This window comes from Sebastes umbrosus, chromosome 4, assembly GCF_015220745.1.
Source record: "Sebastes umbrosus isolate fSebUmb1 chromosome 4, fSebUmb1.pri, whole genome shotgun sequence".
Taxonomy (NCBI): domain Eukaryota; kingdom Metazoa; phylum Chordata; class Actinopteri; order Perciformes; family Sebastidae; genus Sebastes; species Sebastes umbrosus.
Window position 1 is genome coordinate 20,705,297 of NC_051272.1, and position 60,948 is coordinate 20,766,244.

At 39.9% G+C, this 60,948-nt stretch overlaps 5 protein-coding genes across 7 annotated transcripts in view; 1 reads left to right on the forward strand and 4 right to left on the reverse strand.

The window, feature by feature from the left end:
• The window catches only part of LOC119487464 (cytochrome c oxidase subunit 5A, mitochondrial-like), a 5,967-nt gene extending 699 nt beyond the window's left edge, over positions 1-5,268 (reverse strand). For 2 of the 3 annotated variants that reach the window (XM_037768351.1, XM_037768349.1), the window contains exons 1-3: positions 5,101-5,267; positions 3,428-3,544; positions 50-171 (exon numbers count right to left, since the gene is read on the reverse strand). In XM_037768351.1, the coding sequence (XP_037624279.1) occupies positions 50-171; positions 3,428-3,544; positions 5,101-5,173 (312 nt within the window). In that variant the 5' untranslated portion in view covers positions 5,174-5,267. Of the gene's footprint in view, positions 1-49; positions 172-3,427; positions 3,545-5,100 lie in introns of all 3 variants that reach the window. The other variant, XM_037768352.1, reaches the window with a different exon arrangement.
• Positions 5,269-10,007: 4,739 nt separating this feature from the next.
• On the reverse strand, positions 10,008-10,764 carry LOC119486192 (ribonuclease P protein subunit p25-like protein). The gene has a single exon (XM_037766091.1). It carries the CDS (start codon positions 10,718-10,720, stop codon positions 10,052-10,054), a length of 669 nt encoding a protein of 222 aa, XP_037622019.1. The 5' UTR covers positions 10,721-10,764; the 3' UTR covers positions 10,008-10,051.
• Positions 10,765-12,612: 1,848 nt separating this feature from the next.
• LOC119486191 (protein mono-ADP-ribosyltransferase PARP6-like) lies at positions 12,613-21,647 on the reverse strand. Its single transcript, XM_037766090.1, has 22 exons — positions 21,606-21,647; positions 21,203-21,280; positions 19,473-19,567; positions 18,899-18,959; positions 18,699-18,789; positions 18,550-18,613; positions 17,323-17,472; positions 17,093-17,228; positions 16,823-16,954; positions 15,328-15,423; positions 15,127-15,219; positions 14,926-15,051; positions 14,770-14,835; positions 14,543-14,610; positions 14,385-14,433; positions 14,111-14,223; positions 13,941-14,013; positions 13,683-13,752; positions 13,505-13,584; positions 13,345-13,408; positions 13,161-13,245; positions 12,613-13,050 (listed from the first exon to the last, which is right to left on the reverse strand). Exons 1-22 carry the CDS (start codon positions 21,636-21,638, stop codon positions 12,954-12,956), a joined length of 1,920 nt encoding a protein of 639 aa, XP_037622018.1. The 5' UTR covers positions 21,639-21,647; the 3' UTR covers positions 12,613-12,953.
• A 5,948-nt stretch (positions 21,648-27,595) lies between these two features.
• Positions 27,596-36,197, forward strand: pkmb (pyruvate kinase M1/2b). Its single transcript, XM_037767826.1, has 11 exons — positions 27,596-27,698; positions 29,336-29,516; positions 29,616-29,707; positions 31,098-31,229; positions 31,363-31,549; positions 31,659-31,929; positions 32,011-32,161; positions 32,249-32,401; positions 33,248-33,414; positions 34,572-34,753; positions 35,587-36,197. The coding sequence occupies exons 2-11, from the start codon at positions 29,366-29,368 to the stop codon at positions 35,691-35,693; spliced, it is 1,593 nt and encodes a 530-aa protein (XP_037623754.1). The 5' UTR covers positions 27,596-27,698; positions 29,336-29,365; the 3' UTR covers positions 35,694-36,197.
• A 4,708-nt stretch (positions 36,198-40,905) lies between these two features.
• LOC119487564 (potassium/sodium hyperpolarization-activated cyclic nucleotide-gated channel 3-like) lies at positions 40,906-60,602 on the reverse strand. The gene is made up of 8 exons (XM_037768554.1): positions 59,971-60,602; positions 53,712-54,135; positions 52,217-52,378; positions 50,439-50,657; positions 47,980-48,126; positions 46,538-46,778; positions 44,891-45,055; positions 40,906-42,611 (listed from the first exon to the last, which is right to left on the reverse strand). Exons 1-8 carry the CDS (start codon positions 60,600-60,602, stop codon positions 41,050-41,052), a joined length of 3,552 nt encoding a protein of 1,183 aa, XP_037624482.1. The 3' UTR covers positions 40,906-41,049.
• Positions 60,603-60,948: the final 346 nt, after the last annotated feature.

Consider the following 60,948-nt stretch of genomic DNA (forward strand, 5'->3'; position numbering starts at 1 on the left):
ATTCTCCAAATTATTACCAAGCTCAGAAAGATCCCTTTCTCTCTCTCACCTTCACAGCTTCCAAAATTCGGATGGCGCTGGCCAAGTCGTTTAACCTCCGACAGGCTCTCAGTGCTGCCTCGAGAATCTTTGGCTCAGGTACCAGATCGTAACCAATCAATGTGTTCATCCCTGAAAGAAGAAATTATATCTGTTAAATTGGAGAAATGAAACAGAAATAAACACTTTCACTACAAGCTGCATTTCGGCTGTTGCTCAAAAGGAAAAGGTACGCAATGTTTAGGTGAGGCATTAATAATTCAATGTCAACATTATGAATGAAGCTTCAAACTATTCGGTAGGCTACAGCCCTACGAGCCACACACAATACTATTTTGAATTTGACAAACGCCGAAATTGGGTATACAAGTTTGAGTAAGTTTGAGTTACAAGCTGAGCATACAAATGTTTTCAAGGCAAAACTGCAACACCAACCACATTTGCAAAACTACTTCCTGTGTATGTTTTAGTGTAATGTTCAACCACTAGTACTGCCTAGAGGAATCATTTCTGGTCTTATCATTTCTCACCTGATAATGAGTCTTTCCCTATTTCGCTTTCTTTCCTGCAACTCAAATCATCTCTTCTGTTGTGCTTTTCTCTCTTCAGACCAAAAATAACCCTGCATTGAAATAATGTGTGATGCTTCAGGTACCACTGAGATGATGAAATACGATACAGGAAGTCCGGGGTCAGTAACAGATTAACGTGTCTGAAGGCTTATCAGACGCCAAAACACTGCAGAGCTGTTTATAATACTCTCTGATAGGATTTTATTACTCTGGAAAGCCGTTACGGTGTAAATCATTTTATCACAATAGTGAGGTAGAAATGCAGCGTTCATGTTACAAAATAATTACCAGACATGTGAGCTTGCGAATATTTTTCACTCAGTGTTGTTTTCTGTGGTTGTGTTTGCTATGGTCAGACATCAAACAGCATTTGGTACCGACCAAAGGGTGTCTTTAGCATAAAGTATTGAAAACTGTCAAGTACCCTAAGCCTGCTCGGATTGGTATCGCTCTTTCTTATTCTTTTATCAGTTTCAGATTTGAATAATAATTTTGCCGATCTTAGAGTGTATTTTATTTACACAAAGTTCTTGTACAGCTACTTGTCAAACACTTTACATTTGAGAAGTTTGGATTCTTTTGTTAAATGAAAAAGAGGTTTCGTAGAAAAACGTGTATGTTCCTCAAAATGAGTTATTGAAAATATGTTGTTTGGGAATCTATTCTGAAACGAATTAGCACTAGCATTGAAAATAGAGCTGCAACAATTAATCGATGGTCAACTAATAAATTAATCACTAACTATTTTGATAATCGACAATTAATCGGTTTGAGTAAAAAAAATATTAATAATAGTCAAAATTCTCTGCTTACAGCTTGTTTAATGTGAATATATATATTTTTTTTTTACTCCTCTCTGACAGCAAACCAAATATCTGAGTTGTGTACAAAGCAAAACATTTGAGGACGTCATCTTGGGCTTTGGGAAACACTGATCGACCTTTTCACCATTTTATAGACCAAACCAATCGATTAATTGAAAAAATACTTTATTTATTTATTAATCAACAATGAAAATAATTGTTTGTTGCAGCCCTAATTGAAAACATTCATATTATAACTGGCCCTAGTATTAAATGTACATGGGGGCTGTTACTCCCATTCAAATATACAGAGACAAGTTATCATGGCAACACTGGTTGCATTTACAGACAGATCAGTTATGTCATTGTGGAAATCAAATTTGCATAATTGTTAAACCATAAATGTTTAATGTTTATATTTTAGTAATCTTACTACAATAAAGTTTACTGTGTACTTTATTAAAGTAATATCTAGTGAATAAACAAAAACTCAAACTATTTCATCACTAATGCACTCATCCTGTAATCTAATATAGTCAAACCAGTCATCCTCACAGATCTCAGATCAGACCAAATCTTTACTAGTTGACAACTCTCTGTTGACTCAGTCAATATTTTATTATCGCCAAACCTTAGCTTTGACCTACTTAACTAACTGAACTGAAAACAACTTCCTCATGCTAACCCCTGTAATAACTGTTGGATACTATGTATTGAGTTAGGGCTGCACAATTTATCAAATATTAATCGCTGTAACGACTGTGGCTTCCCATAAATACGTGAATATGATATACTGCGATGTTGACGTTTAAAATGCGTTCTCCACTCATAGAAAACCGCGCTGCTATCAAATCAAGCCTTTCCTAAAATAACAGCCAGCCACCGGCCAGCGATTGAGATGTTTTAGCTTCACTTTTGGGGAGCTTTCATGCTTCTGCATGTGCACCCTACAGCGACAGTCTGTGAAGAACTTTCCTGAACGTTGCGGCTGCAGTCCAGAGTAGAAGAGTAATACACTGTATATTACTTGTTTTAACATAGAGTAGACGGGCAAAAAGAAAATGCTCTTAATTCAGGTGAAGAAGAACCTTATTTTAAGTCTTAAATTAATGCTAAATTTGTCAAGAATGTGGCACAATGTGAACATGAAAGCAGTGTTCTGTTGATTTAATTTAGGGTAAAAGGCTTTGGTACAATTTTTATTTTTCTTCTAGGAGATGCTCTGTGAATAAGGACTAGTCTTATTTTGATGCAAAGATGTGTACATTAGCAGGAATGTAGCACATCATGTAAGTGAAATCTGTGCTCTGTTTATTTAAAGGCAGGGTTGACGATGTTATCCAGTATACACTATTTGCTATATTGGTTGAAATGGTCTTTACACCCCGACAGCGATCGATTACTTAAGAGCTCTGAAAAAGGACCGGAAAAGAGTCGTCATGTGTAGCTGCTGTAAACCTGTAAAAAAACATCTACCAATCACTGCCTCGCGATCCGCTTGGAAAGAACCAATCAGATGCCTCACTGCTCGTACTCTACCCTTGGCGTGCACCAGCCTGAACTCAAAGCGCGTTGCCGCCGCAAGTTTACTGGAGAATGGAAGAGAAAACTCAGCCAAAAGTAGCACTGCCGCGGTTACTTGTCATGAGGTAGCGTTGTTGAGTTGAGGTCCTCTCTCCGCTCTGTGTCTGTGAAGTAGTTACGATGTGACGTTGCTCGTGCATGTGTGTGTGGGGGCGTTGCCTTGGAAGGAGCCCCGAGGGGAGGGGAGGGGGGGGGGTTTAGACGGATCTCCTGAGGCTATGCTACTTTCAAATTATGCTTTCCAACATAATCGACCCTATCTTTAAATGGGAAAGTGTAATAAAAATATTTTGTCACTAAAATCAATGAATAATCATGATAAATAATCGTGATCTCAATATTGATCAAAAATAATTGTGATTATCATTCTGTCCATAAATCTGTCTCAGATTGATGTGATTCAGTTTCACGGTCATAATACAAACATACCTTTTCTCAGCTCCCATGCGTCAATGTCTTGCTTGTTGAAATAGGTGATCCAGCGGGCATCAAACTCCTCATCGGTCTCTTGTTTCCCATGTGAGTAACACCTTGAGGCCAAAAGAGCTGCACGAAGAAAAGACAGTTCTAAGTTAGACAACCTAATCACCAACAAAATATAGCTTATAGTGACACCTAGAGTCGTGTAATGTAGAAGGGTAATACAGTTGAGGGTATGCACACAGTGACGTTGGATAAGGACACATGCTATCTAGCAATGTAATGCAGTTGGATCAATGCCAAACGTCCTGGCATGACCTGCCTATACTGCACGTACCAGCCTGAACACACTCTGACATTCAGGACATTTCTATTAATGCTATAGTGATAATATAGATAGATACAAAGTATATGATGATGACCCCTAGAGCTACTATGGAAGAGTTCAGTCTTATTATTATTTATTTATTTATGCATTTCTTTTTTTGTTCCTTGAATTATTTTCTACCCCCTCTTTTATTTTTGTTATTATATTATTTATTTATAATTTAAGTCATCTTTCCTATCCAGCTGTGCCTTGTATATTAGAAGTATTGAGTTTAGATTACAATGCCTTAATGTTTGTAAATTAATTTTCTTCAATAAAAAATAAATTAAAAAATATATATAAATATCCTCCTGAGACTCAGCCCATTGACATGTGTCCTCTGTAGTGGACATTTTGTTACTCTTACTCGTTTGACCTACTCTATCAACCCCTGGTGTATCGTAAAGAGGACATATAGGCTTCCCAGTGATATGGCATGTGTGTTTGTTTTCAATTTGAATGTATTCTTGGTTTAATGTCACTCTACAGCCATAATCTGTTCTTTTTCTAAAAAAAAGTAATTGGAAGACACTTTTTTTAACTCGGTTCCCATGAGGATACAGCAAAGTTTTCGCTAAAACATCATAAACATCATGTTTTCCTGTACTGTGAACCAAACCATACCCTGATGACCCTGAGTTTTATGCACCAAATACCTGGAACAAGCTCCCAGAAACCTGCAGGACCAACTCCAACTCTGATTTTCAACTTTCCTGTTTGCTGCTGCTGCCTTTTAATGATCTTATACTGCACTAGAGCTTTTACTCTTGTGTTATACTCTATTTTAGCTTCTATCCTAGCTTTTATTTTCTAATCTTTAATGTTTTTATAACTGTTTTAATTGTGTCTTAATGTTCTTGAATGTTTGTGTAAAGCACTTTGAATTGCCCTTTTGCTGAAATGTGCACTACAAAGCAAGCCTTCTTGCCTTGATGGTCTTGAAGACACTGGAGAGCAGCTGGCTGAGCACACCCAGCTGTAGCTCATGTTAGTCAACCTAACCTTAGTCAACTAGCCTAGTGAGCATGTTAGCAGCTAGGCCTCAGACTGAGCCTCACCAGCTGGGTCATGACAAGGACACAGCCTGCTGACAGCTGAACACACTCACCATTATGTGGGTAATAGTAGCATTGAACACAAGTCTACATGATTTGAGTGAAACATTAACACGTGTGACAGTGCGGGCTGTATTTATTTATAGATACACCTGCTAAGCTAATAGCAGCTAACTAGCCATGTTAGCCGACAGACACACATGATCTCACGTGATAGTTTCAAAAGCTACAACAGATATCATCCAGAGGTGAACACATACCTCGACAGGCTGGCTGTGTGCGGGTTACACTCCGGACCCCGGAGACTGAGAGTCGGACGGCGGCTCTGAACATGATGGAGACAGCCAGCTACAGACCTGAGGAGAGATACTGACTGAAGGAGGAAGAAGCAGGAGATCAGTAGATCAGCCGGTCACGTAGACGGAGACGTTCTGCGCATGCGCGAAGTCATGCAGCTCATTCTGTCTGTATTGTTGACCCTCTGACTTTGACCTATAAGTAATACAGTAAAAAGTGCCAAGCCTTTTTATGTTTTTTTATGTTTTTATTCTAAGAAGAGTTGTCCCCAATGGAATCAGGATCATGTTCATATTTATATTTTTATTTATTCATTTTTTTGGGTTGGTTACGACGTTCCATTAAAGGGACTATTTGTAACTTTCAGAAATGCTTCTTAACAGCGACACCTGTGGCTGTGAAATCAACGAAAGTCAGCGTCGGGCTCGCGCTTGCTCGCTCTCAATATACCTGAACGAGCATCACTCAAAACAGTGAGGCGACACACGTCAGCTAAAACCACAATATCACTCTATATTTCAGCTGCTTGGCAGTAATGTTAGCTGACCAGACAAAGGTCTCTCCATGAACATGATTTAGATCTGATCCTAGTGTTGGCTTTTCCTGCCTAAGTGCAGGCTGAGGCAGCGGCGCTCTGCAGAGGGGCTCTGCAGCGTGTCTCCCTGCTCTCTCCGCCCGCAGCCGGAGAGAGCAGAGGAGACACCGGCACCCGGTCGGTAACGAGAGGGTAACGTAACTCTCTGAAGAGCTCCGTCACTTCACAAGACACGGGAAACCTCTGTTGGTCTGGAGGAACTGCAGCATTTATTTCTGCACAAACGTCCCCTGTGCATTCACTAGATATTCTCAGAGCTAAACTAACTCTTCTGCAGTGTGTAGTGAGCGCGCGTTCACGTCTAGAGGTGGAGCGAGACAGCGAGGACGTGCGCACATTCTGAGTGAAGGAGAGCAGGCAGCGGAGACGAGGCTCCAGCCACACGCGAGCGCGCATATGCGAACGCGCATGTTTGGTGACCCGCTACATTTATACGCTTAAAAAGTTACAAATAGTCCCTTTAAGGGAACTGGTCTGTATTTTGAGTTCAGTTGAAAAATTCCCTTTAATTTTCCCTTATTAAAGGAATCACCTGTAGACTTAAAGGCATCATAAAACAGGACTCATTAAACCATAATAAGACAAAATATAAATAAATAACTTAATGAGTGCCTAACTAATAACATTGAACTCAATTAGCATTCCATCTAGAAATAAAATAGAAAAATGTAAATAAAACCAATACTTACTTGATGGGTGTATTCCTGATTTGATTAAAGGTGAAAGAAAGAATAAGTGATATTTACAAAGGAAAGCATTTTGTTTTTTTGTTTTTCTTTTGGGTGCTAATGCATTTGAAATATGGGGAGAATAGATCTGAATCTTTACCTTTCAAACGTAACTGTCGTCCGTGTCTTGTTTCACCTCTGTTGCCCGATACCCATTTCTCCTGAGCGACTTAGAACTTCTGATACCTTGTCCACATTGATTATTTATTCTTCTCCTAATTCTACTTCTGGATGTTACACATGCATTATTATTCTCACTGAAAAGCTCAGTAATCATGGGATATATTTTAGTGGGATGCTATAAAAAGCTCCAAGCACTTTAAAATACAATGGAGCTGCTATAAAACACCATGCCAAAATGCAAATAGACCGAATTAATATCATTATGGCACACTTTGAATTATGTGTTCAAAAATGTGCTGTACACCCTCAGCAGATTTGTGCTGCATATTTGTGATTGTATATTTGTTGTAGTCTATTTCTATTGTGGGATACAGTATATCCTGACCTGGAGCATTATTTGCGGGAGGTTCATTTTTACAATTATGTTTGGATGATGTTTATGTTTATGTGTATGTTTGGATGATGCTGGTGTATTGTGCTGTTAAAGGAACTATTTGTAACTTTCAGAAATGCTTCTTAACAGCGACACCTGTGGCCGTGAAATCAACGAAAGTCAGCGTCGGGCTCGCGCTTGCTCGCTCTAAATATACCTGAACGAGCATCGCTCAAAACAGTGAGGCGACACACGTCAGCTAAAACCACAACATCACTCTATATTTCAGCTGCTTGGCAGTAATGTTAGCTGACCAGACGAAGGTCTCTCCATGAACATGATTTAGATCTGATCCTAGTGTTGGCTTTTCCTGCCTAAGTGCAGGCTGAAGCAGCGGGGCTCTGCAGCGTGTCTCCCTGCTCTCTCCGCCCGCAGCCGGAGAGAGCAGAGGAGACACCGGCACCCGGTCGGTAACGAGAAGACAACGTAACTCTCTGAAGAGCTCCGTCACTTCACAAGACACGGGAAAGCTATATTGGTCTGGAGGAACTGCAGCATTTATTTCTGCACAAACGTCCCCTGTGCATTCACTAGATATTCTCAGAGCTAAACTAACTCTTCTGCAGTGTGTAGTGAGCGCGCGTTCACGTCTAGAGGTGGAGCGAGACAGTGAGGACGCGCGCACATTCTGAGTGAAGGAGAGCAGGCAGCGGAGACGAGGCTCCAGCCACACGCCAGCGCGCATATGCGAACGCGCATGTGTGGCGACCCGCTACATTTATACGTTTAAAAAGTTACAAATAGTCCCTTTAATTTAATTCAATTCAATTCAATTCAATTTATTTTTGTATAGCGTCAAATCACAACAGAAGTTATCTCAAGACGCTTTATATATGGAGCAGGTCTTAGACCGTACACCATGTTAGATGATGGTGGGCTAACATGCCCTGAGGTTTGATTTGATAGTTTGTAAATTAATGTGTCTGAATAATCCCATGAGGGATGCGTTATGTAAATGACCAGACAAGAAAATAAATTATTCATTCATTCATTCATTCATTCATTCATTCATTCATTCATTGATTCCCTCACCTATGACCCCACTAATAAGTAGCTGTACCACACAGGTTCCTGAGGCAATATCAGATATAAGTGTTGCCTATAGACTATATTCTGTCAGGATGAGAATGAGAGAATGGGGGTTAAATAGTCCCAAAACTTGTGGTGTTGATACTATTATTTTTCTATTTCCCCATGCTGCATTTCAGTATAACAAAGAAAAAATGGTTAATGTTTTGGAGGACGGATTGTAACTCACAAACACTAATTAATTTGGATTAAAATGACTGCTGACAATATACAGGTGGTAATGTACATATGTACATAATGTTTGTTTTTCTATACAATTCCAGGTTTAGAAGTTTAAACTGCTTCAATTCCATACGGGAATGTTATTAAAATAAAGATGGTTATAAACTCTCCAACACTCGAAACATCAAAGTTGAAATGCATATTTCATTTATTTCACTGATGTTACATCCGTAAAAAGGGACAGCATCATTATGAAAAGAAAACTACTAATACTAATACTACTAACTGAATCAAAACTACTAATGTGACTATTTATATTTCTGCTAATCGTCGTTTAAACACATACATTACTTCTCATAACAAAGCGTTGCAAAAGACATATTTAAATTTCAGCATGCACATTTTTTGCTGCAAATCATTCAAAGTATCACCTTTATTTATTCTCACTGAAGATGTATACTGATGTAATATCGTAGATTATGAATGTGTTTTGTTTTGGCTATCAGAGACAGAGGCGTTTGTCCACTTTAGTGGCGGAATACCTTAAACAGTAAAATATAAAAGTTGAAATTCAGAAATATTTCATATTTTAGGCAAACATGATGCTGCTAAAAAGACATGATAAAATAACCCTCAGATCAAGCCTAATATGATCATATTCTGATCTTTCACATGATGTAGTCAGACTTTCATGGAGACTTTTCTAGGGCTGTCCTGAACCAAAGAAATTCTTAGTCGATACCCATATGATTTTGATGACTAATCGATTAGTTGATTTAAAGGTACAGTGTGTAGGATTTGGTGGCATGTAGTGGTTTGTTTGCAGATTGCAACCAACTAAGTACCTCTCCTCTCACTCATCCCTTTCAAGACTACGGTAATGTGAGCCGCTGAGTGCAAAACCATGGTAACGCTGCTCGCCTCGCTCAGAGGCCATCCTTACCATAATAACACTACTTTAGCAGCAACGGAAGTCAGACGGTGGCTGGCAGTACCAAAGTTTTACTCTCTGTGGCTCACGTTACCGCAGTTTCACAAGCGTGTCGGAGAACTAGTGACCTTCAGGTAACGTAATAATGTAAAAGTCTCTCTCTAGAGCCAGTGTTTGGTTTGTCTGTTCTAGGCTACTGTAGATACATGGTGGAGCAACATGGCGGTACTCCATGAAGAGGACCCGCTCCCTATGCAGATATGAAGGGCTCATTCTAAGCTAGTGAAAACACAACGATTCTTAGTTTCAGTTGTTTATACACTAATGAAAACATAGTTATGAATATTACATAAAACATTTTCTCCAGGTTCTCCGTCTTCCTCCCACAGTCCAAAGACATGCAGGTTAGGTTAATTGTTGACTCTAAATTGCCCGTAGGTGTGAATGTGAGCGTGAATGGTTGTCTGTCTCTATGTGCCAGCCCTGTGATAGTCTGGTGACGTGTCCAGGGTGTACCCCGCCTTCGCCCAATGTCAGCTGGGATCGGCTCCAGCCCCCCGCGACCCCGAATGGTATAAGCGGTTACAGATAATGAATGAATGAATGAATGAATATTCAATTTATGCCATTAGATCCCCCGAAATGTTAGACACTGTTCCTTTAATTGACAGATATGTAAAACTGAGTTTCTCCACAAAGAATCACACAAAAGCACAACTTTAAATCTTGTGTTTACCAGAGATGTGCTCATAAGTTTCTTGGAAATAAGTAATTCAGCATGAAAAACGCATAAAAATGACTAAAGAAATCTTAGTCAACTAAAATCCAAACAACCGATTAGTCGACTAATCGACTACGAGGGGTCAGCCCTCGGAGAACACACACTCCAGTCATCCGGACAGACTCTCTTGGCGGTGTGTTGTGAGGACGGACTGATCAGAGCTCTACGTTTCTCTGCGTCCTCTGTGGGAACACTGGGGGTTTGGGGGGGTTGGTACCCAGGCTCCTGGGGATCCAGAGGGTCTTTAGAGAGCAGGATACAGATGGCAGGGACCGTCCTCTGCACGGTTATACCTGGTGCTCCCTGCTGTGGACTCTCCCAGACCTCATTCACTGTCTTGTAGTAGAGCTTGGACACCTGGTGGAGCTCACCCACTTTACGTTTCAAGATCTCCACACAGGTGATGGTCTTGGTGACTCCTCTACCTGAGCCGGTGAAGACCACCTGTCTCAGCGATGTCCCATCTTTTCCCTCCCCTTGCATGCGAGCAGTTGCAAACTGCAGCAAATTGCGGATCTTGCTTCCTTCTTTCACTCGCATGTGCAGGGTGTCTGCTGCCAGGCCGGGGATCGGGTAGGGGTCACTGTCCTCTGTGCGGCTGACTCTTCGGAAGTTGCTCTGGCCAAGTTTTGGAGGCAAAGACAAAGATGAGACATCAGGGTCGAATGAAGCAGACTGCAGTTCCAACACAGTGCTGCTTGTAGCATTTGAACTCTTCATCTGACCCCTGGGTTCAGTCATTGTTTAAAAAGCAGTGATGCTGTTTCTGAGTCTGCAGCCTCGGATTTTTTGCATACCTCCCTTGAGATCGGAAACACGTTTCTTGTTCATTTAGTATAAGAAACTAAAAACTGATCAGCTCTGTAATCCAAACTTGTGACTCATCCCGCTCTTCTTTCTGTCCTCTGTCCACACTGCATTTCCATGTTGTCTTCTGAGCACTGAGATGACAGCCAGCAGTATATGAAGAGGGTATTTCTTCCTCTAATCCCATTGACGTGAAGGAAAAGATGTCCTTGCTCTATTCAGCACTGAGGACAGCTGATGCCAACAAACACATATGAGGCTCAGAGAGAGACATGTAGAGTGGGACATGAGGCTCTTAAAGGCACATGCAACATTTTATAATATCACATTCTAGTTTGTTGGTTTTAGAGGGAAGCTTTTGTTAAACCCTAAAGGGCTCAGAGATTTTATTTGTCCATGTGGATGCTTGAATTATGTGGATGAATTAACACGAGTTAATGAGATTTAACAAGGCGTGATGAAACAACCCTTTGTTTTCAATTGTTGACATCCTTAATGTGCCTTTTTGCAAATATACAAAATACAATGTCGCTGGGTTAAAGATATTTAGAAATAATAGTTATTGCAACATATCATTGCTTTCAAGGCAACTTTCCCTCTGCATTATCACCAGAGAGCCATATGGTCCTTGAAAAATGTCTTCCTTTGGGCTATTACAGCAACTTCCCAGTTCTCCTCCCTTCAGTCCATCGCCTGCTGGGCTGACCCAGAAAATGCTTGCTACCTCATTTGTTCCTCTTTGGAGTCAATGACATTTATGAGGACAATCATACCTTGGAGCTGCTGCTTTTTTTGTCAAACTTGCATAAAAAGAAAAGATTGAATGCAGATGCAAACAGAGGTCTTTTCTTTAGAGGAGCAGAGCCGAGAGAGAGGAGGTCAGGAGGCAGCTGTGGGGCTCATATGGAACCAGTATACTGTTATAATGGTGCATTTCTGCCTCACAGGATGGTGTGCACCTCATGATATTCACTGAACAATGAGCACAAAGATGTGATTGTCAGTGGTGTCAATATAGTTCAGAACAAAATACAGTTATTCCCCAGGAGAATAATCCACTTGGCATAAATATGCATGTTAACTGTCCATCAGTGAGTACATCCCCAGTATGACAATGTTGGGTAAAACATAGCTGTGGTTCTCTGGAGTCTCTCAATTTATTTATTTTTTTTAGTATAAAGCACATTATTCATTTTATGTGGGACTCTTGTGTTATGCAGTTGACTAGTGTTGTTTTTCCTGAGGTAAAATATAAGAGGCTCATGTCAACAACCACGTTTTGAATGTGATCACAATGCTTTCTAATTTAAACATCTGTAGCAGGATCTTCTTACAGACATTTAGAATTATAACTGTCATAATGTAACAATTATGGGGTTTTATTGGCTCTGTGTTAGCAAGGTTATATATTCTATGTGTTTAATGCACATATTTGTACATATTTCTCATTTATTATTCTTATTTTTATTATATATTTATATTGCTTTACATATATTGTGTTATATATTGTAGCATTATGAACATATTTAACATGCTACATTGTCCTTTATTTGTATTTTTCTTATATGTCTTTATGCTTTTATATAAGAGCAACTGCAGCGTCTCAATTCCCCCCGGAGATCAATATAGTATTTCTGATTCTGACTGTGATGAAAAGTAGTTCATCAGTAGTTATTATAGGTTACACTTCCATCTTGTGGTACAAAACAGGTATTACACAAATAAAAAAAGGGGCCCTTTGAGCTGTAAAAGTAAAACATTTGATCTGTTGAACAAAATTAACAAATATTGATTTTTTTTTTATTAAAAAATGTGTGCTTGTAAAAAAGGTATAAAATGTGTTTACAGTACATAGTTATGACATAGATTTAAATAACACCAGACTGTACATTAAGATATAAGGCAAAAAAAGCTTTTACAGGTGTATGACACAACAAAAACGTTTCATCCATCTAATATTATTGCAGTTGATATCAGAAACAAGAGATGCCCTCTTCGTTCATTCACACACAATCTGATAAATTCAATATAAAACATTGTTTTATGCTCACCTGTCAAACCAATAAAAGCCAAACTTATTATTTAGCCACAAAAGAACTAAGATCTATCCTCAGTCAGTTGTTTTTTAAAATGAAATCTGCACGCTAGTAATAAATCATTTGTTTTCTCAGCACGGCTTTGAAGCAATTACTTGTAAAATTTCCCTGTGGATCCTGGCTTCCTGAGTGTTGATGTGGACGTCTCCCACCTGGCCGTTCTCATACCTGAGAAAGACAAAAGCAGAACATTGTGAGAATTCTTCAATATAGTCAGGAAATGTATCATCACACTGGCACAAAGGTTTTCTGTCTCTTCTGCTTCATGTTATACTCACACAAAGAGGAACCGTGTGCACACATGGTCGGATATCGGACACACCCAGATGTTCCCATGTTTTTGAAGGTTCCTTGACGTTATGACTGTCAGGACATGCATACAACTTTGTCACAAAATCATTCCTAATATTATCAACTCAAGGCTCTTTGTAACACACATACAGTATATTATATCAAATGTACCTTCACAGAGAGCAATGCAGTTTAGATTCCTGTTTTGCAGAAACCTGGACTGCCCCGGCTGTTCCTGAGACAAGGAGACAATACAGGATGAGATACACAAAACAAGAGAAGACGCCCTTGTACAGACAGACACATTTTAGACACATGAATGATAATCTACCTGTTTGATCTTGTTTATTTGGTTGCATTTCTGTATGAGTTCTTCTTTGGTATGCATTTGGTGTCGCCCTTTACCCATCTCTGCACAAAAAAATATGCCAGAATCAATAAGTAATGGTGATCTTTGTATAAAAAGGACAATTTGTATGTAGAGTATAAATTAAAGTGTGCATTCATACCTGAATATCCAAATGATATGCTTGAGATCGGACTCAGGTAAATGCCCTTCCCAAATGCAGCTCCATGAAGCTTGAATAAGAAACAATGGGAACACTTCAGTTGATTTAAAGGTCTCATAGGTCAAACTGTACACTTAATCTAGAAAAGCTAAACTCAGAAGTCTGTTGAAATCTCCACTGTGACATGATATTAGCTTTAAAGGCTTATATTAACTTAGCTCAAGGAATACAAGACCCTTTGGTGTTTTCATACTCTACCTGTAATTTGGTATACGAAGCATTAATCAGCCCATTTCTCAAAATCGAGTGCCAGTTTTCGATGTGGGAACCACTGAAAGAAGAGAAAATAGGGTCTAAACGTATGAAAGAAGGATCATAGTGTTGATATGAAGGTTTTATATTAGTGGCACAGCTTTGTTTCTACTCACTGGAAAGCAAAAGTGCTGCCGTAAAGTTTCCTGGCAGCTTGGAAACGAGCCTCTTTGGATGGAGGGCTGCTGATCAACAGGAACTGATGGGGTGTGTGCATGAACTTAAGTTGCTGTTGTGCACCAAGTGATTAAAAATAGACAAGCACAAACAGAATAAAATTTAAATAAAAGTATAAAACCTAGTATATCATATAATATTTGTCTAACTACTACTGCTGTAAAACTACTGAGTTAAGACGTCATATTCTAGCTATGAGCTGCTCTATCGTACCCTGTTCAGCGGAAGCTTCACAATGTGTGATCTGTTGCTTGTTAAAATCCTGTTGTCAAACATACAAACACACACCTGGATATGAATCTAAGAAACATTTGATGACATGTCAAGTTTTATGAAATACAATGAAAATATGTTTAGATTGCGTCACTCACCATTGTAGTAAGGGATGAGCGAGAGGGTCTATCTTGTCCATCTGCTTCTTCATTTCAGAATATGGACCCTGGATATGATCAAATACAGTTTCATCGATCTAATAATATATTAATGCAACTGTCAAGGAAACATTCACCAACTTTTAGATTATTCTCAGACGAGGAGAACAAGATATGAACTTTGAAAACGGAGTCATGAGTGTGGGATTTATTTTAAGATCACTCACCTGTGACATCCTCCTGATTAACAAGACACTGTCCAGTGCTTTTTGTAGTCTGTCATAGCTCTTTCTCTGCAACAATAAAACAAGACATTCAAATAACATATTAAATAGTTAATTACAAATCAAGTCAGTAATACATTAGATTAGTTCAGCTGGTACCTTAGGATTAAAGGCCAGGGTTTTGGGGTTGCACGGATCTACAACAGAAGGGTACGGTTCAAATATGATGCCCTTGCGTGAAGACTGAAGGGCAGCTCTGCACATGGCCACCAGCAGGTCAACTACCTGTAGAACAGCCATTACTACAACACATCAATCTGATATTATGATCACCAAAAGTGTGTTAAGTGTGTTACCAACCTCTGCACCGGTGGCAACCTCCTCTGTAGCTCCAGACATGACCCCCAATGTATAAAAGGAAAACACACACAGCTCCCTGGTGCAAACCGCTGGCTACAAACACACAGAGAACTAAATAGTGACAATGTATTAACAGTCAACTGCATTTTTTGGTTTTCAATCAGTAGATTAGCCAGTAAATCAGTCTTTGTAGGAATGTACCTTTAACATAGGGGCGTTCTGAAACACATGTCGCTCATCACAGACAACACAGTATTCGTTCAGCGTGGGGAGTCTCTGCTCAGCATACCTCATTATCTGTGAACACAATGGAAAACATCATTATAGATGCTGCTTGCATTTCATCTTACCAACTGCTTTACAGGAGGTAAAACAAATGTAATGGCACACTGTTGTCAATCAACTACTCGCTAAATTGCTGCTGCACTGACAGTAGAAAGAGCATGTGGTAACCACTAGTACAATATAATAAATCTTATTGTCCACTATGGTGGAAATTTGTTTTCGCCTCACCAAACAAAGAAAACAACATAAAGAGCAGGCAAGCATTTAGTAAAAACAAATAGGCAAGTCATATTACACATTAAAATAGTTAATGTCAGTGTCTAGCGTGGCTTAGATCTACTCTTTGTTGAGTTAAGAATATTGATGGCACTTGGGATGAAGGACTTCTTAAACACGTTTTTAGTTGCCAGAGGGACTCTATAGCTCCTCCTGGTGCTCAAGAGCTCAAACTGGCTGAAAAGAGGAAGGGAGCTATCTGCTCAACACCTTCTCATTCCCAGGGCGTCAAATACCGAGGCTTTGTCACGACCGTCTGCGTTTGATACTGATGCACAAGGCACCCTTTAGCGTCGGTGTGAGACGCGCCAAGCTTTCCATTAACTACAATGTAAACCCATCCACGTCAATTAAACCCTCAGGGAAAGTGCGCCGGCAGTGTGGTGACGTAGCTTTAAGAGCAAAAAGACACATAGGGCGGGCAGCATGAGAGGTGGATGGGTCCAACAAACACAAGGCTTTCATCCAGGAGACCGCTGTTCGTGTCTTGTGCGTCACGTTACAATTAGCTGTTCGTTCGTGTTCCCTGTTCACAACGTTCAGTGTCATTTTCACTGTACAAACGTAGTAGTTTTAAGCCCAACCATGTTGTTTTTTCCTAAACCTAACTATAGTGGTTTTATTGCCTGAAACTAAGCAAGTGTTTTTGTTTAATTCACAACATTACGCATGTGTTACTGCAAGCGAAAAGTGACACTGAGGGGTCTGACAAAGCGTCAGCATATGACGAGTTGGGATGAGAATGTGTTGATCTGCCAGGATACTCCTCGCTGTCTTCCTCGTCCTATCTATAAAAAGTTGAGTCAAGGGCTTTTAGGGTTTGGCAACTATATTGCTTGCCATTGACACAATCCTAGAGAGTTTATTCTTAGATCTACAGTTTAGGTGACCGTCCAGGCAGGAAGGTGAAAGGTTAAAACACTCTCAACAATAGTTTTGTACACTAATTCTAAAATCTGCTGACGGCCGCTGTGAAGATCTCTTGAAAATATTCTCTGTATTTTTAGAGAAGCTCACCTGGGAATCCAAAGCTGTACTGAGGTATTATGCAAGTTGGATTATGACACTGGGTGCAGTTACTCTTAAATTTCCCTCCATGACAAAATATAATAGTACCTGATTTATTCTGCTTTACCTGCACCAAGAAGCCGTGCTGCAGACTTGGGGTGGTCTTACAGTGCCTGATGGCCTGGGAGGAGAAAAGCAGCTCTATCAGCTGTTTGGTACTAAGCTGTGCTGATGACTTGACTGCTGACACCACCACCCTCTGTGGAAGAAGAGACACGAACACTCACTATTAAACTTACAGAACTTATTAGGTAATAGAAGAGACAAAAACTTGGCAAGATTGTTGCAACCATAAAATACCCAAGTGTATTATGACAGAGGTGTATTTTGAACTCACCTTTCCACTGGGTGTGTAGGTGAAGAGCTCTCCTGTGGGATTCTTGATGGTGTAGGAAGTTGTGTGATTTTTTAAACGGTTCATCGTTGGTGAAATGATCCTTCCTTTCGTAGTGGGTTCCTGGAGCTCACTGGACCTGCCCACACAGTGAGCGAGGAAGCAGTGAACAGAGACTTCAGAACAGGTTGAATCAGCAACAAAACTGCTGGATTCATTAGATTGTCACATACTTTGATGTAGGGAGCCAGATGCTGAGTCGCGCACGAAATTTCTTGATGGTCCCACCTGGCCTGAACCAGCTGTGCCTTGTCTTCTGTCGGACTACGACGTTGTCATTGGTCAAATGTTTCCACTCCCGAGATAAGAAGACTGTGAGAACACTGGGAACAGACATGAACAGTTAGTCTGAGCAATAGGCTATAGGGCGGCCCTCTCTTAGTAAAATAGCCGACTAATCAGTCGTTTTGGTCTGGGTCAACTAAGATTTCTTTTGTCGATTAGTCATTTTTATGCATTTTTTCATGTTGAATGACTTATTTGCAAGAAACTTATGCGCACATCTGTGGTAAACACAAGTTTTAAAGGTACAGTGTGTAGGAATTGGTGGCATCTAGTGGTGTAGTTGTAGATTGCAACCAACTGATGCCCCTCCCCTCACTCCTCCCTTTCCAAGTACTGGCAGTACCACAGTTTTGGCTCACGTTATCGCAGTTTATTACATGGCTGTGTTAAATACTCAATTCTGATTGCTTAGTCACGGCGTTCTGCGGTCTGTAATTTCTTTATAACAGACTGTTGCTATGTATAGCAGACCGTTGCTATAAGCGCAATTCTGATGTTGGATTCTGCGGACCGTTTAAGTGTCAAATTATTGAATTCTTCAGTAAGTAGCCGTGTAATAAGCGGGATAATGTACAGCTAGCAGGTCATTGTTGTGAAAAAATCCCCTTCAGGGCGATGAGAGACCCCTCTGCTTCACGTTGGGGTGCGCCCTGTCGGGGATTCTTTCACAACAATGACTGGCTCGCTGTACATTATCCCTTACTTAACAAGCGTGTCGGAGAACTGCGCTGGCCTTCAGGTAACGTAAAAATGGGAAAGGCTCTCTCTGGAGCCAGTGTTTGGTTTGTCCGTTCTGGGCTACTGTAGAAACATGGTGGAGCAACATGGCGGACTCCGTGAAGACGACCCGCTCCCTGTGTATGAAGGGCTCATTCTAAGCTAACGAAAACACGATTCTTAGTTTCAGGTGATTATACACTAATGAAAACATAGTTATGAATATTATATTCAATTTCTGATGCTAGATCCCCCAAAATGTTATTCACTGTACCTTTAAAATCCTCATCCATAATTGAACTAAAAAGTTTAACATCTAAAAAGTGAAATCTGTAATAATGTGGAGGCCTATTGCAACATGAATTAACTGGTATGAAGCATGAAACATGAACACTCACTTCTGTAGTTGTTTCCTAAGGCTGAAATGAGTGTTGGATGGTTGAAAGACTTCGACTGAAGGTGCTGTGGTGAGAAACGTCACTTAATCAGGTGTCACATTGATTCATAGTAAATTCAAATTTATAGTAAATGTGTCATTGATGCTCACCAGGTCCGTCCAGATACTGAGACGGAGAAAAGTGCAGTCGGATAACGATGGGCTCTGATGGGTTAATCCTCCAGGCTATGGTCGCTTCCTCCTGTGGACATCACACAGCACACATAGCACAATCATATTAAACACACCAAGATGCGAGGACAGCAAACGCGTCAATATATTCTACATAAATTATTGTAAATTTAACTTACATCCAAAACGTTGGCATTTATGCTTAAGTCAACATCCACATCATCAATTGAGCCGTACTCCCTAGAAGAAGAAAAGGAAGTGGACGTGTGAGAATGTAGAAAAGCAACAGTAATCGTTTTAAAGAGAACCTATTGTGTTTTTTCCCCTTTCCTTTAGTGTGTTATACATTTTTTGTAGAAGGTCTGCAAAGTTACAAAGTCCAAAGTCTACGCCAAAGGGAGTTACTCTCCCCCACAGAAACGTTGCTCCTGAACTGCCTGAAACGCCTCGCTTGAAGTCCCGTCTTTTCTTCTGTAATGTGGTGATGTCACCAAGTAACACATTTGCATAATACCTGCCTAGCGGCTAGTTTGGCACGGCCTCAAACAAAGCTAGTTAGAGCGAAGCTGGAGCGGAGTCTGAAGAGTTTGGTTCAGTTGACCAATCACAACAGAGGAGGCCAGCTGACAAAGTGTTTTTTGAACATGAAAGAAACTAAACATCTTCTAGTAGAAACCCAAAATACAAGCATGCACCTGAAAATGAGCATAATAGATCCTCTTTAAGACCATGACTAAGAAAAGCTGCTCTGACCTGATGGAGACTGCAGAGTCTGAATACAAAGTCCTGACTGCCTTTACGTCAGTATCCAGCTGAGGGTGGCGAGTCAGGTCAGTGGCACAGCTCTCCTGCGGAGACAAACACTAACACACTTACCTTCTGCTCCAAACAGCTCAGCACCACAGGGGGCCGAGGGATTAAAACAGGCTCACATTTTTACAACAATGGCTGCAAAAAAAGTGGGTAGCACCTTATTTTCGCCAACTTTTATTTTTTTTAGCATTCATAAGCAGCGTATAAACAATAAAAAATGGTTTATAAATTGTGTGACACACTATACTGTAGATGTAAGCAGATATAAGAGATATTTTAAGTTTTTATTAACATATTTGTCAACTATATTTGCAATTGAATGATTCAATCACATATTTTATATTTTAAAGAATATGACTGTTTATTATATAAAGAATGATATATTTATTTATTTATAAATACTTCTTTACTCTCATAGAAACTCCATTAGTTGATGAAGGCCAGGAAATGATGAGGAGCTGATAAACACTGCCGAAGAAATCTAGTAAGTGAATCTTGAGTTAAGTTTCTGTCTAACTGAAGTTTTGAACACATTTATGAACAGTTTTAAAATTGCTTGTACATGTGTATAAAGAGCTAATACATGTTTTATAACACACTGTGAGGATTGTGTAATAAATATATATTATAGTGTTTAATCACATATATTACCTCTTTATATGCCTGTTATGGATGCTTCTAAGGTGAAATTATAGTTTAAGTATTGTTGCCAAAGTTTGTTGCCAAAGTTTGTTTACAGCTATATTATAGTGTTATAAACCATTTGTTCAGTGTTTATATTCTGGTTTCATGTTTCAAGAAGCACTTACTCCACAATATTAAACCAAATGGAGCCATTGCCTTTCCAGCATTCAGTGACCATATAATGATAACTTCTGATTTTTAAAGGCTTAACACCAATAAATATATTGAAGTGGAATATTTTGTTTGATGACATCATGTGAATTTTGAAAAATGATTACATGACTACCTGGCAAACAGAGCAGACAAAAGACTTGAAACTTGACTTCAAGTCAAAAAAATGACTTGTGAGCGTCTCTGCTTTTTAGTTCATGAAAGTATACTTTGTATACTTTAACTTATAGTACTTAGACAATGATTTATGTATTACATAAAGAGACATGCTCCTTTTGCTATTTGACTCTATGATTTGTGATGTGATTTAAAAAAATAATAAAATGTGTTGTTCTCGCATGCCTCTACGGTGAACAGATAATCCCAAAACTTGATGAATTGAGTAAATTCATATTAAAACATCCTCACACACTATAATAGGTGACTCTATCAAAAAGTAAACACATTTACAAGCCAAGTATTCTTTTCTGTAAGCCTGTAGGGCAAGAAGTATATCTTGATCAAAAGATTAAGTAAGTAGGCCTATAAGCCAAATATACTTAGACTTTTCTGTATACTTGTCAGTATGAGCCAAGTATACCCTTATTATCCTTTTGTTAAATATATCTCTAATAAGTGCATAAAAAGTAGACTGAAATTATTATTATTTTAAGTTCAAAAGAAGTGTTCTAATGGCAAACTTGAATAAACTTAATTTTGGCAAGGGAAACTATGGACATATTGATTAAAGGGGCATTCAAAATATGTTTTGGTTATCTAAAAATGTGATAAAATAAAAAAATAAAACATTCAAACCACCAGAAAGTAATGCTTACGGTGATTCCACACATGATCTCATCTGAGTCACTGTCCTCATCAGTTTGGCTCTCGGCCCACTGTTGGCTCTCCGTCTCCTGTCAGGTTAACAGGAGAAGCTGTCAATCAAAAGATCCTCTTATTTACACCACTAATTACTTCCTTCTGTCCAGCCAAACAAAATCAACTAACCATGCAGCCCAGACTGACGGTGATTTGAATACATACACAGGTCAAACCATTGATTCATTATCATCCATTATTGTTTCTGATTCATTCTGACCAACAAATCAATTAATTGGATGATGATTTCAGTTATTTTCTGTCAATGTAAACAACATACTATCCAGACTGTGTGATATTAAGAATATCATATGAATGTGATATGAATAGGAGAGGAGTGTTTGGGGCTCATAGACTCACCATGTGTTCAGTTTGGCACTTCTTCAGCAACATTCAATTAAATACTATGCTGGAAAAAACATGTGACTTAATTAGTTCAGATACCTCTACAATATACATATTTGAACACATTGCTGTTAGTATTTTATTCACAATTTAAACTATATTTTCATCACCAAGATTATTCTTATTTGCCTCACTTTATCTGAGCATCTTCTGGGACATTATTGAAAATGAAAATGAAAAGGCAGGAGCATGTTTGGTAATAATATGTTATGTTACAATGTCAGTGGCACAAAACCAAAAATAAAAGTGCTTACCTTTCCTGCATGAGAAACCTTTGAGTTCCCACATATTCCAATCAAACAATGATTATGATATAAAACAACACAAATCTATAGCCCATACATGACGCGGAAACAACCAAACCAATGAATATTCCTGTTTGACGACTCGGCTGGCTGGTTGTGTTCGAACAGCAGGAAGTCCCACATGTTGAGTCTCAGACTTCAGTGTCACATGATTGGCTGACGGCCTGATCAGCTGAACCTGGTCCAGAGATCCAGAGAGAGGAGAGCATGAGGACACGTCCTGAAGCTCCAGGTCTAGTCCAGTCTTACAGTATCTCTGTCCTATTTGTGTTATATGAGTGCTATATCCTCTCCACAGTGTGTATTCCTTCGTAAAAGAGGAGAAAAACAAAACAAATCCATGTATCATATCCTCCACCAAAGTCAGGTTCATGAATTGGTTTTAGGACTGTGATGAGAACAAAGGTGGCACATCAGAAGGAGGGTGATATGTGTGATGTTTGCTGTTGATTAGTCTTCCTGTCTGTCTGCGGCGCTGCAGTCTGACCTTAATCGGCAGTTACCCTTGTTAGCAGTCGCCTGCTGCTCTGCAGTCTGGCCAGATTAGACACTTCAAGGACTGCATACATCTGTGCAAGTCTTCTCTCAACAAGTGCTTTTCTCACAGTAATCCACTTAGACAGGAGTGGGTGTCTGTTATGTGGCGGGGTTTATTTATAGTGGGTGGGCACAATATATAATATACTATATATAATATAATATATAAATACTTTTACACTATTCTGTATGCATGAACAGGAAAAACACAAAGCATCATTTCTGCTGAGGTGAGTCAACACATCTCAGTGACAACAGAACATTATGAGCTCCACAAAAGGTAGCAGGGATATTGATTTATATTGTATTATATTGTGCAGTTTTTGTGTTGCATCCACCCCCTTCTCATTTGATACACCTACTGTTATATCATAACTTTCAGGCCTCATCTGTCCAGCCCACAAGATGAATAAACATGTTCACAGTGAATGATAAAGGGATCAGATTTCAGCAGCAAGCAGCAGCTCTACACAATATCTACTGCATCTGTTGTAGACACCAAACTATCAAAATCAAGAATTATCAGGAAGTAAACTGAAATAAATACAAGTTGGTAAATCCCTGAAGTACAATACCTTAATATTAATTCCACAGTTTAGCACATTTCAGTTGTCCTGCAGGTCAACTCTCATCCTGAAGACACTTCAACCAGTCGTCCACAAGAGAGAGCTGTTGTGTGTGAGAGAGAGAGAGAGTCCCACAGATGGACAGTACTGTCACAATTCATACAATGTACTAATTGAACACAGTAGATTATGTACTAAAACACTGGTTCCCAACCTGGGGGTCCCAGCCCCCACTAGGGGTCGCCAAAGCTTCACAGGGAAGGTAGCGAGGCCTTCTTGATTTTAAGGGGTGTAAGACAACTTTTTGAAAAATAATATACAATCGGCTTATATCTCAACATTTCATTCATTTCTGTGAAGAAAACTAAATGAAATTGTTATATTTAAAGTTTTGATTATTATTTAAGATATAAATGGGATAAATCCACCAAAGAGCTAATAGAACAATGGCCGAACATCAGGGCGAAGGAAACACTGAATTTGTCAAAATAAGCCTATTAAGTATGTCTGACTGTTAAAAAATACACAATACAGACACAGATATATATCAGAAGTTCCTAAAAAATAGCTGGAAAACTAATCTCTGATGCAAAAAAAAATCATCCAGATCGCTCATTTTCAACTTCCTGCTGTTATTGCGTTCACTGTTTGGGTTAATTGTACAGTTTATCAGTTGTTCCGTACGGTTATTGTTATACATTGAATATAATATGAACTATACATAAAATAGTCATGTAGTCAGGGGTAATCAGTTTACTCAATGATAGAAAAGGGGTCCCTTTTGAAAAACGGTTGGGAACCACTGTACTAAAAAACAGTAATTGTGGAATGTCACTGACAAACTTCACAAATACATAAATCTAAATGTTTTCCCACTGATTAGATACTCAATTTTAGTTTTCTTGGGTGTCCTGTCCACAAAGCTGTTTTACCTAATATCTAGTTTTAATGTTTTGCAACAGTGAGTAATGCCACCTTTGCGCAATGCATTGTGGGAGAACAGTGTTCATCACTAGTACACTCTAAAAGAAGCAGATTAAGTACGCATACTGGCTGTTTTGAGTATACTTAAAGGTGCTATATACCAGTGGTTTTTGAAGTGGGGTCCGGGGACCCCAGGGGTCCTCGAGTGGGTTCTAGGGGATCCCGATCAAAAAGGGGACTTATTTACTTTCACTATAATTCCATAAGTAATGTATGACTATTTTGGTCATGAGTTTCATACACTTTCTGTAATAAAACTATCAGATGTTGGACACTGGGACAAAATCTTATCAAATGGGGGTCTGTGGTCTAATTTGCATCAGTTTACAGGTCCTTGATGTGAAAAAGTTTGGGAACCACTGCTCTATAAAATATGCAGAGCATTAACATAGCATCAAACAAGTATTCCCGATGTAAAGATATAGAGGAGTAATATCTACCGGAGCAGAGAATTAAGTCGCTCTCCATCTGTGTGTGTTGTGATACAAGCTTCTCCTTGCTTTGTTTACATCGCCGGGCTGGCCGGGCTTTTAGTGCATGTAAGCCCTCCCGACTGGCTATAGCTCACGGCAAGGCCTATTGAAGGAGACTGGGTCATGCTTCATGAGTGCGTCATATCTTTGGGGAACCACAAATGCGCAGTGAATTCTGGTCTGCACTCGCCGAAATTGAGCCAATCGCAACGCACCGCAACTTCAGTTACAGTGCACATGTGTTGTAACCCATACCCCAAGACCCGTATCCGCCCGTGTCCCAGCCTCCCTCCATAGGCCTTGGCTCACGGCTGCCGCTCTACACTGTGTTCATACAGCGGTTACAGCCGATAATGACGTCCTGACTGATGGTGCAGTTGCTTCAGCGTAGCATCCACCCTCCGGTTAACCTCTGTCAGCACTGTTGCCATTGTTTTCACTGTTAGCACCGTTAGCTGCAAGCTGCCGGCTCAGCCGTCGCCATGTTGAGAGCTGTGCAGAGGCAATAGAAATGCTCCCAATCTTGCATTCAGTACCTTTAATATTGTCACTTTTGCTGTCACAAATCAACACAATTACTTGTGTGTTACTGAAGTGATGTTAGATGTGTCCAATGTGTCTTGACTCTTTGGAAGCAGAGATATTGTATCTCAATGGGACATTCCTGGCTAAATAAAGGATCACTAAATAACAAAAACTGAACACATGCAGTTGAAGCACACGTGAACTGTGAACTGTGAACTGTGGCGTTTCTCTCCATCGGCCTCAACCCATCTTTGGGTTGCACATTTATCCATACATGGACGGGAGGGTGAAAGTCAGTCTGGAGTCAGATTTCCACGTCTTGAGGGATCACAGCATCCACACGCTCCAAGAATATTTAGGAGTCATAAATGACACAAATGAAATACTGTACACTTTATTGGTACTAGGTTAAACAGTTTTGTAGGGCATAAACATTCATAGACCTTATATCGTCCTTTAAAAATTAAAATTAGCTCCCATAACTCACTATATGTTTCTGGTCCAGTTAAGGATATTTTTGAAGGTTACTTCATGCATTTGTTAGTTCAGGTTAATTAGCTGCCAAGTCAGCAAATGAAGACTGCAGCTTTTTTCCCTCGGTTTTTCCAGTTTTCCATCCCGTTAATACAAAGGACATATTTTATAATTATTTATTTTATTTTATTTTTAATATTTTAGACAAACATTCTTCCCCTTTTTCAATTATTAGAATATAAATTTGGCTGTTGAGGAATATAAAAATAATGTACATCTGAAAAAGGATTGCACACAGAGAGAATAAAAAAATGATGTTCCCCTATCAGTAAATCAAAATGATTGAATTATTGAGAAGCGCTGAGACAGCACATTAAATATCAGTAAGGAGAGTGCACATGTACAGCATATGTTGAACTTGGCACTGGGAGGATCTGGTTTTATGTTGTGGTACACTGTGTTCCAGATATGTTCGTCAGGCTACACGGAGCCAAGCATGGCTTTACTATATATATACATTTACACATTGGAAGAGTTACAACCAGACATATGGTGTGAGCTTATACTGTACTCTATCTTTAGTGAAGGTGTGTCATATGTTGCTATACCTGATTGATGCATGCATTTGTGCATCTGTAATACAATATGTTGATATTAAGTTTGCATCTCTGTTAGCTGTTGCTTTTGACTCATCAGCTGTCACACCCTCCATTGCATGGCTGCACCTTTCTTCTAATTTTAAAGCGTTGTTACTGTACAGTATATCAAGCTCTAAGTGAATGCATTTGGATTGTCATATCATGATGCAGGAATGCAGACACATTCAAACCGCTGCTGAGCTCAGTAAACAAACTAAAATGATAACATATGAAAGAAGACATAAAGAAGATGATTGATCTGCTTCAAAATGAGAGATCAGAGTGCACATTTCATTAAATTTAATTGAATCATAAATAAAGGAAAAAATAAATTAAATCATAAATAAAATAAAAAAATTAAATGCATCTAAATTAAAAAAAAAAAAAAAACATATTGAAAAAAATATAAATTCCTGGCATAGGTGTGGTCTTGCAGGCGTGCATCTGAAGCAATGTGGGATGTTGAAAATTAAAAAAAATGTTTTATTAGATGTTGCATGATGTTTATGATAATATATCCTGGAAAGGATGCTAAAGGAACCACTTATGTGTGTTTTTGTATTTCTGCACTCACAAAATGTCCTCAAAAGAACAGTAAAGTGAGCAATACATGTTCCAATAAACCTATTTAAAGAGAATTAACAGATTTGTGTTTAGAGTTCAAATACAAATAAGGACAATATAGGTTAAGCATGGGTAGAGTAAAGTTTGAGATCAGAGGTCAGGACAGCTGGTCCTCATAATTAGCCATAATACAAATATGTATATATTACATATTTTCAGGTGGAATTTCATTCATTCTCACTGTGCAATATTATTTTTCTACTTGTGCAATTTTTTAATAGTTTGTTTATTGTCAATACTGTATATACTGCTCCTATTTTTATACTTCCTTCTATTTAAATTGTTCATATTTTGATACACTTTGTTTAGCTCTTGTTTACTGTGTCAGCTGATGCATCTTGTTTTTTGCACTATCCCCTTTGCTGCTGTACACTGCAAATTTCCCCACTGCAGGACTTATAAAGGAATATCTTATCTCTTATATTTATTGAGTTATGAAGACAGACAAACATAAAACAACTAATATTGAGACATGATTTAACTCCTTGGTCCTATATATATTTAAAAGCAGTAAAGCAGCACATCCTGAATTACAGTTACAGTTGAAAGGTCAACAGTAGCTCATAGTTTTAGGAGCCTCAGGTTCAGGCTCATGTTATCAGCGGAGAGCTCTGTGATTGGCCAGGCGAACAACACTCGCACCTGCGCTGTATCCTCCCTCAATATTTGTCCAACTTCTGTGATTTTATTCGAAAATTTTACACTGTGTTTTATATTCACGTATAGAAAACAACTTCCGTGTGAAAAACATTCGTTCAACTCGCTGTAAAAAACGGTAAACGGTACCGTAATTGTCGCGCCCTATATTCTGTGTCACCGGGCGTTGTTGGCGTAGGAAAGTAGTTCCGGTTAGTGAGGGGGATAAAATCTGTCCCTCCAGAAGGACCAGTGGCGTCTTGGTCCTGCAAAGTTCACCCAGTCGGTGAGTAGCAGCAAATAGACTCAACTTTATCACACAAAGAGTTTATATTAAGTTTTACAAGTATTATATTTTAAATGATAATTTACTGTCATGTTTTAAAAAAAAGTAAAAATACTAATTTCAATCACTTTTCAAACTTTTTCACCCAATTATATTAAAAGTTACTATGCATGATCATATTAATTATGCATGCATTGTATTTATATAATATTTATTTCAAATATACAAATAAACTGTATCTAAAAGGTCGATTTGGTTGTGCACTGGTTTGCACATACAGTTCCTTTATGCACTGTACAAGGGTTTAAGTCCCATACAGCTCTTTAGCTTTGATTTATTAGTGAATTGCTTCTCTGCTCTACTTTTATAAGTATTATATTTTAAATGATAATTTCCTGTCATGTTTTAAAAAAAAGTAAAAATACTAATTTTATCACTTATCAAACTTTTTCCTCAAAATCACCCATTTATATATTAAAAGTTATTATGCATGATCATATTAATTATACATGCATTGCATTTATATAATATTTATTTCAAATATACAAATAAACTGTATCTAAAATGTCAATTTGGTTGTGCACTGCATGGTTTGCACTTGCAGTTCCTTTATGCACTGCACAAGGGTTTAAGTCCCATACAGCTCTTTAGCTTTGATTTATTAGGTAATTGCTTCTCTGCTCTGCATCTTGTACAGATAAAGAAATGTGTTTCTACTCAACCTGCATGTTTCAAGAAACTTTTTTTTCTTAATAAAATAAATATCAGCCTAATTTATGAGTTACTCTGTGATTTATTACATAGCTATTTATTAGTTAGATTACACAAAGCTTTTGTTGACGGCATTACTCAGAAATACCTGAAATGTGGCTTTGACCTTGTCATATATGGTATATATATATATATATATATATATATATATATATAAAAAAAAAAACATGCAATGCAATGCAATGCATTATCATGCAATTATAATGGATTTAGTCATTTTCCTGATATGTTTTTGTTCTGATATGTTTCTATAGTCCATAAATGGTCTAAGCTGCCCGCGTTATTTTAGTTGAGGGGCAGGAATGGTGTCCCAGCACACACACCTACCATGTTTCCATGCACTGACAACACTCATTTGTCATGCATGTTGCATACACCTCTACTATACTACTGAATCCTGATAACTCTGCTGCTTTGTCCATTTAATGTACATTGTTTGGATTCTCAACTCAGGCAACATACATAATGTTTTCCAGCTTCCTCCTGCAGTTATTCTGTGAGTGTGTCTAAATTACCTTTAGCCTCTGTCAAGTGACTCCTCTTCTTCAGCTGCACATAAACTCCCGCTGGAATGTGGGAGAGTGCAGTCAGGCAGGCACATATACTGTTGTTGTTACTCTTTGCACGGGCTGTTCAGTCGGCTCGCACAGTCACTATGGAGAGGTCACACCTTCCTATAAGTTTGTACTTTTCCATTTAGATATATGATTGAACCTTACTATTCTGTAGTTTCTGATATCCACACTCTTTGAATATGTATGTGCTCACATTTATGTACCTTCCTACATGACCTATAATAGATGTCAGAGGTCGAGTTGTCAGCTATTAATCGATCATCGCACTTGTTTCCTCCTCTGTCTCCACAGACCGTTTCCGGCAGACACAGAGATCCAATCATGTCGAAGTCAAAGGATATGGGCTCTTCCATCATTCACACCCAGCAGATGCATGCTGCCATGGCGGACACGTTCATGGAGCACATGTGCCTGCTGGACATCGACTCTGAACCCGCTGTGTCTCGTAACACTGGCATCATCTGCACAATCGGTCAGACTCATTAACAAACCCTGTTGATTCAAAGGTTATCTCGTTGTATCTTACAAATACCATATTTAGCCTTGTATTCATTCACCTGTCTCGATGCAGGACCTGCATCCCGATCTGTGGACATGGCCAAGGAAATGATCAAGGCTGGGATGAACATTGCAAGAATGAACTTCTCTCATGGCACACATGAAGTGAGTCAAGGATGAAACATATTCAGCAAATACAGTCCCTAGTAGTTGCACTACACAATCCCAAATGGTGATTTCACAGCAGCTGATTTACCAGCAGCTGTCGAAGCCTAAAACACCGGCTGTGACATCACTGATTCAAGTGTGTGCAGAGTTTGATCCCAGACGGAGCAGTTCAGCAGTAGTTTCTTTACCCTCTGCAAGTGATTCAGAGTGGATTTGCCCTTTACAGCTGCAGCCGTCAGTGTGACATTACTCTTGTGGCCTGGTAACGTCTGTGGCTGTAATGTGATCCATGAGCTTGTACTTGCCCCTTCAGTATCGGGGTCTGTGTCGTAGCTTGAGATTTGGCGAGCCAATTGCATCACAGCCAACTCTTTGGCCGACCTTCTACTACTGACCCTTTGCCTTTAAAAGTCATGCCTCTTTACCTTTTTCACTGTCACCTGAGTGGATGAACCTTCAGATCTATCTTCAGCTGTAGTGTGAACACCCGCAGTTGATATTTGGATATCCAAAGGTTAAAAGCTTTTTTTCAATGTAGCTCAACTTTCAGAGTTGCTTTTGAGTTGTCTGTCCAGTCCAGTATTTTAGCAACAAAAAATAATAAGATTGATAATCAGAACTCCAGAAAGTTACAACTTATATATGATTTATTATGAGAAGGGCAAAATAGATCTGACCTCTGTCTCATTGGTGTGTCAGTTGTCAGTACGGCTATAAATAGGTCTTCTGTGAGAGTCCGCCTGGCAGCAACAGTGCCAGTAGAACACATGTAGTGAAACCACAGTGAGGCGTTCATTATTGACAGTAGTCAGTAGTACATCCACAGCTGTGGACAGTTTTCCATCACACGAAGTAGGAAATTAAAAGTATTTATTTAATTTGTCAAAAACCCTGCTTTAAAGGCTTTAGCATCAACTATTTTGGAAACTATTCATGTAATCCCTGACAGCTGGTTATGTACAGTAAAACTATAATGAGCTAAAAATGGGTTGCAGTTGTCATTCAAAATGTACTGCATAGAGTTATGTAACCGTGCTGTCCTTGTGGCCGAGTTTGTCCACCTGTTGTTGTACCAACTTCAGTTTAAATATCCAGTGTGTAGCATTTCGTGGGATCTATTAGCAGAAATGGAATATAATATTCATAACCGTGTTTTCCTTAGTGTATAATCACCTGAAACTAGGAATCCTGTTTTCATTAGCTTAGAATGAGCTCTTCATATCTACATAGGGAGCGGGTCCTCTTCCTCTTTAAGTCTTTTTTTAAGTCTTTCACAAGCTATTATGACTATCTCTAATGTAAATTCTTCCACTTTTTTATGTTATTCTATTTGATTTATTGAGGTTTTCAATGTGATAATGTTTGTTTAACACCCCACTTCATACAGTACCATGCTGAGACCATCAAGAATGTCCGTGACGCAGCTGAGAGCTTCGGCCCCGGATCTGCTGACTACAGACCACTGGCCATCGCTCTGGACACCAAGGGACCAGAAATCAGAACCGGACTTATCAAGGGAGTGAGTTCTTGCCAAGTTACCAAGGCTCCAATGAGGCCATTTTTGATTTATTGCACAAATAACTGTATGAAGATTTCATGCAGCGGTTTTCCTCCTGAGAATGAACAAGCTCTCTCTCTGTTGTCTTGTTCAGAGTGGCACTGCTGAGGTTGAGCTCAAGAAGGGTGAAACCATCAAGCTCACATACGACGACCAGTACATGGAAAAATGTGATGAGAAAGTTCTGTGGCTCGACTACAAGAACATCACAAAGGTTGTGCAGATGGGAAGCCACATCTACATTGATGATGGTCTGATTTCCCTCAAGGTTAAAGAAGTTGGTAAGCACACAAACAATCATCTGTTTGGTTAATCTTTCATGCAGATTTAGCTTTCACCTTTATGCGTAATCGTGGAAATTAAGTTTCTCTTCATTCTCTGTGTCCGAAGGCAACGACTTCCTGATGTGTGAAATTGAGAATGGCGGTACCCTGGGCAGCAAGAAGGGCGTCAACCTGCCTGGAGCTGCCGTCGACCTGCCTGCTGTTTCTGAGAAGGACATTCAGGACCTGCAGTTTGGCGTGGAGCAGGGTGTCGACATGGTCTTCGCCTCCTTCATTCGTAAGGCTGCTGATGTTCACGCTGTCAGGAAAGTGCTTGGTGAGAAGGGCAAGGACATCAAGATCATCAGCAAGCTGGAGAACCACGAGGGCGTGCGCAGGTATCAGCGGTCAGACTTGAATCTGCGCAGATCTGAATCTTTGAATTGTTAAACTGACTTTTTGTTCTCTTCGTCCGATAGATTCGATGAGATCCTGGAGGCTAGCGATGGCATCATGGTTGCCCGTGGAGACCTTGGCATTGAAATCCCAACAGAGAAGGTCTTCATCGCCCAGAAGATGATGACTGGCAGGTGCATGAGGATTGGCAAGCCCATCACCTGTGCCACACAGGTCCGTGACATCAGTATAGGACGACTGTTTTGTGGAAAGCATTTTAAAAAGAAAAGTGAATCAGAGAGTCTTGTTGTTTCTCCTCAGATGCTGGAGAGCATGACCAAGAAACCCCGCCCTACTCGCGCTGAGGCCAGCGATGTCGCCAATGCCGTGCTGGACGGCAACGACTGCATCATGCTGAGTGGTGAGACCGCCAAGGGAGACTATCCCCTGGAGGCCGTCCGCACACAGCACAAGGTAAGAGTCTGGTCCCATTCCTCAATGTTTGAAAACCATACCAGTGTTTTTGGTCATGCAAATTGTGCCATCACCTGTGTGTCTCAATCTGTTCATGTGTTTGAGGCTGTGAGAAAGCCTGCATTATCAGTATTAAAGCCCTCTAACATTTGTTGTGGCATGTGGTGCATTCATGTGCTCTTGGGAAACATATAAGTCTTGAGAGTTGGCTGCCAACCTGCAAAGTTTTTAATGAAAAAAGATACCAAATTCACCAATCAAGCAACACATTAGTGCTGGTAACTTAATGGCTTTGCACCCTTTGTCTTTATATACATAGGCACACACACACAGATACCTGAAGCACTTAAAAGAGAAAAAAATACTTCTGAAGTGTAAACACAAACGATCCATAAAAGACAGGGATGCTTCTATTGAAGACAATGTTTGCTTTGAGGTGTAAATTACATTTTCTAAATCATGTAGAATGAAGAGTGAATTAGCTTTTACATCACTGGTACCAGCTTGGGTTTTACTAACAGCTTGTTTGGTATTTGTTCAACTTGCTTTGTGTATCCCTGTTGCACCGCACCTCCCTCCGTCCATCTGCTGTCTTTTCCCGCATTGTGCTTTAACTGTGTGTTCATATTACTCATGTAGCATGTGTCTGAGGATCTGCAGTGCACAGCAACAGTCCCTGGACATCCTGGCCGCCACTGTTGTTTAGCTTCATGTCTCAGTGTGCTGTCAGGTATGAAGAGGTTATAACTGCCCCTTTGTTTTGTCCTTTAAAATACAAACTAACTCCTAATTGTGTGGCTGCAGCCTGACACGACTGTAATCTGTTTTTTATTTTCACATGCTTAGATCGCCCGTGAAGCCGAGGCAGCCATGTACCACAGGCAGATGTTCGAGGAGCTGCGTCGCACCTCTCATCTGACCCGTGACCCCACGGAGACCGTCGCTATCGGTGCCGTCGAGGCTTCCTTCAAGTGCTGCGCCAGCGCCATCATTGTGCTCACCAAGTCTGGCAGGTGAGACTCCAAGAAGAAGAAGAAGTCCATCCTGTAAACCTCCTCTGTAAAGCTCTGACTCATAATATCCCACACGGCGCCCACTTGTGAGCAAAGAAACTGGTGTATTATGACATCTCTCTATCCCTCCGCCTCCGCTCCCTCCCCAACACAAACCCTCGGCTCATGTGAAGTGTGCCAACTTTCACAATCCATGCTCCACTGATGACCTTTTGAGATCTGAACCCTGACATTTTATAAGTTAATTTTAACTCCCTGTTCATTCCTCTCCACTAAAGAGTCCATCTTCACCACACATGATACAGAAGACGTTTCACTGTCAGCGGGATGGATCTCCTAATGATAATGGCATAATTAAAGCAGCTATAATTAATATTTCCATATTCACAGTGGATCACATGACTACTTAAAGGAGTGGCACAGATAATTATCTCCTGACTCTGCTGTTCACCTCAACACTACGGAGCTCATTGTTTAGCTGTACGGCTCATATGTTTGAATTTAATTTGAATTTAATTTGAAAAGGGACAATGCACATTAATCAACATTCAAACAAGTGTAATCATTGGATGTTTTCATCGGCAATCCTTTTGCCTGATGTTGTAAGGCATCTTAGCTATAATAATAAAAAAATTATACAATATGTACAATAGTAAAAGATGCTAAATGCAAGATAGGATGCATTTTTATTACCTCTGCATGGCTCTCAACATGGCGACAGCTGAACCAGCAGCTCGTGGGCAACAGTGCTAACAGTGCTAACAGTGAAAACAAAGGCAACACTGCTGACAGAGCTAACAGTGTTAACCTGAGTGGGAACCGGAGGGTGTTTTGCTGAGGTTCACTCTATCTCTGCTCTCAAAGCATTGTTTTCAGCTGCGAAAAAAAGCTCTAAAAAACAACTTTACACTACCTACTCAGCACCAAACAACAGACAGACAAAGTTAGAGACTAGCTGGTGAACATAGTTGAGCAGCCAGCAGCTAAAGAGACAGATATTTCCCTCAGGAGTTGATGGAGACCGAAAACAGAGCTAAAAGAGAGAGAATATTGGCCTTTTACTCTAAGTGGCCAAAGAATCACTTATTGAATTGGGGTTAAAATTATTAAACTTTCAGTTCTACATCTTTGTAATAATTTCTACTTGCTATCTGCAGGTCTGCTCACATGCTGTCGAGGTACAGGCCCCGTGCCCCCATCATCGCTGTGACCCGCTGCGGCCAGACCGCCCGCCAGTCCCACCTGTACCGCGGTATCTACCCTGTGCTCTACACCAAGCCTGCCAATGATGTCTGGGCCGAGGACGTTGATCTGCGTGTGAACTTTGCCCTTGAAGTTGGTGAGTGGTATTGTTTTTTGTGTGCTGCAGAGAGGACATTTTTTTGTGGGCCAACTGGGAAGTTAGCATCGCCCTGGTTCCCTCGACAAAAAGCCAATGGGAGTTTTCCATTGGAATTTGGATTTTTGCAAAACAAACATTTATGATACTTATATGTTTTTTTCCGTAAAATAATCTCCACAAATGAACACCACTTTTATGATTTTTGAAGCGTAAATTAAATCGGCAGAAGTAAAAAACTAACGTTAGGCTATAAACGAACTACACCACGAACTACACCACCACGGTTGACTTCACGTCACCACCACTAGGCTAAAGGCGGACTAGTGTTTGGCGTGATGATGTTTAGTAGTCCAATTTAGCCACTTGCTATCAACCGCCTTTTCTAAGATACGTAAAAGCTTCTAAATTCATGAGTGGGATAATTATTGACGTTATGTCGTTATGTGATGTTATGTCGTAGAACAAAACATTAAAATTTCTTAAAATTGTGTTAACCACAGACCTTATTTCAGGCATCTAACTAAAAACACATCCAAAAAACCCATTGACTTTGAGACAAGGGAACCGGAAGCACTAAATGCTAACTCATTTCCGGGTTTTAGAACTTCACGTAAGTGAAGTCAATTTATTTGTATAGCCAAAAAAAACAAAAAAAACCCCACTCTATTAATCTAAAAAAAGATATATATCTTTTTTTTACAGTTAAGTAAAACTGTTATGGGGTAAGAGATATGGGATAGTTTTGTTCATTTACAGGAGTCACAAGGTTTTATATTTAATTAACTGAATCCTTATTCTTCCACTAACGCCTCTCTTTTCTCTATCTGTAGGCAAGCACCGCAAATTCTTCAAGTCTGGTGATGTTGCCATTGTTGTGACCGGCTGGCGCCCAGGCACCGGTTACACCAACACTATGAGAGTTGTGCTGGTGCCTTGAACGTCATCAAAGGACATTAGTAACCGCTCCCCTTCCCCTCTCCTATAACCTGCCTCCACTTTTCTTTCTGTTGGTCTTCGTCATCACCAACAGAAAATCAAAACCAGGCCACTCCTTCAAAGGACTTTTGAAGGTGTCGTTCACCGACAGTAACTCCCTGATTCCATATTTGTAATTTATTGTCCAAATCCTGCTGCCAGAGACTGAACTCAAACCCTTCTAGTGGAAACTCTTCTGCCGTGCGTGTGCCGACCATAGAAATAGTCTATTTCTATGGTGCCGACTCTGTTTGCATGGTGAACAGAGTGGAAGTCAGTGTTCCTCTGCATGCACTGTCAAGTACAGGTTTTGTCTTTTCCTCTGTTTTTGGTTCTTTAATTATCCAGAGATAAACATAAATATGTACTGCTATTCTCCAGTGATTCATGCTGAACTGACAGCTGGCACAAAATGATCTGGTATGACCGGGTGTCTATCCATTAAAAGGAATTCTTGGGTCAACTGTGTTTGTTTTCCTCTCGTAATCACTGCCACACTAAACTGAGACAAGAGTCACTTTTTCATTCAAGTATTCCAGTGAGAGACATTTTTCTTTTTTGGGTTGGGGTATTTTATGCCTTATGTCATTTGATAGCGGTAAAGGGGAGATGAAAGGAAAAAAGGAACAGATACCTCAACGGATACATGACATCAGACTACAGTGGTGGAAGAAGTATTAGCATCATAATATACTTAAAGTACAAGCAGTAATATGCAAGAACGTCTCTTTTCAGAATAATGTACATTATTGAATTATAATTATTGATGCATTAATATGTGCATCACTTTAATATTGCAGCTGGTAAAGATGGGTGTATTTTTTTTTACTTGTGAATTTCACTAAGGGAGCAATAAAGTTTTCTTTTTCTTTTTTTATCATGGCCAAAACAAACAATATTATCGTGATATCTATAGAACATTTGACAAAAACAAAATAATACTATCAGTCAAATTCATCTTTAACTTTGTTTATTGTGTATTTTGTCTCTTTTTTGGCAAATTAATTACACTCAAAACGAGTGTACAAGTCTGTAACCATAACTGTGCAAAAGCGTGATTTAAGAGGTGCTGGATTATTTACACAATATTATCATATGTATATTATTGACATGATATCAATACCATTTTTTTAAATATTGTTATCTCCTATAGCGGTATATCGCGACACACCTATCCATAATAATACATCATCATTTAATTGTTGATTATATTTTGTATTATTAAAGCTGAAGAAGGCGAGATTGGAGCAAATATGATTAAAAAAAGTTATTTCTATAAAACGATTGCTATAACCTGACAGTAGAACATTAAACAGGTAACCTGAAAAAAATCATGTGCCTCTGTCTCCGGTGTCCGGAGGAAAAGAACCAGTCAGAGCTGAGCTGGAGTCTGCTGTCCAGCTGCTGTCCATGAGAGCCGGCTGTCAATCACTCTCGAACTCCGACCAAACGGTCAATCTAGGCAGCAATATTCAATATATGATAACAATATTATGTTATTGTAATGTCTATTTCTCACCTCAGATGGTTTCAGAATTATCTTGTAGTGTACTGTTTAGCTGTAAAATAAGAAACTTTGTGACCCGGCAGCCATGTTGAGATCAGTTGAGGGAATACCAAACACCGCTCACATGACCAGAGCACAGCCAATAGGAATTCCCTCTCTCTGAAATGACCTGTGATTGGTCAAAGTCTGCGATTATTTAAAGCCTGAAAACAGAGCCATGAGGACGTGCAGAAGTCTAGTTTTCTCTTAGAACACTTGAATTACAATATGCTGAAAGGTTATTATAGAATTTTTGTCCAATGATGCCAAAACATTGTTGCCTACTGAAGCTTTAATCTGAATCTGCAAAGTAACTTAAGTTATTAAATAAATGCAATGGAGTATAAAGTACAAAATTTCTCTCTGAATTGTAGTGGAGTAGAAGTAAAGTAGCAGAAAATGGAAATACTCAAGTGAAGTACAAGTACCTCAAAATTGCACAGTACTTGAGTACTTAGTCTTCCAGCACTGTCAGACTATTATAAACTGGAAAAACAAAGTTTGGAAACTTGTGTTCGGTCGATTATTTCTCTGTTGTTACAATGCTAATGGTCCTTGTATTTTACATGGTTGGAAAGCCTGTTTATTTACCTTCGCAATGATGTCTAACTTGTAAGGATCATGCATTTGTGGGATGAGCAGCACAGCTGATTATGTGGTTAGCGCCCAAGAAAAATTTGCCAAAATGCTCCGTCAATGGTAAACAGTATATTTTCCTGTTGGTATTGACTCTTGTTTTGAGTTGTTTGGTGGATTGGATGATTGAACTCTCTATCAGTAACAAGGAACAAAACAAGACATATTGGCAATTTTACACTTTATTCATTTAATACACCGTCAGGAGCCTCAGTAGCGGTGGAAGATCCATACGCAGCCACAACAGCCTGGCACCTCCTCCTCATGCTAGTCACCAACCTGGTCACATGTTGCTGTGGGATGGCGTTCCATTCCTAAACCAGGATTCGTTGCAGGTCAGCCAACGAGGTTGTGTTGGTCACTCTAACACGTACAGCACGCCCAAGCTGTAGTGTTAGTGTTGAATTGGGTTGAGGTGTGGACTCTTGGCAGGCCGTTCCATTCTCTCTACTCCCACATTGTGGAGGTAGTCTGTGATAACCCCGGCTCTGTGGGGGCGAGCGTTGTCATCTTGGAGGATGAAGTTAGGTCCCAGATTGTGGAGATATGGGATCATCACTGGCTGCAGAATCTCTTCACGATATCTCCCTGCATTGAGATGGCCTTCAATGATGACAAGCCTTGTTTTGCCAGTGAGGGAGATGCCGCCCCACACCATGACACTGCCCCCACCAAAAGCTGTTACTCCATCGGTGCAACAATCAGCATAGCGTTCTTTGCGTCGTCTCCATACTTTGAACATGACATTCCCTCACATGTTTAGGTTCCATTGTCTGTGTTGTCGACACCAGCGCAAATGGGCCTGACGGTGAAGGGCAGTCATTGCATGCTTCCTGATAGCCTTATGAGAATACACTGTTTACCATTGGCAGAGCATTTTGGCAAATTTTTCTTGGGCGCTCCCCACATAATCAGCTGTGCTGCTCATCCCACAAATGCATGATCCTTACAAGTTTGACATCATTGCGAATGTAAATAAACAGGCTTTCTAACGATGTAAAATACAATGCCAATTAGCATTGTAACAACAGAGAAATAATCCACCAAACAGAAGTTTCCGAACTTTGTTTTTCCAGTATATAATAATGCAATCTTCAAAAAGTGGAGTTATTACAGGAAAGGGAACAGCGGGTCTGTCAATTCTTTGTCCAGAACGACATATAAAAGTTTTGTCTGCTTTGGATCGACCTTAAAATCTTATTTTAATCGAAACCTTGCAGCACCACTGAATGAAATATCTATATTTACTCACTAATCCAGCAGTTATCAACTCCATGAACACGGCAGATAATTTTCTTTGTACTGATGAGTCGAATATCTGGCAGATTACAATCCTAGCTATTTTGAATGTTGGCACCGTGCAGTTCTCAATTTATAATCCGGCTTAAAGTCTGAAACTTCACCAGCGTTTTATCAGATTCTCCTCGCCACGCTCTCTGCTCTTGAAAAAAAGAAAACAGCTAAGACGAGCATCATTGACCATTTGTTATTTTATTGCACTGAATTCAGTAGCTAAAATAAAATATGCCTAACATACATACATAGGTGGTGGAATCCTCAGATTAAAAGGCAGCAAAATGAGAAATAAATATATAAATAGATGAATGACTGACACCTCTTCTCCTACACACACCTTTAAGTTGACTGCACTCAACGTAACCGTACACTCGACCCGAGCCTCTGGCAGGTGGTGCGGGGTTGGAGGAGAATAGTAATGAGGAATTGATCGAGCCCATTGGCAGTGACTGGCTAGGGACTGATAGTATCTCTCTTCGCTCGGGTTCAGTAACCAGGCAGCTACAGCCACTGGACACGATCCTCCGAGGGGTTTGACCCGCTGATCTCACAGTTCCTCGCCAACCACACGGAGAGAGAAGCGTCATCTAAACACATGAACTTATTAACAAGTAGAAGGATTTAAAAAAGCAGTCAGTGATACACGTCTTATTGATTCAGCATAGCATCACAAAGCAGCAATTGTTCAACAAACAAATCTTACAATCAAACAATGTAAAATTAAAGAGGTAAATATGCAGCAACATGTGACCCATCGGGGTTTCTTGTTAACCACGTGTCCAAGTAACTGCTTTTAGCCCTTTGACTGGTGCAAGAAACATTCAGATCAGTCTTAGTGCATTGCTGGTTTCAGGATGTTTGATTATCCACAATTGCTTTTATTCCATTTAATTCCCTTGTTTTAATCTGAAAACAGAACCTCACTCATTGACTCAAGTGCTTCTATTCACAGTACCTTTGTATACCCATAAAAAAACATAGATTATTGCATACAATGCTGATGGCACACAAACAAATGTTCGGTACCGAAGTTATTGAAATGAGTTGGCATCAGCGGTGCGTCTCGGAGCGGTTTTGGAAATGTGTATTGTCTCTGGCTACACCTTCCAGTGCTCTACAGAAAACCATCATCGCCCTCGAGTTCAACACATTCAACAATGAATCCCGCTTCTCTCCCACTCAGACAGACAAACATTACATTCATTACTTCAGGTTTTTTTTTTTGGAGTGTGATCTGATTTGTGTGACCCATTTGGGTGTGCAATATTGCTGAAACGCTATCTTGGAAGACATGCCGTCATCAAACCATTACGTTAGGTGATCTCTGAAACGAGCAAAGTGCACAGTCTGTCTCTCCTCCAATCTCTTAGTAAAGTCGCATTCACACGACACACTCGGCGGTGGGAAAGGACATAAAAAAGGACAATCATTTTTGGTTTCAATCATAACAGTGGACAAATTACCAACTAAACGGGTGTAGCTAAAAGGTTACACAAAATTGCCTGGACGATGGGGTTCAAACAAAAATACTTAAAACAAATCACAGAGTGGTGTTATAATACAATACATAGAACAATTGGTATTTTCATGAGGTGCTATATATACCCATCAATAGGTTTTTGGATTTTATAACTATATTCAAAGATGCAATATCCTGTAGAAAAAAATATCCATCATTGTCCATAATTATCCCCGATCCATTCAGTCTGATTAAAAATGAAACCACCGATCAATCTGATTAGAATAACACACCCTCCTACTTGAAGTAGTGGTTAAAACAACGTCGACGAGGAGGCGACCTCCCGTTTGTTCAGGCGTTAAAGGAGGGTGTGTCTGAACCTCACAAGTTGGATGGAAGTTTGGACTGTTTGTGTTCGGTCTCTAACATCTTAGCAGGGGATCTAGCGTGGGGGGAGTGAACGCCAACGGACTGGTTCTGAGGTTCGGGTCCTGAATGTGTCAGACTGACGGGAGCAACTTGACCCGGGATCGGGCTGTAGGGTTTACTGACAGCCATGGGGGAGGAGAAGGGGCTGGATGCCCCTGCTGCTCCCTCTGGGGAGCCGCTCATGGCCAAAGGCCTTTCCTGGTGTATAGAGCTGTGAGAGCCTGAGATAGTCTTTATTTCCTGGGTAAAGAGATCCGCCGAGGACTCGGCCCTCTCTTTGAGGGTACAGGCCACCCTGGCATGGCATGAGGTCTGAGGGGTTAGAGGGCTGCGAGAGCCCACAGCGCTGGGGAGATCATTGTGGTAAACTGTCCTTCCCCTCGCAGGGCTCTGTAGGTTGGGACTGTGGACTGGAGGCGTGTAGCAGGGCGAGGCCTCGGCGGAGCCATACTGGGCCAGGGAGGCGAGGGCCGAGTGCTCGGGGAGAACCTGGGGGAGGAAAACAGACTGGAGACCTGCAAGGCTTTGCTGCGCCAGGGAGGCTGCGGCCCCAGCTCCGACTGCAGACCCCGGCTGAATAAATCCAGTGGAGGACTGAGTGCTGGTGATGAAGGGAAAATGTGGGAGGTTCAGACCACTGAATGTCCTGCCTGCTCTGTCATGACTGAACCCCATCTGCTGCGCGGTGGTGTGAGAGCTCTGCTGCAGCTGGTTTAGTAAGGGGCCGACTGAGCTGGAGATGAGAGGGCTTATGGCGGAGGCAGAGGGGGCCGGGAATCTACCTGCTAGCCTCCCTGGCACCCCCTGCTGGAGTAAACCTATGGGGTACGGTGGGGTGGTCATAGCACCGTGGAAGGGCTGAGGGTGCAGCTGAGCAGAGCAGGTGTAGGACACCGTGGTCTGGCCGATGGGGAAGACTGAGGCCATGCCGGAGTGGGGCGGGTGGTGCGGGAGCTGGTGTAAGGGCAGAGGGGGCAGAGGCAGCAGGCTGCTGGTGAAGATGGGCGGGGACGTCAGCGTGGGTGACGCGGGCCCAGCGGCGAGATGCTGTGCCCTGAGGGCCGCCAGCGTGGGAGTCTCAATCCCAGATCTGAATATGTTGGAGCTGGCAGGAGAACCGGGCCCTGAACCACAGCTACTGGACGTGTTTGCTGCTCCAACGTGGACTCTCTTTGGGAGGCTGATGGAGTCCTTCAGGGAGCCCGGTGCCAGATGATGGTGGAAGAGGATGGGAGGCAGCTGGGAGTGGTGGGCTAAGGCCAGAGCCAGCGGGGTGGTGGCGGCAGCAGCCTGGAGCGGAGCCTGGATCAGCGGGGCCCAGATGACCGGGACGGGTGACGGGGGAGCAGGGGGAGGGTGCAGGCTCTGTGGGCTGGTCTGGGTCAGCTCCGTGCACTGGGCCATGTCACGGTCATGTTGCACTATTCTTTGGATGATCTCGCTCTCTTGGAAGTTTAGCGTGCCAGAACTTTGGTTATGCTGGACTTTATGCTGAAGAACTGAGTTCCTCTTCCCTGTTAATAGAATACAAATAAGATCATGCTAGTTTCTTTTTTCCATTAATGAACGCATATCAGAGTTATTATAGTAAACGAAAACGAAAATAAGCAATGAGAAATATTTTTAGTAAACTGAACCTAAATAAAAATTATATCCTTTAAGAAAAAATAAACTACACTGAAACTACATTATATTGCCTGATTAAAAACTAATCAAAATAAAATAAAAATGAGCATAAATTCAGTTTTTTTTTTTAGCTATAATATATCACAATGGAAAACGGAGACAGCATGAATTTCAATTAACTCTCGTGACATTGAACCACAGAAACTGAACGTACTTGCTGCTATGCTGCAATCGCTTCACATCGGACACTAAAGTACAACTTTTGTCAAACATTAAACAGTATGGCCAATCCTATACAGTTCTCCAACCAGGTATTTTGTATGTGTAGCTAAATACGAGACATTATAGCTGACCTTAACAAAAACAAACTAAAACTACTGTAAAACTAAATTTATAAAAATTTAAACAAAACCTTTCTGAAAAACTGAAACCAAACTAAAACTAGCAAACACACTCTGAAAACTAACTAAAACTATAATAAAATAAAAACTAATTGAAAATTCAAAACTATTATAACCTTGGCACATATACTACATATCAAGGGGACAACTCATCAGCACCATAGCCTTGTCGCTCTTAACTAGAGGGTTTAAATGTGATAGCCTAACATAACATATCTATGTATCAGCAACCAGTTTTACATGGATGTTCAGTTCTTATGGGAGACGTTGCACTACAGTACAATGTGGCTGAAACAGTAAAGACAGAGCTGGATCCTAAAATGTTTCTTATTCTACACACACAGCTCAGACATCTCCTCCTCTAGATGAAAGCGCTGTCTCTCGTAAAGAATGAATCTGATAAAAACACACCAATAGAAAATGTCCGTTTGTCTATACACTCCAAAGGTTGACAACACGTTCCACAAAACATTTGGAAAACAGTGCGTCTCCACTCACCTGACTCCCTTAAAGTGTTTGTTAGGTGTAGTGACATTGCTACTTGGTCTCAAATGGGAATGTAATAGAGCTGCAACTAACGATTATTTCCATTGTCGATTAATCTGTCGATTATTTTCTCGATTAATCGATTAGTTGTTTGGTATATAAAATGTCCACCAGTGTTTCCCACTTTACGGTCATAGGAGTAAAGAAACCAGAAAATATTCACATTTAAGAAGCTGGAATCAGAGAATTAAATAAATACTCAAACTGATTAATCTTTTATCAAAATAGTTGTCGATTCATTTAATAGTTGACAACTAATCAATTAATCATTGCAGCTCTAGCATTTATGTATTTCTTTTGAATCCCCACCACCCTGTATAGACATAGAAGTTATAAAAACTCCACCCTTTAGTCCCGTCAGTCATATATGACATATATATGTGAGTTAACAGACATATTTAGACATCAGTTTCTATTTATTTATTTTAGTATTTAGTACTTATTTGACTCGTTCAAATGATTGTCTAACACTTGAAGTCCCGCGTGCAAACACTACATTTGGGAAAACTGATTTTGGTGTTTGTGCTGCACACACTTGGAACATTTAACAACACATTAAAAGTTAACACAATTGCACCTATGGGTCAATTTAAAACCACGATTACCAACTACTCTGTTTTTAACTGTCTGGTTGTTTGTTTGCTCGTTAATTATTTTCTTGTGTGCATTTATTCTGTTTTAATTGTACTCTTGACATCATTGAAAATGAGGGCATGCCCTCAATGATCCCTTTAAAAGAGATTTAAATAAAGGTTGAATGATATATATAATGGATTTGTTTGTGATAAACAAATTGTTTCGTATTGCATTCATAGTAGATTCCTGTCTGTAGAAGATCCTATGTGCAAAGCTTATGGATGCATTAATTATGTGAGAATAATGATGACCTGATTTACTATATTAATTACATTTAATCCATTCGGAGTGTTTTGATTTGTAAGATTGTCTTTCATTTCCATGTCTTGAAAAAAAACTCTTCAATTCCATCAAATTAATTCATCCTCGACTGCTAATTAATAAACTGTTGGGTCCTGTGTTTAAATGTGAACCTCACATCACATGTTCTGTCAGCAGATGCCTACATCATCACTGTAGTCAGTGTATAACCAATAACACTTACAATAAAATATAATTGTTATTATTGAAACTAGACCAGCGTTGCATGTAATGCATGAAGAAGAGGCAAGCAAAGTGAAATATCAACACTTGAAAGGACCCACCGATGCGGTCCAGGCGGTCCAGAGCCACGGTCTCAAAGGCCCTCCTCATCATGGGATACTCCTCCAGCACCTCGTTGAAGTTGTCCACCGACAGAGAGTACAGCCGACAGTAGTTATCTGCTCGCACGCTGGCCGTCCTCCTGCCTCGGGTTAGCAGGCAGATCTCTGCAGGGAGGAGAGGGAAAAAAGTTTAATTATTTATACCATTTCTTTAAAACACATCCTGCTGAGTGCAAGTCAGAGAAGGATTTTTTTTTTTTTTTTAAATGTGTAATTAATATGAAATGTTACACGATGATTTTCCACTTTTCTCATAGAAGTTGTGTGACATATTACAACCACGTTTATATTGTATTTAGATCCATTCACAAAAGGAAAGGCAAAAATAGTATTATTAGTGTGAGAACATGAAAAGACCGATGCCTATGAACCCCACAGATGGAGCACTTTGTGCAATTTCTGCAGCTTACAGTTTGTCCTGACCTCGGCTGTCGTGCCAGATCAGAAAAATAAAATAATGCGCCATTTAAAAAGAAAAAAAAAAAAGTCGGCATATTTTTCAGGACAGACATATTGAGGATATAGACACAAACAGACTCTCTCTCTCTCTCTCTCTCTCTCTCTCTCTCTCTCTCAAACACACTTTCTGTCCTCATTTACCATTTTCACATCTGTGTGTATTCAGCTGTGCTGAGTAGCTTTAATCCAAAATATATAATGTTTTATGATTATTACCATATAATTATCTTGCATATCTTGACTCCTGGAACAAAATACAGCACCTCTTTAAAATCAATTCACTTATACCTTTTGGACATTTTAGAAATTTGATCTTAAATCTCCCAACTTATACTTGTAATTGTTTTATATATACTGTTTCATATCGTCAAATTATCTACAGTAATTGCAAAATTCGAGGGCTTTTGTACATACTGTACATATCTTAAAAATCTGAATGTATCTATCAAATTATTTCTCCTAATTGAAAAGTTTGAATGGCTTTTACTATTTGTTATAATGGTATTGCCTTTTGTCTGTTTGTATATCTCATTGTTGTTGTGTTGTTTTCCTTTTCTTTGTTTTTGTAATTGACTTGAAGTCATTGTAAATGAGGGTCGGCCCTCAATGATCTCTCGAGTATAAATAAAGATTGAATGAATGACTCAAAAATGTGTGCTGGAGTAAACATTAAAATGTGGTTAGAAATAATTGCTTGGGTTGCCAGATCACACCGCTTTAAAAGTATATTATATATTTATATTTCCTGGTTGATATTTGATGATGACATTTCACTTTTCTACAGAGCCAGACACCGACAACGAGACGACGTAACAATGAAACAAATTGAAAGTTCTGTATTTAAGCTTTAAATATTGCGATGACAAAAGGGGAAAACCCCACAGATGGAATCAAAGATCACAAAGCTTTGCTCCTCTTAGTCCCGAGTCCTTTTAAGGAGATGATGTGGACAAATTTTTTCCCAGCTGTAATAGTCAGGGAAGTTAATCTGCTGAGTGCCGGAGCAAAAATAAATCAAAACAAATCATACTATCAGCACTCCTTCACATACATTTCAAACTGACTCAGTGCCAGCTCCAGAAGGTATTAGCATGCAGGCCACACAGCAGGTTGTGTTGCAGACAGTACCTCCAAAATAAGAGCCATCAGACAGCTTGGTGTCATTGCTGTTCTTTGTCAGGACGCTGACGACGCCATGCTGGATGAAGTACATCTTATTGCCGATGGTTCCCTCTCTGATGATGTAGTCGCCCGGCTGGAAGACCTCGAAGCGTAGTTTGGTCAGCATGGAGGTGACAAAGTTGGGATCGGCGTTGGCGAACAGAGGCATGGAGGCCACCAGTTTACGACAATTAAAGTTGATGATCTCCTGCAGAAGACACAACAAAAAGTGTTAGATTCCATAGCAAGGCCTTCACAACACACGTCAACGTTACTACTTGTGTACATTTCAATCATGTAAAAGCAGGGCTGTTAACGGCTTAGTGCTCCGTTAATGAGGTTCTCTGTCGTCATAAAGTCTCCATCCATTACTAATCAGATTACATGTCTATCAACATTATCCTGCAAAGTAAGGGAGGCATATTAGATTGCATAATTAATTAACTGTAAACCATTTAGAACAAGCACGCTCACCTCATTAACTCTGAGAAACATTACGGATTTGAAAAAATAAAATACATTTAAAGCACTTTGCTTTAATCCTCCTATTTAGCATTTATAAGCAGTATATAAAACATTTAATACATGTTTTGGCACATGATGTAGCTTTAAGCGGATATGAGGACATTTTGAAGTGGTTACTAATGCACGGTGTTTTTGCCATAATTATAAATGATTCTATGAATAATACAGATGTGTTTTACTACAGTATATTCATTGCCTGTTTATACAGCAGCCTACATTTATGGGTTTATGAGTTATAGCTGTTGACAAATACATTAATAAACACTTATATCTGCAGACATCTACATTATATTGTGTTATAAACCATTTATTTATCGTTGCCTCCTTCTTTTTATATGCATACTATTTACTTTTATCCTTTCATTACTTTAATTTTTATTATTATTATTATTACTATTTATGTAGTTACTGAACTTACTTATCAACATTATTAGAATTACCATTTATTTACGCATTAAGTTATTTATTTACTTCTCTCTCCCTCTCCTCTTTCCACTCCTTCTCCTTGGACATACTTGCACATGCCTCTAGTCACAGTTATTCACTTATGAATATATGACACACTTACACAACACACTTTCATGCATGCACCCTCCCACTAACAAAAACAACCAAAAATCTGTACCATATCCAAAAACTATTCATACTTCTTATGTTAATGTCTGTATATTTCGTGTTACATCCTTGCCTGTATAATTTGTCATCTGTTTGTATAAAGTCACACTGACAAAATAAAAATAAAAACATGTATTTATGTTCTTAAACTGCTTATAAATTCTAAATAGGAAGAGTTAAAGTGATAGACGTTGAAGATGTGAACATTGTGATGACTCAGCAGTATTATCGCCAAAACAACAACAACAACAAGGTAGATGACTTCTGACCTCTCGCAGTGGCTCATTCAGCTCCTCCAAAATGCTTTCCTCGTCAAACATCTTGCCCTGATAACGGTGCTCGTAGTATTCGTGGATCCTCTGGCGCATGTCCGCGGGGAGCTTGTGGAAGGACATGTACTGCTCCACCTGTTTATACTGTAACAACAACAACAACACAAGTCCAATTATTACTATTATAGAATACGTCTTTAACAACCGCCACAGAAATACCTGTAACTGTAATGTAACTGCAAGAGAAAATGCAAAGTCATGTCAAAATGAATATATTAAAGTGATTGATGTGTTGGCTCAGAGGTGGACTATAATGTGTCTCATTATGTTAACAGTCAACTGTCAGGCCATCTGTGAAACCTGCCCACAGAGCAACGCTGTGCCTCTGTCCCATCTGACAAATACAGTGGCGCTCTGCAGGCTGCAGCTAATAACATTAACTACTGTGTCCTTCAGCGGTGTACTCTACCAGCAAAGCACCATCAACGGTCCCTGTGCCCAATCTATGGAAGTCTCTGTTTAGCTTTTATTAACAGGCTCTTTACCTCTTTCTAATGTTTCTCTGTTCTCTGTACTCATATGTGTTGCTCTATCCCTTTTAATCTATTTGTAGTATCCTCCTGTCTTACTTATATGCCTAAAGATTTATGAGAGACGGGGTAAAGCAGCCACACAAATACTTTGTCACAACGTCATGTATCATCGTCACCATTTAAACTGCATTTCAATCAGTCCTGGAAGAAGGATTCAGATCCTCTATTTAAGTAAAAGCAGCAATACAACAATGGAAAATATTTAAAAGCTATAACGTTACTATAACGGCCCTGCATTCAAAATTTTACTCAAGTTAAAGTACAGAAGTACTATCAGCTAATTTTACTTAAATTATTAAAAGTAAAAGTATACAATATATAGAAAAACAGCCCTTATGAGTGTTATTATTATGTGTCAGAGGTGGGACCAAGTCGTTGTTTTGCAAGTCACAAGTAAGTCTCAAGTCTTTGCACTTAAAGTCACGAGTCAAGCCCTAAACTTTGGGTTTCGAGTCCTAATAATAATAATAACAATAAGTCATAATGCGCTCTTCACCAAATGTACAAAAATCATGAATGTTTTTTAAAAATGTTATTTATTTATTAAAACAAGTTTGTTAAAACAAGTGTGACTGAACTTAATTATATAAAAAAAAAATCTGGGGAATAAATTGTTGACTTGCTGGGAATGAATAACGTTAACGTTAGTTGATTCAGAAAATGAATGGAAATTAATTGATTCGTGGCACCCTTTTTAAACATCACACTTTGGTAACACTTCATTTTACAGGTCCGCAGATTTCATGCTAATTGAGTGATAATTAGAAGGTAACCTATTGAAATTTCTTTGGAATTACTGGCAAATTATTCCAATATTTACCTCAAAATTTATCGAAAATGACTTTATTATAAACATTATTTAATCATTATATTCTTCTATTTCCCAATAGCTGGTAATTTATTTAATACATTTAATAATATAATAGTACATTTAATATATTAGCAAATAACTTCTTAAATAACTCCCTGAATCATTACATTAGCTACCAGGTTACATTTGTGTAGACAATAAGTGACACAATGGTGAGATTTGTAACTGATCAGAAGTGTCTTCTATTAGGTTTGATTTTCCACCTCCGATGAAGAGCAGCACACAGCCGCTTATCGAGCCTAAGGGCCCTATTTTAACGATTATACGCTATTTAAGCATATAATTATTAAAAAATGTTTATAATAAAGTAATTTCCGATCATTTTTTAGATAAATATTGGGGATAATTTGGCAGTAATTCCAAAGAAATTTCAAATAGGTTACTTGCTAATTATCACCAAATTACCATGAAATTTGCTGACCTGTAAAATGAGGTGTTACCAAGCTTTTTAATCTTTGGGCTTGGGGAAAGGTATCAAGTATTTTCAAGTCAAAAGGCACAAGTCCAAGTGAAGTCACGAGTCACTGGTATTAAAGTCCAAGTCCAGTTGCAAGTCTTTTTTGATTTTGTCAAGTCGAGTCAAAAGTTATTACATTTTTAGTCATGTGACTCGCGTTCACCCTTCTGTTAATGTATAATATCATTGGGTTATTAATGATGATGCAAAAATGTATAAGTATTACTTAACTGATGCAGTTTGTCAAGGTGGAGCTAATTTTAACTAATTTATACTGTTGCGTAGTTTAATCTATAACAAATAAACTGAAAATGTGTTCTGTCTGTAAAGTCGCAATCAGAAAGTAACTAAAGCTGTTAAATAAATGTAGCGTAGAAGTATAAAGTAGCATAAAATGGAAATACTCTCGTACAAGTATGTCAAAACACTTGAGTACAGTATTTGTGTAAACGACTTCCACCACTGATTTCAACTCTCTTAGACCTAGAGAACATTTCTTTGACAGATATCAGCCACGCAGAGAACAAACACCCACCTTCTCTTGGTACTGCCTCCTGGAGGAGTCCAGAGACTGAATCAGTGCAGTTGCATGCCCCACAAACATGGCAAAGCAGGTAGCGCCCACAATCATGCTGAGGATGGTGAGCCACACGTCAGCCATGCCGATGGGGGGGTACAGGCCGTAGCCGATGCACAGCATGTGACTCATGGCCTTGAACAGAGCGTAGGAGTACTGCTGACCCCAAGTGTCATTCTGCAAGAGACGAAGAGGAGGAAGGAGAAAGTTTATCACCACAACATTATTGCTGCAGCACATCTTTGCGAGCCTGTTCACAGTTTAAGATCAAGATCACAGTTGATGACGTCTTTATTTTACAGGTTTGTTGGCTTTGAAGCGCCATACTGAGGGACTCAGACCGTTATAACATGCACGCTGACTGACGTTACTGTTCGGGTTTATTCTTTGGTGTAAGTTACCAGTATACCTATTAATATGTTCTGTACTCAGAGCGATAATTAATAAAGATAATCTCTTGAAGCACTTGAATATGATTAGCGCTGCAACTAACTATTATATTCATTAGCGATTAATGTGCTTAATTATTTTTTCGATTTTTGGTCCATAAATTGTCAGAAAATTACCTGTTATAATTTCTAACAGCCCAAGGTGATGTATTCAAATATCTTGTTGTATTTGACCAACAGTGCAAAATCACTAAATATGATTATTGTGTGGAATTAAAGCCCCTAAAAACGGTATTTCTCTATAATATTAAATATACACAACTAAATGAGTTTAGAAGAAATAAATAAACATCCTTAAATATTATTTATTGAGTGTTTAAAGGAGAAATATATACTACATTTACTGTAATAAATCATAAAATGACCATGATATGTCATCAGAGATTAAGGAAACATGCAAAATTGAAATACTGGCTTCTCCGACAACAACGCTACAGCCAGTATGTTCTCCTTTGAAATCTATTTTTGTTTTGGTCGGTGTGATCCCGTCCACGGCCCGTTTCGACACCCCGTTGCCACATATGAAACGAATTGGCATCCAAACAGCCTTCTGCAGCCATGAAAGCATGCAAATCAACTGGATCAACAGAGATAAAGTTAACTTTAGATTCTACCCGACCTGAAAAGCCTCAGCACATCTCTCTGTGATCAGTGTGCAGCTGAGTTATCAAGGCAGCGAGTATTTGAGACACACAGCTGGTGAAGTGATACCGACTACTGCTGCTGGCCAGCGGCTAACGTGGTGATGCTAACACACGCTAACTGCTATCAGTCACAGCGGAGGAGCAAACGGGCCACAAATTGGATTTGGACTGCTGTTGCCCATTTTAAAACGCTAGCCGTCAGTGCTACATATTGCTCCTTTAAGCATTCAAAAACTCAGCTATTCTGCTTCATCAGGACTGTGGGGATGGGATTTGATCTGATTTGATTGACAGTGACCAACTATCCATCCACCCATCCATTATCTGTAACCAATTATCCTATGATTAACCTATTAACCCATGCGAACACTCCACACAGAAGGCCCCCGAACCGGGTTTAAACCTGCGACTCTCTTGCTGTGCCACAACTATCATCAGATTATTTTGATTCAAATGTTGTTAAACTCCTGATTGGTACATGGAAGTATTTGACATCATCTTTTTTCCAGCTGAGACTCGCCTACTTCAAACCAGCGAGAAGAAAATACAATGTGAAACAACCAAAACAGTTCTAACTTTGGCAGAAAGGTTTGCGGTAATGCAGGGCCCAATCCCTCATGGTAAAACCACTTAGACCACTTACCACCATCTTGTTTCTAGTGACCCAGCAGTCAGCAGGGAAGTCCTGCAGCATGGGGACCAGGAACTGCAGACAGCCATCCCAGTGACACAGCAGCAGCATCATACCAATCAGGTTCATGATGCGCACCATGGCGCTGGCCAGGTCATAGGTCATATGGAAAACCTGCGACACAGATTATCAGCATTAATACATCTGAAACACACGACTCTCTGTACTTAAATATATGAAATTTAAATTCTCTCTCATGCAATGAGAGGATTTGAAATATACAATAGGTGCTTGTGGTCAAAGGGGTCCTATACCAGACCACACTGCTCTTAATCTTCTATAGACCGGCACAGGCTGTTTCAGTTTAAATAATCTGCACGAAACATTAATGGCCTATAGCTGCAGCCTCTGTTGGAATTATAAAAATAAGATTATGCACGAAAATATCTGTTATTAAGTCAGTTGGTTGCGTGTGACCCTCAGAGGGGAACCAACAAATAAACTAATGTATTGTGTAAATGTAGTAATCCAGACAACGTTACAAGTTAGGAGAAATCTGCAAATGGAAACCTCACTATGTACAGCACTTCAGTCAGAGGAACATTTGAAAGTAGCGCTGCAACTAACAATTACTTTCATAAATGTATTAATCTGTTTGTTCAATGAAATGTTTAAAAATATTTGAAAATCAGTTTTTACAGAACAGTGATGTGGTTTTTAACAAGTGCTGTTATTTTGCCTTGATTATTTTAGCTTCTGATTCCTGTGTGTTTTGTGTCTGTTGTTGTGTTTTGGTATGTTTTTCATTATGATGTCATCTGTCCCCGTTTGTACTCATATATGAAACTTCTTACTTGCTGCCCATCTTGACCAGGCAGAAGAGATAATGTATCTCAGTGGGACCTTTTTGGTTTAATAAAGGATAACAAAATAAAATAAAATAAAATAAAAATGACAGAAAACTCTGAGAAATACCCGGCGCATGTTATCCGAGCACGGTGGTGTCTTTAAATGATTTGTTTTGTACAACCAGGAGTTCAAAACCCAAATTTATATATTGTAAATACTTAAATATTTAAGGGATAATGTACAGCGAGCCGGTCATTATTGTGAAAGGCGATGCTCTCACGGAGGGGTCTTTCACAACAATGACCCGCTAGCTGTACATTATCCCGCTTATTACACGGCTACTTACTGAAGAAATCAATATTTTGTCACAGAAAAGGTCCGACAGAGTCCGACTCAGAACTGTGCCCATAGCAACGGTCTGTTATACATAGCAACGGTCTTATAGAGAAATTACAGACCGCAGAACGCCGTGATTGACCAATCAGAATCGAGTATTCAACACAGCCGTGTAATAATCACATGTAAAATAATAGATGCTAAGCATTGTTTGGCTTTTTTTCTTAAAAAATGATTATCAAATTTGCTGCTGACTAATATTCTGTTGAGTAATTTGCATGTAATTGATTAACTGTTGTGTCTCTATTAGGAAGAGATCTACCTCTTCCCACTGGTGGATGTAGCGAATGAGTCTGGAGAGGCGCAGCAGCCGCAGCAGACTGAGGATCTTGGTGAACCGGACGATCCTCAGGGCTCGGGCCGTCTTGTAAAAGTCTGAGTCAATGCGTGTCTCCACGATGAGAAAGATGTAGTCCACAGGTATGGAGGAGATGAAATCCACCACGAACCAGGTCTTGAGGTACTTGACCTTAATCTGATGCGGGTCTAGGATGATCTCCGTGTTGTCCTCCTTGACGATGCCCGTGCGGAAGTTCAGGACCAGGTCCATGAGGAAGAAGGTATCCGAGACCACGTTGAAGACGATCCAGGGCGGCGTGTGCTCGTCCTTGAAGAAGGTGATGCCCACAGGGATGATGATGAGGTTTCCCACCATCAGCAGCAGCATGGTCAGATCCCAGTAGAACCTGAAACACACGGACACACACATAACTCATGTTGGAGAAACCAGCGGGCCAAAGTCATTCAGGTCTTCAATCAACAGATTTTACTTCACTCGCACCTTTGAAAGAATAGTTGAATGTTTTACATGAGGATGAATAATTGACTCTTTAAGTTTTTATTAGAGATTAGAGCAAAAATGCGAACACTGATAGGTTCCAACTTCTCTATTACAATGATTTAATGCTTTTCTTTGTCATATACTGTATGATAGTAAACTGAATATTTTTGAGTTTTGATCTAAAACATTGGCCTGGAAATTATAATGAGCATTTTTCACAATTTTTAAATGTGAAATGATAAACAGCAGATTAATCAATAATGAAAATTAATGCATACCTGGAAAGAATACCGATTAACAGTACTTTGAACTGGTGCTAAATGCGAGATTGGGAGCGTTCCTATTGCCTCTGCAAGGCTCTCAGCATGTCGACAGCTAAGCAGGTGGCTCGTAGCTAACGGTTGTGTCTAGAAGGTAAACCACGAGTTGGGAAACTTTTTGCGAGATGGTTAAGGTAAGGCATTGACCTTGAATGGTTATGGCTACCTGAAGGGCAACCAGAGGGTGGTTGCTACGCTTCTGCAACAACGGCGTTATCAGCTGTAACGAGAGCAGTATGAGAGCTGTGCAAAGCAGCGTCAATAAGCTAGTGGTGCACACTCACATGCATGCACATGCACTTTAAAGGAACGCAAGGCTGGCTCGGCTTTGTCAACAAAGCAAGGAGAAAGTCAGACTACAACACACACAGAGGGAGAGTGACTTCATTCTCTGCTCAGGTAGACATTACTCCTCTATATCTTTACACAGCTAATAGTTGTTTGCGGCTATATTAATGCTCTGGATGACGTATAGAGAACCTTTAAAAAAAATAGTAGAAAGATTCTGAGAGACAGGAACGAATTATGAATAGACACCAATTTTATCAATGATTGCTGCTCCGTTCACACAGGAGATTTTTATAGCCAGAGTCTGAGTGTCTATGTGCATACTGAATATGTGCTGCATATTCAAAGCAATTCTGGACGTGTGGGAACTTCAAATAGAAATTAATCTCTGTGCAACTTGCAGTCTCACACTTGAACACAAAAATCCTGTATATTGTATGTTCAAATGAACAGAAACAACGTAAACAAACAGCTTGAGTATGAACACTAACAAAGCAAGAAACAACTTGATTCAAGAAAACAATCTAATTCAGTTCAATACTGGGCCTCTGGCCACGGGGGCGGAGAGGAAAATGGGTTATTGGAATTCATCTGAATTGCTCATGAGGAAATATTGATTTTCACAACTAACTTAATCCTCAAGTATCAGCAGCAGAGTGTTCAATTTCATCTATAATAATTGCATTTCAAATATTGCAATATTGTTTTTTTAAATTCATAGTTTAATTAACAAATCTGGCAAATATTTGCTAACAGCTAAATATAAAATAGCCATACCATCTAGTTTTTTCAATTACTCTGTTTACTATCATGAGATTATTGTAAGTTGTCACACGTCTTTATTATTTTTCATCTGATTTTGCAGAATGCTTTAAAATTCTCATTGCAGTAGCTGATGCATAACAAAGGACATACAGCACTCTACTGCTCGGTCACACAAAGGCCAAGATATGGAGAGCGTTTGTTTACCAATTACCATCTTTGGGGTGTATAAGTATGTGAGAAGAGAAAGCTTGCACGCATTCGATTGCATGTCCGATCCATTTCAGAGACCTAATTAACCACTGATCGATCCAACAGGAGCCTGACACACCTACTGAGCCAGCACAAACTGTGACCTGCGAGGGTGCATCCATTACACCACTTAAGGGTACTTAAGTGACATGTGAGGCAGCCTACAGTGACCACACTGTATGAGCTGAATATTCAAGAGGAGAGACTGTAAATTAGAGGGAATGCGACATTGAATTGGACAAACGCCTCACCATCTTGTCTACAGGTATCAAAACTTCAGTCCATGATTGACTGAGAGAAAAGTATTTGTGTGAGTATTATGCAATGATGATTATATCTACGGCTGCAAATAACGACAGAATATTGATTCATATTTGATCAGCGCTGCCTAGTTTGATCGCTTGATTGGCGAGTGATTGACAGCTGCCTCCATTGAATGTGCCCAAATGAGGGTCCAGGAAAGAGGCAACCAACAGTATATGTGACCAACATAGCTTTACCTATTCTAGTTCCTCACACCAAACCATCACAGGAGAACATCACAAAAAGAGGGAACGGGTGAGAACATCCTGGCCATTTGTTCTAATCAGCTTTCTGTTGTTCTCTGCCAAACAAAGCATTTGCATTCCTCTCTTCATCTGCCCGTTCGCCTCTGCGGTGACACACTGATCCTAATTGCACTTCCCCTCTCTCGCTAAATCCACCGTTATCTCCTGGGAATCCATGTCATCTCCAGAAGTCAGCTCCCATCAGCCAGATGTTGAGTAGTTAGCATTACTGCTCTGCACACGTAACCGTGCTGCAGAACCCTGGAACAGCTGGACCAAAAAAAAAAAAAAGGTCTGCAGGGAACAGTGCATTACTGCCCCTGCAGACCATCCAGTTTGCTCATCAGCTGACTGTGCACGCAGCATTGGGAACACAAAGATCAGACGACTTGCTGGTGTAATCTGGTGTTGCCATGAAAATAAAGCTGACAGTTGTTGGGTCTGTGGACCTCTACGGGTCCAGAAAGGAATCTTGCACTATTTGGGTCATAGTGCAACTACGTTAAAGAGCATGAGAGCACAAAGAGAGGGGAGTTACGAGCAAAGTGAACACAAAAAGGCTTAAAATGGTGAAAGGAGCTTAGATCAATCAGGACAGCTGAAAAAGGGATCACATTTGTACTAGAGATACTTATCTCTTGCTGCCAGAGCGCAGCTGAAGCACAACAGCCTGCATGCAGCTCAGTGGCTTAACACACACCTGTACTGTGGCTCAGGCCCACCAGCAATCATATTAACCATATTTACGCAGCGTGCCAGTTCAGCATGTCTGCTGCTGCGTCCACAGACAGCTTTAATAAAAGACAGAGGTTACTTGTGTTATAAACAACACAGAGACTGTGTTTCTAAAAGATACAAGGAGAAGGTTATATGCTGTACTGAGCTGATGCACAGTGGTCATGGAAACACAGTGAGTTGACTGTTTTAGGATTGGATTAAACAGTGTCTCACTAGCCGAAAAGATCCAAATAACCTTTAAGGTTTACACCTCTGCAGGATGAAGCGTCCACCTTGAAAGGCCCAGAACTCTGCTTGAACCAAGCATGAAGTAATGACACCTCATACCTCAAACACAGAGTCAACAGCTGGGTGTCCTGATTCCTCACAACATCATTTTCATTTCAATCTCTCTGTCTCTCTCTGTGTGTGTTCGGGGTTTTGTGGTTGTGTCTCTCCTCCCCGTCCACACCATCTCTGCTCCATTAGACTAATTGTACTGTAATAATCTCCACTGATGTGTGCTTCTAATATCTCGAATGGTCATGTTACCCTATTTTGATTACCCCATTTCCAAGCCCCTGCTGCACTCTCTGTAATCCATTGCCCTTGCTAAATGATCAAAAAAAAAAGTGTAATTCAGATGAGTGGAAAAAATAACCTGCAGTGACACACATCGGCATACAACTGGCCGGTGAAAATATGATGACAGTGAGCCTCAAGGTTAAATGTCATGAAAATCCCTTGATGGCGGTGATGAACAGAATGCTGGTTTGCATGCAGCGTGCAACGAAATGTGAAGCGTGCATGTGTGCATGGCACAGCGTGGCTGGTAAATTAGGGAATTACAGGTTGGCTTAGTTTGGTGCACAAATTTAATTTGTAGACAGAGAAAATTGGTTGGTCAGATTATCATATCTAGCATATTCTTGTGTGAATTAAACTATATACACACACACTCCTCTAAAACCAAACAAAAGAGGGACTTCTTATATATGATATAATGTGGCTGTCATTGTGCTTATAAGAGGATTTGTATTCTAGTCAACTCCTGTATGATACAACAAATGTTTCCTTGTAAGAATACAGTACAGTACAAGTGGTTAAGTCTTTATAGAGAAAGATCATTTTCAGAAATTAAGCCATTTATCTATTCAAGCTGAGACACATTCAGCTTATGATACATCTATTCTGCACAGGCTTCTGATTATGATTTTATCATAATATCACAGTGATCAAAGCAAAGAAAAAAACACTCCTGGTGACTATTGTGTGTTTATGCTTTATCACATGTTTAGGCCAGGTTTCTTATATATAAGAAATTCTATAGGAATTTTTTATAACCAGAGCAAATTCAAATTATGGTTTGGCTGCTGTAAAGTTGATAGAGGATTGTCGAACTAGGTGATTATAAGGGATAAAACGGAGTTGATGACTAATGTTCTGTGAAATGTTGCTCCAAGTTCCCTTAAAACATGACAAATTTTCTTTTTTTTCTCTTTTATGTATGATAAGGTCACTTATAGTGATGGCACTGAATGTCTCATAGGCTATTCTAAAATTATGTTTTCTACATTTCTAAGCCTAAAATGTGTGACAGGATCACTGCTGCAAAAAAAACACTCCTGGTGACTATTGTGTGTCTATGATATTAAGTTTATAGTGACCTTATCATATATGATGGCACTGACTGCCTTAATAGGCTATTCTAAAATTATTATTCTACATTTCTAAGCCTAAAAATGTATGACACGATCACTGCTGCACTTTTTTTTTTTCACAACAAGAGTATGCTCAGACTTGCCAACAGCATCTCTTCTGATCCCTTACATGTTTTAAATGGGGAATATCAACTTCTGCCTTCCAAGAGGCGATTCAGAGTCCCTACATTTAACCTGCATCAGGCTAAAGAACAGGCTTTTGTCCATCAGTCCATCTTGGTGCTAAATAATAATTAATGTGCTGCTAAAGACATGTAAATCCAGAGGACAGATGGTAATTTTGTAATGGGTTATGTATGAATAATTGTGATGTGTTTTTTTTTTTTTTGTCTGATGGATCTTACTTGTCTGTCTGTCTATGGTAACAGTATGTCTATTGTATGTGTACTTTTTCTCAAACTGAGCTGCCTATGGATGCAAAATGAATTTCAGTGCAAACTGACAATAAAGTTGTATCGTACCGTATTCTGCACAGTCTCACTCTTCTGATTATGATTTTATCATAATATCACAGTGATCAGAGAAAACCCCCCCACTCCTGGTGACTATTGTGTGTCTATAAGTTTATAGTGACCTTATCATATACTGTATGATGGCACTGAATGCCTCATATTCTAAAATTATGTTTTCTACATCTCTAAGCCTAAAAATGTGTCTTTTTTTTTGCTCACACCATTGTTTTTGCAAAAGAAAGATTCTTTCTGCACAAAAATTTACCTAAAATCACTGTACGGGTGGATTATCCAGAATGCCTTAATAGGCTATTCTAAAATGATGTTTTTTACATTTCTAAGCTTAAAATGTGTGACAGGATCACTGCTAAACTTTTTTTTTGTAAGACACCATTGTTTGCAAAAGAAAGATTCTCTGCACACAAATTACCTAAAATAAAATCACAGTGATCAAAGACAAAAAAAAACACTCCTGGTGACTATTGTGTGTCTATGATATTAAGTTTATAGTGACCTTACCATATATATGATGGCACTGAATGCCTTAATAGGCTATTCTGAAATGATGTTTTCTACATTTCTAAGCTTAAAAATGTGTGACAGGATCACTGCTGCACTTTTTTTTTTTGCTCACACCATTGTGTTTGCAAAAGAAACATTTTCTGCACACAATGCATTACCTAAAATCACTGTAGGGATGTATTATCCAGAAGCCAGCGTGCTTGACTCTCTCCCTCTCGTGCTCCACGGCCCTCTCGCTGCCCAGCATCCGCAGGGAGAACTTGTTGACTCCCGGTTGGAGCATCGCCCCAAACTGCCGATGCATGAAGCCGGCTTGGTACAGCAGCCGGTCGTCCTCAGGCAGGATCTGCTCGGTTCCTTCCAACTTGATGAAACTTGACTGGTCAAACACAGACTCCTGCTCGGCTGCAGCACCCACACCACCACCACCACCCGGTGCATCACTGCCTCCAGCCTCCGGGAGGATGAGGCGCCGCTGCTCCACCGGGTCTGAACCGGGATGAGGAGGACGTCGTCCGGTGATGGAGGAAAGGCTGCTGCCACGAAACAAGCAACAGTCTCCGTTCAAGTTGGTCTTCACAGAAACATCCCTCTCCTCCCAATCTTCTCCCCTGGCCTCCTCAATGCTCCTGCAACTGCTTGACAGAGAGGACAAATGTTTTAGCCGGATACTTTTCCTCTTGGTGTCCTTGTTGTCTCCTTCGTCCATCATCACGCAGGGTTTGTTGTGCACAATGTTTTGCGGCAAGCTGTAGAGCCTTTTGCGCATGGAGGACTGGAATCTTTCCATGTTGAATGAATGAAGAAGAAGAAGAAGAAGAGATGCGCTCTTTAAGGGTAGAAAACAGAGGGATGAATCATGAATCTCTCATATAACGGGGTGCCTCCGAAACAGTGACGGTGCATCCGCAGGACAGACAGGTTGTCTCTTATTTGACACTTTGGGACGTGCCTCTCTCTACTCTCCCCCCGGTTCAAACATGGAGATGCGTCAACAATAACGTGATGGAAATGCGTGTAAATCCAGGTAACCAAACAAGCGTGCAGACGAGAGAGAGCGCATCAGGATGCAGCATGCTGAGCGTCGGACGTGCCGGAGTGGAGAGAAACTGGTGCTGATGCTGCTGCTGCTGCTG

Coding starts and splice junctions, on each gene's coding strand:
- LOC119486192 (XM_037766091.1), bottom strand. CDS start 10,720: ATGACTGAACCCAGGGGTCAGATGAAGAGTTCAAATGCTACAAGCAGC.
- LOC119486191 (XM_037766090.1), bottom strand. CDS start 21,638: ATGTTGCTGAAGAAGTGCCAAACTGAACACATG. Junction 18,960..19,472: donor GACTCTGCAGTCTCCATCAG/GTCAGAGCAGCT, acceptor TTCTTCTTCTAG/GGAGTACGGCTCAATTGATG. Junction 14,611..14,769: donor TAATCAGGAGGATGTCACAG/GTGAGTGATCTT, acceptor GATCATATCCAG/GGTCCATATTCTGAAATGAA.
- pkmb (XM_037767826.1), top strand. CDS start 29,366: ATGTCGAAGTCAAAGGATATGGGCTCTTCCATCATTCACACCCAGCAG. Junction 31,230..31,362: donor GAACCGGACTTATCAAGGGA/GTGAGTTCTTGC, acceptor TGTCTTGTTCAG/AGTGGCACTGCTGAGGTTGA. Junction 32,162..32,248: donor CCATCACCTGTGCCACACAG/GTCCGTGACATC, acceptor GTTTCTCCTCAG/ATGCTGGAGAGCATGACCAA.
- LOC119487564 (XM_037768554.1), bottom strand. CDS start 60,602: ATGGAAAGATTCCAGTCCTCCATGCGCAAAAGGCTCTACAGCTTGCCG. Junction 52,379..53,711: donor ACATCCACCAGTGGGAAGAG/GTAGATCTCTTC, acceptor TCTGTGTCGCAG/GTTTTCCATATGACCTATGA. Junction 45,056..46,537: donor TGATGGCTCTTATTTTGGAG/GTACTGTCTGCA, acceptor TCCTCCCTGCAG/AGATCTGCCTGCTAACCCGA.